Here is a 72089-nt window from a genome sequence, read left to right as displayed (position 1 = left end):
AGACAAACCTCAATATTTTGTGTGTATATTTAAATTTTTCAACAATATTAGCTATTTTCACATCTTAAAATATATTTACTCCTGGTTTTGTTTATTAGACTGTAATTGGAGATCAACCTGTGAAATAGTTTAAGCTGGATGGGGTAAATAGATAAGAGAAATCCAGTTAAAAAAAGAAAGAAAAGAAAAAAAATAATTAAATGACTCTATAGAGCCACATTGCAGCCTGCTTTTTCTTTCTTTCTTTCTTTTCTTTCTTTCTTTTTTTTTTTTTTTTTCCTTTGGCCATACCCACAGTCTGTGGAAGTTTCTCGGCCAGGGATCAAACTTGAGCCACAGTTTCAACCTATGCCACAGCCAATGCCACAGCTGATTCCTTAACCAGATGCACCACAAGGGAACTTATATAATTTGTTTTAATTGGTTAATGCCTCTTGGAGGTGAAGACAGAATCATGAGATTAATCCAGTATTTCCTGAAGTTGTTTGCTAGGTTTATCTTTCAGAGTAAACTGTTGAGACTCAGTGTTAGGATTCTCTATGGTGATGAGAATGAAAGATTAAAGAGCATGCTCAGAAAACTGTCAACAGAAAATATGAGGCAGGGAGGGAGAGAACCCCATCAGTGGAGGGCTTAGAATGGGGACTGGGATAATTTTTCATGAAATTTTCTTAGGTTGGGGCTTATGCCAACCATGTAGATTTTGTCTTTGGGGTTAATTTTCCATGTTGCATTCCTAGAACTTGGAATCTTATTTTAGAACACATGCAAATTTTCATATAATGTAAACTGTGGCATTTATTTTGCTATGATTCCAGCAGTGTGCATATTAGGATGCTAAACTGGAGAACAAAATTCATAGCCTGACATAGAAAATAAATAATGCAACATTCTTTACTCTGTTTGGCCAATCATATGCTATTTATCAGAATGAAATATGAATATCCAATTTGCAGATTTGGTCTAGCAGCGTTGAGAATTTGGGAGAATAAAGTTATAATAGTCATAGAGTCATATTTAAAGGGCTTTTAAAATTTGTTTTCACTAACATAATTCTTTAGGAGATCTCCCCATATTTGCAAATTGAACTGGCTATACTTCATCACAAGAAACATATTTAAGAGTATACTTTTTCAACTTTAGCAAATTCAATAGTTTTTCAAATAATTTTAAACAAGTAACACCTGCAATTTTCAGTTGTTCAGATTCAATGTATATGCATAGAACTGGAGTCAGTATATTCAACTGGTATATTAGTTTCTTCATGATTGTAAATACCTGGTTATCTATCTTTGTTTTGTTATATATCCACCCACCCATCCATCCACATCCATATATTAACCCATCCATTTACCTATTAACTGATTTACCTTTATATTCAATTATTTACAATCTGCATATCTACCAGTCAATGATGCATACATCTGCTTTTATCTAAACCCAAGCTACACAACATTACATACCACATCATGCAAACTTTGACACTACCAGGCAACTAGATGACTGGATAATTATTAATGGTTATGAGTTCACTTTTATGCATTAAACATTTCTTCTATTTTTAGCTCTCAGAATTACGATGACCAAAATGCTCTTAATTTTGCTGTTGTCCAATTGAGAGATAGACAGAGAGACAGAGACAGGCAGAGAGAGAAGGGGCACCTTCTTGGCTAGCCTCTGTCATCTTATAGGTATATAAACTTGGAAAAGTCACTTTATTTCTTGTTCTAAATCTCATCCTCTGTAAAATAAATAGATATCACTGAGATGATTTCTACGTTCTAAAATATGTAGCTATTAGCTATATTGAATATGATGAAGGACTACTGTTTCATTGATCCCTTAAGTCAAATACTGTGTTTAACCAAGGTGAAAATGGCTTAGATCTTTTGGGATCTTGCTATTTACAACATGTATTTTGATTATAAAAATGATACAGTGAATGTCAATGGCACCAAAATAACTTTTTACTGCTTAGAAAATAAATACCCATTTTGTAGGAGAAAGACCCTAGATTCTGTCTTGAAAAAGCTACAGTGTCCCTGGATCTTAGTTGCATTTTCTGTAGAATGGGAATGGGAATGGGATTTATTGTATAAATTCTAGAATCTAGTGTGTGTGTGTGTGTGTGTGTGTGTGTGTGTGTGTGTGTGTGTGTGTGTATGACTGTACAAATTATCCTGGAGATACTATACTGTTTTAAAATGGTGAAATCCACATTAAGGAGCTTAGGGACTGAAATAAATATATTCTTATTCTTATCAAAGATATGCTACAAAAACATTAAAGAGCAAACATTTTCACTTACCAAGAACCCTCCATTTTCTTCTGGAGTCTGAACTAGAACAATTCATTTATCAGCTTCTTTGTCAGCAATTAAAAATGCATGGATGCTTGAGAGTACAGGTGTTGGAACTTTCACACTTGCCCCCTTTTTAGAGACAATTATAAGAGACTGGGAGGAAATCTATTCTTTCTTAAAACATACAGATATTTCACTTAATACTCAAATAAATGCTTACACCTGAAAAGTCTTGAATACTCTAAAAAGTGAGTCCTTGTGGGATAAAATTTGGGGTTTAGATTTGATAATGCTCCATAGTAAATATTAGGTTGTGTGAGGAACTCTTAATATTACTGATATTGAGGGACTACTGAGACTGATTACAGAAATAGTTCTGTCTTCATCCATCTTGCAGTAGCATCACTATGTTGACCAACTGAGTGAGGGGAACAGATGCTCATTTTTGCATGAGGAATTCAAGGGGTATGATCAGTCTTCCTAGACTTAAAGACACGGCTGCTAAGTTTTCTCATGGAATCTTTGACGTCTTTAGTTCTAAGAGTATAGATTACGGGATTCAAAAGGGGAGTGAAAATGGTATAAAATACCGAGAGCACTTTTTCTATTGGGAAATTTGTGAAAGGCCACACATAGATAAAAATGCATGGGCCAAAGAAAAGGGCTACAACGGTGAAGTGGGCACTGCAAGTGGAGAGGGCTTTGGAGGACCCACCGGAGGAATGTTGTCTCACGGTGACCAGGATGACAGTGTAAGAGATCACCAAGAGGATGAAGCACACCAGGGCAATCATGCCACTGGTTGAGATCATGAACACTCCCAGGATGTATGTGTCTACGCAGGCAAGTTTAATCACCAAGGGGAGATCACAAAAGAAACTGTCCACTTCATTGGGCCCACAGAAGGGCAGATTTACAGTAAATGCTAACTGACTCATAGCATGGAAGATGCCAACAATCCAGGAAAGTGTCACAAGCCCAACACACATTCTCCGGCTCATGATGGTTAAGTAACGTAGAGGCTTACAAATAGCCACATACCTATCAAAAGACATGGATATCAGCAGTACAATCTCAGTGCCCCCTAAGAAATGCAAGAAGAATATCTGGGTGATGCACCCTTCAAAAGAGATGGCTTTGTGCTCACTGAGGAAATCTGCGATCATTTTGGGGGTGGCAAATGAGGCCAGAGACATGTCAATGAAGGAGAGATTGCCCAGCAGAAAGTACATGGGGGAGTGAAGGCGTGGCTCTGACACGATGGTGAGCAGAATGAGGAGGTTCCCCAGTACAGTGGCTGCATAGACTATGGAGAAAAACAGGAAATAGAAGATCTGGAGTTCCCAGGCACTGGAGAGACCCTGTAGTATGAATTCCCTTATGACTGACTGATTGTTCCAGGCCATTTCACTCTGATTTCTGGAAGACTCTGGCATTTCCAGGTGGAGGAGAACTAGGAAAAGTACAGTGATCAAACTTAAAGTGATATTGGGGGGGGGGGGCGTGAAATAATGCAGTAATTGCCCACCACCAGACAGTTTCCTGCTGTCTCACTCTGCTCACATTGGTTGAATATTTCCCCCATGGCTTTTCCAGATATCTTAATTAATTCAATTCAAGATTAAGTCTTATGACTTAGCAATTTGCTTACAACTAAAATGCAAATTTCCATGAAAGAAATAAAAATTCAGCTATTTGAATATTTATTCCTCACTTTGTGAAAAATGTAAAAAATTCAAAGGTAGCTGCCAACAGGTTTTGAAGGGGAAGGGAGTGGGTAAGCTTTTTCCAAACATCATGATGACAGGGAAAGACAGGAGTGAACAATGTTTGAGAATCATGTGTGATTGATTATTAGTGAAAACACAATGGTGCAAAGGAAGGTAGGCACCATTTTCTTGCAGTGGGTAGGATAAAGGAAAACATCATGAGGAAAATGGGTATGGAGAAGCATAATCTGCTTCAATTTTCTAATGGGGATTTTCCAGAATAAAAATAAAATAGCCTCATGTTCTTAGTTCTTCATTTCAGTTATCAGGCATGAATGACCCTGTATGGCCACCAATGCCATACATTTTTCAAAGGCTTGTGAACATGATGTGGTTAAGGCCTGAAGATTTCATACATTTCTTTTCTTTTTTTCTTTGTCTTTTTGCCTTTTCTAGGGCCGCTCCCATGGCATATGGAGACTCCCAGGCTAGGGGTCTAATCAGAGGTGTTGCTGCTGGCCTATGCCAGAGCCACAGCAACGCAGTATCAGAGCTGTGTCTGCAGCCTATACCATAGCTCGAGGCAATGCTGGATCCTTAACCCACTGAGCAAGGCCAGGGATCGAACCTGCAACCTCATGGTTCCTAGTCAGATTCGTTAACCACTGAGCCACGATGGGAACTCCAATCATACATTTCTAAATATATTTTAAATAGACTCTGTTAAGTATCATGCTTCCTGAAGTCAGATATTTTTTAACTGTTGAATTTTATAGACTTTTACCAAAACAGTTTGAAGCAGAAAATTTCCTGTTTCTAAGAGTTCACTTGGAACAAATAGATAACAGTTCATGTAGAGACAGGGGATGATAATGGAGAACCTAGAAGTTATGTAATATAACATGACATTAAAACTTGACTGCTTAGGGAAATGGTAAGATCTGAGAAGACTTTACAAAGTGCACTGAAAGTCAACTAAAATGTTGTGTCACTAACCCAAGCTTTTCTTCTCTCTTTTCTTTCTTAAAACTCTGCTGTGGTATACATTCTAAAAGAACTATTCCAAAACTAAGCCAGTTTACACATGCAATTACCCATACTCCGACTTTTTGTTCTGATGTTTGGTGCCCTTTAACTCCACACTGTTCTTCTGACTTGACCCATTTCAGAAACTTGGATTTGTTTCTGCATCTACGTACCTGATAGTAAAATGGATGTCTCCAGCAGAGCTCTCACTTAAATTGGTGAAGCAGAAATAGCAGTGACCTGGGATTCAGAAAATTTTCAAATTTTGTGGATTCAATTTTGTCCTAGATGTCTGAGACTGGAAAATTTACTGTATCATCTGGTACTCTTGATTCTTCATACATGAGTGGGTTGATCTAGATGATTTTAGAATCATTTTCCATACACATATTAATATTCCAATACTCAATTAACCCTTAAAGCAGTGACAACTGCTCCAGAGTGACTTCAAGTCAATCCCCTGCCCAATTTCTGGGTAAAGGAAGTTCACTGTGTTTGAGACATTTGTATTTATAATGCCTGCATTGATATGAATTGATTGAAAAAATTACATGGCATGAAAAAGACCAGCTGTTCCTTAGAGGATAAACAAATGTTCAAGTTCCAGCGGGAGTTATTAGAACATTCAAGTTGGTTTAGCCAGAGTTAAAGATGGATCACAAAATGTTATGATTTTTCTTGAGTGCTTCATGTACATAGAATGAATATAGTGGGATGGGGACAGCATGTAAGCCACAGCAAAGATAAGACAAATAGGATCTATTATTTGATTTGGGGTCTGCAAATGTTACCTCTCAGTTCCTCCAACAATAAGTGAAAATAAGGTCTGTGTTTCTCTGTTTAGGATCAAAAAAATTCATACATTGAAAGGAAGTATCTAAAACCCATGTGAAGAAAAGTGTAAAGTCCTCCTATAAGACACAAATATAGACTCAAACAGATGTAAACATATAATGTGTTATTGAACTAATTTATAATTTCTTCTGAAGTTAATTTACAAATTTAGAGCAATCTGGATACAAATAACACCAGTCCTCTTAGATCTAGATAAACCGATTACAAAACTCTTTTGGAAAAGTGACATGCAGACATGCAAGAAGAGCCAGGGAAACATTTTAAGAAGTAAAGCAATGGGAGCAGATTAGCTCTAGAATACATGAAAACATGCTAAAAGATACCATAAATAAAACAATTTGACATTGATAAATTAATAAACAAAGAATCAAAAGAAACAAAAGAGGAATCCTAGAAATAACTTAAGTGCATTTGGAAATAAAGTATATCATGAATGAAGTTTCTAAAATGAGTGGGGAGCAGTAAGTGCTTTTTAACAACTGATTTTGAGATAACTAGACAGCCACCTGGAAAATGAATTGCATTTGTTCCTCATGCCTTACCTATAACTATTCAAAATGGGACAAATATTTGGATGTGAAAATGAAATGTTTTTATAGATCTAGGGGAAGAGATTATTCCTAACTATGACTCAAAATCCAGACGTAGTAAGGGAAAATTGAAAATTTTTATGGCATAAATAAGTTTTCATGACAAACACAAAAGCATAGCTGACACCAATGAATATATAGAAAAAAATCTGTAACTTTTTAGGGCAAAGCAATGATATATAAATGCATAAAGAGCTACTCTGAGAATAAAAAGCCTAGCAACCCTCCAAAGAAATGGGAAAAGGTGTGCAATTGGCTACTATTTATATAAGAGATGCTCAAACTCTGTATGAAAATATTTTATTTTATTTATTTTATTTATTTTTTTATTTTTTATTTTTTTGTCTTTTGTCTTTTTTTTTTGTTGTTGTTGTTGTTGTTGCTATTTCTTGGGCCGCTCCCGCGGCATATGGAGTTTCCCAGGCTAGGGGTTGAATCGGAGCTGTAGCCACTGGCCTACGCCAGAGCCACAGCAACGCGGGATCCAAGCCGCATCTGCAACCTACACCACAGCTCACGGCAACGCCGGATCGATAACCCACTGAGCAAGGGCAGGGACCGAACCCGCAACCTCATGGTTCCCAGTCGGATTCGTTAACCACTGCGCCACGACGGGAACTCCGAAAATATTTTAAAATTACATTGAGATACTGTTTAACAAGACATATTGTAATAGAGTTTCTATGAGACAACAAAATTTAATGGCTTGAAAATCTACTATGGACAATGATGCAGTGAGGTGATATTAGTATGAAAGAGAAATGATACAACCCCATGGAGAAACACACACATACACACACACACACACACACACACACCCTTAAAGCAGTGTGTGTATATATATATATATATCTTTAAATAAGTCTATAAGGAGAGAGATATAACAGGGTAGATGTGTCAGGAATAAAATAAAAACTTTTTTGTTTTTAAAAAATTAGCTTCATTTAGGTATAATTTATATTGGATAAAATTTTCCTATTTTAAGCAAATGAGTTCCATGAGGTTTTAAAAATGTACCTAGTCATGTAAACACTACCACAATCAAGATGTAGAATATCTTCATCCTCTCCACCAAAAAAATTTCCTTATGCTCTTTTGCAGTCAATACTCTACTCCCACCTCCACTGCCAAGAAATGAATGGCTTGTTGTCTCTATCATTTTGCCTCTTCTGGAATGTCATATAAATTTAATCACAGAGTATGTATTCTTTTGGTCTGTCTTCTTTAACTCAGCATATTGCTTTTGAAATTTATCCAGGTTGTTGCATGTAATGGTAGTTTGTTTCCTTTTATTGATGGGCAGTATTACATGGTAGGGCTATTTCACGATTTGTTTACCCTTGCACCAGTTGATGGACACTTGAGTTGTTTACAGTTTTGTAATATTATGAATAAAGCTGGTATGAAAAATTATGTACAGACCTTTGAGTGGACTTGGATAAATAGCTTTCCTCTTGGTAAATATGTATTAGAATTGTTGGGTAGTATGTTAAGTGTTATTTTCAACTTTAAAGAATTGGATAAATTGTTTTCACACTGGTTATACTCTTTTGCCTTCCCACCAACAACTGTGATAATTTCAGATGCTCTCCACATCCTCTCTAGTACTTGATATTATTAGCTTTTAGATTTTAGCCCTGCTAGCATGTGTAACATGGTATCTCATTTCCATTTTAACTAACATTTCCCTAATAGATAATGAGGTTGAGTATCTTTTCATGGGCTTATCGTTTTCAAACACCTTCTCTGGTAAAGTGTGTGTTCAAATATTTTACAGTTTTATAGGATACTCTGTCCTCATTATTTTAAAAGTTTTTCATATATTCAGCATACAAGTCTTTTGCCAGATATATATTGTACATTTCTTTGAAATTACTTTTAACAGAGTATAATCTATAAAAATACTGAGTCACTATGTTGTATACCTGAAACTAATAAAACATTATAAATTAACTATACTTAAACTACTTGGAATATATCTGGCTTCTTGGTTTTTACTTAAGTTAGGAATTATATTAATCAGAGTTCAACTTGAGGCACTACACATCATGGGATAAGGGATTTAGTATAGGAATTAGACTTTGAACAATTATGGAAGGACCTGAGGAAGTGAAGATATGAAATGGGGAGCTACTCAATCAGAGGCAGCAGCACTAAGCAGTCAGTCTAAGAAACCAAATCCATTTAGCCAATGAAGTAGGAGTCATAAAGGGGGAGCTGACAGGAAAAATTATGTGAAGCTGTTACTTCTGTGGTTCTGTGGCAAAGCACCTGGTCAAGGATTGAAGCTACCATTAATTCTCAAATTTAGCAGTTAGGAAAATGAATTGGACATAGTTAGGTAGTGCAACATTCTAGAACCTACTGGCATGTCTTAAGTCAACTAACTATAATGATCAGAGAGTAATGGTTGGTGCTTTATGCTACCTTTGAAATCCCAAAGCGATTTCCTTTTAGACAATACCTAACCAGAACTATGCAGGGAATGGAATTATGGGAAATGTAGATCTTACTTAATAATTTTTTTTTTGTCTTTTATCTTTTTTTGTCTTTTTAGGGCCACACCTGCAGCATATGGACGTTCCCAGGCTAGGGGTCTAATTGGAGCTGCAGCCACTGGCCTATGCCACAGCCACAGCAATGTGGGATCCAAGTGTCATCTGCGACCTACACCACAGCTCACAGCAACGCCAGATCCTTAACCCACTGAGCAAGGCCAGGGATCGAACCCGCAACCTCATGGTTCTCAGTCAGATTTGTTTCTGCTGAGCCATGATGGGAACTCCTTACTTAACAATATTGATAATGAAAAGATGCAGTGTATTCTACCCCATAGTCCACAGGAGAGACTCAAGCAGTTGCATTTATGCAGGAGCTTGGCTGGTGTTGGTGCCCTCTCTAACATATCTAGCACCTCCACTGGAGTGGCTGAAATGGCTGGGCAGTGGCTAAAGTGGCTGAAATGGCCTTTTCTTAGAAAAAAATTATTTTTATTTTTAATTTTTTGCCTTTTAATTTTTGTATATTTAATGATTTTTTTTCATTATAACTGGTTTACAGTGTTCTGTCAATGGCCTTGTTAAGATGAGAGTGCTTGGGCATTTTTAAAAATCCTTCCTTTTCCCCTCACCTCACTGGAAGCTGGTGGGGTGAGGGGGAGATTTTTCTCTGGTATTTACTATGAGAACCTAATCTAACTCTTGGAGGTAAATATAAAACTGTGCCCCTATGACCAGGTCCCCTCGTTTTTAACTCCCAGATTTGTCCATCCTGAGCTTCCAGCAATTTGCCAATGACAGTTTGAGTTTTCCCACCCTGAAATGGTTCCCTGCACAGTTTCCACTCATGTGTCTCTGCTCGTGTTAATTGGTGGCTCCTGTATTTGCCTGCCTGTCTCCAATCTTGGGGGCAGTGATTTGCCCTGTGTCTCCATCCTTCTTACACATCTTAAAGGAGCTGTTGAAGAAGTTCCTGTTGTGGTTGCCTGCCTGTCTCCAATCTTGGGGGCAGTGATTTGCCCTGTGTCTCCATCCTTCTTACACATCTTAAAGGAGCTGTTGAAGAAGTTCCTGTTGTGGCTCAGAGGAAATGAATCTGCTAGCATCCATAAGGATGCAGGTTCAATCTCTAGCCCCACTCGGTGGGTTAAGGATCCAGCGCTGCACTAGCTGTGGTGTAGGTAGCAGATGTGGCTTGGATCCTGAGTTGCTGTGGCTGTGGTATAGGCCAGTGGCTACAGCTCCGATTCGATTCATAGCCTGGGAACCTCCATATGCTGTGGGTGTGACCCTAAAAAGAATCCCCCCAAACAAAAAAGTTTTTGAAAGCCTGTTCAGCTTTTTCTTGTCAGGGTGGAGTGACGATCTCCAAGCTCCTTACATGTGGAACTGGAAACTGGAAGTCCTAATTTCTTTTTCTGCTTTAACTTTATTGATATATATACACACACCCTTGAGCCACAAAGTTTTGAACTCTGCAAGTTCACATATACTTGGATTTTTTTCAGTAGTAAATACTGTTATACTATACAATGTGAGGTTTGATGAATCCAAGGATGTGGAAAGACAGGTACAGAATGTTATCAAGTTATACAAAAATTTTTGACTTCTTGATCCCAACCCCTGCATTGTTTAAGGGTCAACTGTAGTTCCAAAAGTAAGACATATCTGACTTCATTTAGAATGTTTTCAAAGTCATCTGGGTTGTAGCATGTATAGGTACTTTATTCTTCATTCTACTTTATGACTGAATAACTTTCCATTTTATTACTCTACCACATTTTGTTTATTCATTTATCAGCTGATAGATGTGTCCACCTTTTGACTGTTGTGAATAGTGCTGCTACAAACATTCTTGTAAAAGTTTGTGGCACACAAGGCTGCTTATTGAATTATTCCATTGGTATGAAATGTCAAAAATAGTCAAACCCATACAGACAGAAAACAGATTAGTGATTGCTAGGGTCTGAGGAAGGGAGACTTGGGACGGTCTACTCAATGGGTATCGGTTTTCCTTTTGAATAAAATGTTCTGGAACTAGATGGTGGTGAGAGTTGCACAACATTCTGAATGTACTTAATACCACTAATGGTAAATTTTATATGATGCATATTTTACCACAATAGTAATAGTAAGAAGTGGAAAATATCCAAATACATATAAAGAACATGTGTCATCTTCATCTTCTCTAGTCTCCTGACCTGAAGTAACCAACATGAAACAGCTTAGTCTACTTTGTTATTGTTTGATTTTACACAGTTAAGACCATAAAATACATATTACCGATCAGTTTGCTTTTCATTTGAGAGTACATTGTTGACATATTTTTTAGGTCAGTATATTCAGATTAAACTATTTCTTTTCATGACAGCTGAATTTTTTTCTTTCTTTCTACAGATACACCTGTAGCATATGGAAGTTCCTAGGCTAGGGGTCCAATCAGAGCTGCAGCTGCCAGGCTACACCATAGCCACAGCAATGCAGGATCCAAGCTGCATCTGTGACCTACACCACAGCTCATGGCAATGCCGGATCCCCAACCCACTGAGCAAGGCCAAGGACTGAACCTGCATCCTCATGGATACTAGTCGGATTTGTTTCCATTGCACCACATGGGAATTCCCAGGAAAAGTATATTTTTAATTTTAGCAGTTATCTCCAAGTTTGGGGGTTTGTTTTTAGCACAGCAGTCTACTTTGGAGAAATGTCTATTTAGGTCTTCTGCCCATGTTTTGGTTGGGTTATTTGTTTTTTTATTGTTGAGTTATATGAGTTGTTTGTATATTTTGGAGATGAAGCTCTTGTCAGTTGTATCATTTGCAAGGATTTTCTCCCATTCTGTGGGTTTTCTTTTTGTTTTTTTAATGGTTTCCTTTGCTGTGCAAAAATGTCTGTGTTTAATTAGGTCCCATTGGTTTATTTTTGTCTGTATTGTCATTATTCTAGGCAGAACAAGACGTTGCTGTGATTTATGTCACAGGGCTTTCTGCCTATGTTTTCCTCTAAGGAATTTTATAGTATCTGGCCTTATAATTAGATCTTTAATCCTTTTGAGTTTATTTTTGTGTATGGTATTAGAGAGTGTTCTAATTTCATTCTTTTTCATGTAGCTTTCCAGTTTTCCCAGCACCACTTATTGAAGAGACTATCTTTCTTGCACTGTATATTCTTCACTCCTTTGTCATAGATTAGTTGACCATAGGTATTTGGGTTTATTTCTGGGCTTTCTATCCTGTTTCCCTGATTTATATTTCTGTTTTCGTGCCAGTACCATACTGTTTTGATGACTATAGCTTTGTAGTATAATCTGAAGTCAGGAGCCTGATTCCTCCTGTTCCGTTTTTTCTTTTTCTTTTCTTTTCTTTCTTTTTTTTTTTTTTTTTTTTTGCTTTTTAGGGTCGCACCTGTGGCATATGGAACTTCCCAGGCTAGGCGTTGAATCAAATTGGAGCTATAGCTGCCATCTTATGCCATAGCCACAACCATGCCAGACCCAAGCTGTGTCTGAAACCTATACCACCGCTCATGTCAATGTCAGATCCTTAACCCACTGAGTGAGGCCAGGGATCAAATCCACAACCTTATGGTTCCTAGTTGGATTCATTTCAGCTGTGCCAGTTTTTTCCTTTTCAATATTGCTTTGGTTATTTGAGGTCTTTTGTGTTTCCATACAAATTTTAAAACATTTCATTCTAGTTCTGTGAAGAACAGATGGCCAGCAGACACATGAAGAAATGCTCAGCATCACTAATTATTAGAAAAATGCAAATCAAAACTACAATGAGGTACAGAATGTCATCATTAACAAGTCAAAAAATAACAAATGTTAGAGAGGACATGGAGAAAAGTCAACCCTCCTTCACTGCTGGTGGGAATGTAAATTGGTATGACCACTATGGAAAACAGTAAGGAGGTTCCTCAGAAAACTAAATATAGAACTACCATATGATCCAGAAATTGCACTCTGGGGCATATATCCAGACAAAACGTTCATTGAAAAAAGATACATGTGCCCCTACATTCACTGCAGCACTATTCATAATAGCCAAGACATGGAAACAACCCAAATGTTCATTGACAGATGAATGGATTGAGAAGATATGGCACATATATACAAAGGAATACTACTTGTCCATGAAAAAGGACAGAATAATGCCATTTTCAGCAACATGGATGGAACTAGAGATTCTCGTACTAAGTAAGATAGAATGAGAAAGACAGATACCATATGATATCACTTATATGTGGAATCTAAAATATGGCACACATGATCCCACCTAAAAAACAGAAATAGATCATGTATATGGAGAACAGACTTGTGTTTGCCAGGGGAGGAGAGGGATGTTTGGGGTTGGTGGATGCAAACTATTACATTTAGAATGGATAAGTAATCAGGTCCTACAGTACAGCACAGAGAACTCTGTCCAGTCTCTTGGGTTATAACACGATGGAAGATAGTAATGCAAAAAAAAGAATGTATATATGTATGGCTGGGTCACTTTGCTGTATAGCAGAAATTGAAGGAACTTTGTATATCAACTATACTAAAACCCCCAGAGCAATCTATATATTCATCTGTGATACAGAATATCCTTCATCATTCTTTTCAATTTTGATCAACTTGATGGGCAAAAATGACATTGATTTTTTTAATAACATGTAGTTTCCTGACCATTAATGAAATTAAATATTTCTCAGAGGTTTACTTGTTATTGGATATAATTTTCTATGAATTGCCTATTTAGATTTTCTGGCCAGTTTTTTTCCTATTGAAACTTTTTTCTTATCAATTTACAGGTGCTTACATACTAAGGAAATAAAAAGTTTTCTATCATATATATCACAAATATTTTCTCACATATTATTTCCTTTTCATTTTGTACACAATTTTCATTTGAATAAGCATAAAATATGCTTACTTTAAATCAGCTTTATTAGGAATAATTTATATTTAAGAATACAATTGAATTAGTTTTGACAAATGCATGTAGTTGTATAACTCCTTCATATTTCCATCACCCCCAAAACTTTCCTCATATTTCTTTATCATAAATCTCCTACTTTCTAATCCTGAAGTCTGGACACTGCTGATCTGCTTCCTATAAAGCAGTTTTGTACTTTTTCCTTTTAAAAATTTTCAGATAAAGAGAAATATAGTATGTAGACTTTTATGCCTGGCTACTGTAATTAATTAATTAATTAATTAATTATTGCTCTTTAGGGCAGCACCTGTGGCATATGGAAATTCCCAGGCTACCGGCTGAGTTGGAGCGGAGCTGTAGCTGCCAGCCTATACCACAGCCACAGCAATGCAGGATCCAACTTGTACTAGCCAGATTCGTTTCTGCTGAGCCACAATGGGAACTCCTTAAATTAGTCCACTGGTTCTCAACTAGGGATGGTTTTGCCTCCTTGGGGGACATTTGGTAATATTTGGAAACATTTTTGATTGTCATCATTTAGGCAGGGTGAGAGGTGTTAGTGGCTTGTAGTAGATGGAGGCTGAGGATGCTGCATAACTTTTACAGTGCACAGGACCACACTCTACAACAAGCAATTACCTTTTCCAAAAGAGCAACAATGCTGAGATGAGAAACCATGATTAGGATAAAACTTTTGAGGTTCACTCATGTTTTCTGCATGTGTCAATTAACACATGCTGGGTAGTATTTCATTATATGGATATTTCTTTACATTTTTTGGCTGACTAGTATTTCATTATATGAGTACACAATCTAACGACTAGTCAATGGACATTTGTTTTTTTGTGTTTGTTTTTTTCCTCTTTTGGACTATAATGAACAAAGTTACTATGAAATGTCACATATGGCTTTTTGTGGACTTGTGCTTTCATTGCCTTTGGTTAGATACCTAAGAGAATTTTTACTGATTTACATGGTAATTGTATGTTTCACTTTATATAATCTGGCATGCTATTTTCTCAAATGATTGTACCATTCTGCATTCCCACCAGCAATATGTGAGAGTTATAAAAGCATTCTGTTGGGAGCAATGGTGGAATCATGTGCTGAATCTGCTCGTTATGTGGCGCATGATACTTCTGCCCATATTACAGTGAAGAGAGCAAGTCATGTTTCCAGGGCTTTGGTGAATAAAATGGGAATTATACTCTTCTCACAGCAATGGAGGGTCCCTAAAGAGATGGACTAGGTGGATTAAGATAGCAAATTGCATAATAAATAAATAACTCATAGTGACAGTTTCTTTCTTTCTTTCTTTTGTCTTTTGTCTTTTTAGGGCCACTCCCATGGCATGTGGAAGTTCCCAGGCTAGGGGTTGAATCAGAGCTGTAGCGGCAGGCCTACATCACAGCCAGTGCAACTCCAGGCCCAAGCCACATCTGCGACCTTCACCACATCTGCGACCTTCACCACAGCTCACGGCAATGCTGGATCCTTAACCGACTGAGTGAGGCCAGGGATCTGTGTCCTTGTGGATGCTAGTCAGATTTGTTTCCGCTGAGCCATCGTAGGAACTCCTTTAACTCTTATTTTATTATTCCCAATAACACTCACGTTACCGATACCTTAGTTGAAGGGATCTCCTTATACATATTTAATAATCTCCTGCCTAAAATTTCTTTCTTTTCCAAATAATCTGTTTAAATCCTTAACAAAAATATTGATATCAAATTGTCATAACTTTGCCTACAATTTTACAATGAATCTTTGTCATCTTTTATATTGTTATATTTTAGAGGGTCATCATTCTCGTTCTTCCAACCGGCTGACCAAATATCTTTGTTCCTGCAAGTAAGTTCCACCATTTTTTTTTCCCACATGTGTTTTTTTTTTTTTTTTTTTTTTTCCTTGCGATACAAAATCTTAGTATTCATTATAGATCAAGTTCATGACATTTCTTCTGCAAGAACACTTTCTGGATTAAGTAAGCATATTATATATTTTCCTTTACCTAAAATTCAGTTCACTCATGATCTCTGAGAATTGGTTGTATACTTGATTTATTTGGCTGTATTTTTTACCAATTGTTTTATTTATGGGTGTTCGACATCTACAAAGAAATTATAAATTACTTGAAGCACAATGAGGTGTTCCTGGATGATATTCTCCACTGTCTCCAGAATAGGATTAGATAGTCAAGACTGCTTATTAGGGTTTGTTGACTTGATATCTCCTGCTACCTCTTAAATGATGTCTTTCCCAACTTCCATTCTCTGAATCTCTCAGGTCCAGGTTAAAAACAAACATTGTAAATTCCCATAAGACTCTAGATATATCTTCCTGTTATGAACTAAATAATACCATCTTTGTTGTTTAATAGATCCCATTGTGATACAATTTCTTGGTCAATTCCCAAGTTCCTATAACATCCATTTTTATCTACAACTGCTAAATCACTGATAGTTCAACAAGGTCATTTATTTATACTTAAAATTACCTCATACATTCTCTGTCACAACCTTTTTAATACTCTGAAGAGTCTAAAGCCCCGATTCTGCTTAGATCTGGTAAGCAAAGGTGTTTTTGCTCTCTGCCTTTCCTTCTACCATCTTCTAACCCCTACTCCATGGAGCTGAGGTCAATAAATAGTTTGCATATGTTGGCATATATAAAAGGAGAATTCAAACAAGAGTAGAATTCAAACAATGAGATTGATCTTTGAGCTCTTTCCCATATAAGTAATGTGATATATTCTTTAGAAGACAAGGTAAAACTTTAAGTCATTGAATTACAAATATTTGCAGGAGAAAACTCCTATTTAAAAAAGCAATTGAGAGAAAAGAAGTTAAATGCCCTTCTTTGGGCCGTATGTCTATATTGTAGTATATTTATTCCACTGGGTAAATACCAGAAATACTAATTTTCTCTGTGTTTCCAATGGGTCTAAATCTGTGAATATGTTAACAATTATCTGGAAATTTATAAGAGTTCTGCAACTGTTCACTGAAGTCTCTATGATGTTGCTTAAGAGCTCATGTCCCATATATGTGATATCATTTTTACATGTTCTTTCAGTAAGGATAACCTTATGGATGAATTCTAAATGACTAAACCTCTGTGTATGTGGTGTGAGTGTGTGTGTGTGTGCATGTGTGTTTGTGTTTAGCATATAGTTAGCCCAGAATAAGTTCCCATTTAATGTGAGCTACCACCTTTAAAGTTATACAAATAAATGAATGGACAAATATGTAGAAAAGTAGATCTGTTAAGGATGATATAATCTCGTTTGGATGGCTCATTGGCATTAGAAAGTAAAGAGTTATGTTCTTTATGACTTAAGTGATATTTCACTGTGATACCTAATACCCTATCTTTCAAACCAATATACCAAATAAAGATGAAAGTAATATTAAAGATAAGCTTTTATAGAGGAAAAAAGTCTGTGAAAGTGGATTCTTGGAAATAGAGCTTTTGCTTCAATGGAATCATACTTTCCCTTGATTTGTTTTCTTCGGTAACAGGTTTTCACCTATCAGTCAGGACAATGGATGTGGCCAACAAGTCTACAGTTTGTGAATTTGTTTTGCTAGGACTCTCTAATTCCTGGAAACTACAGATGTTTTTCTTCGTGGTGTTTTCAGTGTTTTATGTGGCTACAATGGTGGGTAATAGCCTCATAATCATCACAGTTATAGCTGACTCTCACCTACACTCTCCTATGTATTTCCTGCTTGCCAACCTTTCCATCATTGATATGTCTCTTGCTTCATTTGCTGCCCCTAAGATGATTACAGACTACCTCACTGGACACAGAAACATCTCCTTTGATGGCTGCATCATCCAGATATTTTTTCTACACCTTTTTACCAGTACTGAGATTATTTTGCTTATGGCTATGTCTTTTGATCGGTATACAGCAATATGTAAGCCTCTCCGCTATGCTTCAATTATAAGTCCCCAGGTGTGTGTTGCTCTTGTGATGGTTTCCTGGGTTGTCGGGGTCATGCATTCAATGAGCCAGGTTATATTTGCTCTCACGTTACCATTCTGTGGTCCTAATGAAGTATATAGCTTTTTGTGTGACCTTCCTGTGGTGTTCCAGCTGGCATGTGTGGATACTTATGTACTGGGCCTCTTTATGATCTCAGCTAGTGGCATAATTGCCTTGTCCTGCTTTATTCTTTTATTCAATTCTTATGCGATTGTCCTGGTTACTATCAAGAAACATTCTTCAAAAGGATCATCTAAGGTCCTTTCTACTTGCACAGCTCATTTCATTGTTGTTTTCATGTTCTTTGGGCCCTGCATCTTCATCTACATGTGGTCACTAAGCAGTTTTCTGATAGACAAGGTCCTGTCTGTGTTTTATACCATCTTTACTCCCATTCTAAACCCAGTAACCTATACTTTGAGAAATCAGGAAGTGAAGACAGCTATGAGGAAACTGAAGAATAAGCTTCTGAATTCTAACAAGACAATGCCTTTGCATTATTTTTAGTTTTAACTTCTAGTTTTATTCCTGGGCATTAAAGTGTCACAATGTTTGTATACACAGCCTGTGTTAAGCTCTTATTTCTGTGGTTCCTAATTGCAATTGTCAAAATTTGTGAAAGCACAAGATAAATTCATGTTAAAACTATTCTCATACATATATTTTAAATTTTAGAAAAGCAAGTTGGCAGAAGGAGTTTCACCAAGAAATAAAGAAGAAGATCTATAAAAATGCCAAGATTGATTGTCTCAGGAGATTCAATACTAACATTCTATTTATTGGAAAAGAGGAAAAGAAAATAAGAAGAGAAAGTAGATATCAAAAAAAGAACTAGGGGATTCTCATGTGGTGCAGTGTTGTCACTGCAGAAGCTTGGGTCATGACTGTGGTATGAGTTCAGTCCCTAACCTGGGGATTTCCACATTTCCATCATTTTGTTGAGGCCCCCCCCCAAAAAAAAAGAAGAACTAGGAAATAATGACACATATGTACAACTAACAACTGAGTTACTCAGAGAATTGTCCCAAAGTACAACAAATTATTGAATATCTATAAGCCTTAGAAATTAAATATTTCTATAGGAGTAGCCTCTAATGCTAGACTGATCCTCTACAGACATCCCTCAGTCATTACTACTTAACACTTAAACAAATTTGTGAGTTCTTCTATTAAAGAAACTCTGAATATATTTCATTACAAATGTTGATGAAGTACAAAGAAAATGATGTAAGTAGAAAGGTCACCACCACTAACCTTTAGCTGATAAGTAAGGAAATACAGCCATGATAACTCCTTCTGATAATATAGGCTGAATAAAGAGGCTAGAGAATTCTACAGACAAAAAGTAATATGAAATGAGTTTAAAAGTAGTACACTTTGTTTTGTACAGACACTAATGCCAGTTTAATGCCTGGAAAATTAAAACTAGAATTAAATTAAGACAAAAGAGTTTATGGTAATAGTGAATCAATGGAGAGCTTATTTATGTTTTCCTTTAAAAAAGTATATTGTTGAATACTTTCGTTAAATTACTTTTTCCTTTTACTATTTGGATGCAAAAGTAAGAAATCTGTGCTTAGGAATATACTGTTAATGTAATAAGCACATTTTATAAACAATTTTTTTTTTAAATAATAACGTTAGGTTCAAAATGAGCTTGAAGATACACAATGTATCACTGTCACCTGCTGGTAGATACAGGAATTGCAAGCATCAAAGGATGAGAAATTTCTTGGATGCCTTATTTGCAAATCATCTGCTTTAACTCTTGGTAAACATAAACAGTTATTTGGAATTCACTATATGATACTTATGAAATATGGTGTCCAGAATATTATTCAACTAGTATCCATGAGAAGAAAGATCTGTTGCAATCACAATATTTGATAAATATCAAGTTGTTATTCTTTTCTGGCATTATTGAGTAAATAGAGAAAATCAAGAATAACAGATGAACTAATTACCATTGACAAGACAGAAATTAAGTAAATGAAATATCCAGTGTTTCATTTTAAGCCAAATGATAAGAGGGATGTTTCTTCCTCAATGTGTTTTTATCTTATTCATTAATGTATTAAGGAAATAAGTAAACAATTTTAGAATTTAAAAGTGTGATATTGTGTTTAAACCTAGGCATTTTTGAAATTGTTGAATAAAATGTCTACAGTATTAACATGAGAATAAAATCTGTTTATGTCTGCAAAATAATGGCATAATTCTATTTGAAATAGGGATAAAAACAGACAAATTTTGGTTGTGAGTATGTATTTTCTCTCAGTTTCAGTTACATGTGAAAATATGTTTAGGATCAAGGAACTCATTTATTTTTATTTATTTTATTTTATTTTATTTTTGTCCTTTTTCCATTTCTAGGGCCGCTCGTGCGGCATATGGAGGTTCCCAGGCTAGGGGTCGAATTGGTGCTGTAGCTGCAGGCCTACACCAGAGCCACAGCAATGCGGGATCCAAGCCATGTCTGCAACCTACACCACACCTCATGGCAACACTGGATCCTTAACCCACTGAGCAAGGCCAGGGATCGAACCCATAACCTCATGGTTCCTAGTCGGATTCGTTAACCACAGAGCCACGACGGGAACTCCAGGAACTCATTTATATATAAATTTTCTAACCGGTGTTTTAGAGGTGCTCCAAATAACTCTTTCAAATAATGTATTTATTTTAACAGGAAATACGTTTTAAAATGAACTGATTTTTACATGATAAAACTATAGAGAGTTTTTATTTTTATTAATTTTTCTTCCATATGCACCCACAGCATATGGAAGTTCCTGGGATAGGATTTTCATTGGAGTTGCAGCTGCCAGCCTATGCCACAGCCATGGCAATGCCAGATCTGAGCTGCACCTCCAACTTATCCTACAGCTTGTGGTAATGCAGGATCCTTAACCTACTGAGTGAGGCCACGGATTGAACCTTCATCTTCAGCGACACTATGTTGGGTTCAAATCTGCTAAGCTACAGTGGGAACTCTCTGGAAACTTTAAAGAGGTGTCATCAATCTTGAGTGCTTATGTGGACAATTTTAAAATCCAATGACATTTGTGAAAACTTCAACAATATAACTCATCAGCAAACAACTCTGTAAGGCAAGTCAATATTGAGATTGAGTTTTTGGATTGACAGTGAGGCTGTGTATCTGCAAATGAAAAGGCAGCCTCTGGAGAACTTCCATGTATAAAGGAGACTACCATTTTCCTTGATGGTTCAGCATGAGGGGTCAACATACAAGATACCTACCTCTACATATCACATAAACACTTAGATCTTAATTAGGAGGTAGAGGTGGATTGTTTTATCACCATGTCTTCTCAACATGCTGCTGACACTCTTGCCAAGGGTAAGTGGAGTGACATGGCCACAGCCTCCTTTAGCTGTTAGTAAAGATGGTGCCATTTGCCACTGGGGCATTTTGAGGCAGAAATAATGTCTTGAAAAGCATGCTAGGTGAAGAGAAACAAGCTGGTATAAACATAGCAGGTTGAGGATAGCTTTAGATGGTCCAAATTTCCAGTAACCCAACTGAGGAAACATTGAGATACAGAGGATTTACAAGGAGACAATGAGGACAAACAACCTCATATTCCCTCGGGTGTTTGGAAAGCTTGGCAATGCCAAATCTATGAGCTTTTAAAAACTGTAAAAAGCTGTTTTGTAAAATTTAGCAATATCATTGAAGGCAGGTGAAAAAACTCTTAAAATCTGGTCTAGATGAAATGATAAATGTAAATTGTAATGCATGAGAGAATTGGATATATGTAATGACAATAAAAACTATAAATGATGTATACTTCCAAAAATATTGGAGGAAAATTTGAGAATATTATATAGTGTAGTGAGGGGTGGATTTACACTGAAGACTGAGTTTTAGACCCCTGTTTTGCATGGGTTTCTTCCAAAGACTTAGAATGGACCCCAGCAGCCATTTGTTCATAATTTTGACCTTTTTTTTTTTTTTTTTTTTTTTTTTTTTAAGGAAGTCCCCTTAGATTGTACAAACTTTAGGCTCTGCAGAATCTGGATCCACCCTGAGTGTATGGGTAAAGTGTCTTAGACTTGGGCATCTTTTGTCAGGATTAAATGCCTATTCTGTTTGTTGGTGGTATAAACTTGGGCAAGATACCTAATGTTCCTCAGCCTCAGTTTCTACATCTGTGAAAGGATATAGTTATGGTACCTGCACCCCAAAGTTGTTTGAGGAATAAAGGACATATAAAGCACATAAATCTTAGATCAATAAATATTACTATGGCATCATTTCAAACAACTCTGGATATTTTTACAGAACTTAATACTCTCCTGAGCTAACAATTGATATGTTTAATTTGAAAGGTAAATTTTTATTTTATAAATTTGAAATATTTATGTTGGTATAAATGGTGTATAAAATTAATATATATCAAGATTAACTTAGAAAATTAAAAGTAACTTCCATTAGAAAACTACATTGGTTCTTCTATTAATTCAAGCCTTTAGAAACTTGTTTTTTTTTCACTGCTCATAATTTTTGTAAGAAGAAATTCTAATTTTTTGTTTAATCATTATGCAATTTCTTCTTTACAATGAGTAATTATTAAATTATTTGTTTTAGATTGGATTTTCACCACAATTTTTGTCAGAATAAGAATGATGATATATTGCGGAGGGAGTGGGATGGACTGGGAGTTGGGAGTTAGTAGATACAAACTATTAAATTTAGAATGAATAAACAATGAGGTCCTATTGTATAGCACAGGGAACTATGTCCAGTCTCTTGGGATCAAACATGGTGGAAGATAATATAAGAAAGGGAATGTATACATATGTATGACTGGGTCACTTTGCTGTACAGTAGAAATTGGCACAACAATGTAAATCAATTATACTTTAATAAAAATTAAAAAAAGAATACTGATATTTGATCTTTCAATATTATTAAGGTGAAGATATAGATGAATGCATCGATTAGTGAATAGTAACTTAGATAAGTAAAATTTTGTATATGAACCGTTTTATGTGAAGAATTATTCTACCCTGATAAGGGCCTGAGATAATGTGATCACTAGGCTCTGCTGTCAAAAGGAAGAAGTTCTTTATTTTTGTCTTTTTTAGGGCCTCACTTGCAGCATATGGAAGTTCCCCGGCTAGGGGTCAAATCGGAGCTGTAGCCACCGGCCTACACCACAGCCACAGCAACAACAAATCTGAGCTGCATCTGTGACCTACGCCACAGCTCATGGTAACGCAGGATCTTTAACCTAGTAAGTGAGGCCGGGGATTGAACCTGTGTCCTCATGAATATTAGGCAGATTTGCTTCCACTGAGCCACAATGGGGACTCCAAGAAATTCTTTGTAGATGCTGTCATTTGAATATATTCAGACTTGGGATAGATGTGTTTTCAACCTTAAACAATGACCAATGAAATCTTGCTTTCCGAATAAGCTTTTATCACAAACAGCGCAAAGGTGATGAGAGAACTGAAATAACCCTCTTTTTCCTCCTGTGTCTTCCCTATTACTATTTTGCATGGTGATTTTGAGATGCATGTATCCGGATTGAAAACTGGGAGGAGAAAAGAACCATGGAAACCTAATTTGTGTGAACGTCTTGCATGTACTGTCAGATGCCAATAAAATCTAGTCTTTGACAGTCTTTCAGTTTACTGTCATGATGCTTCTGTTGTGATGATTAATCTCATAAAGATCAGGGTACTTTTTACTGTAAATTATTTTAAATGTTATTAATTATACTGTGAGATAAATATGTACAATTTATGCTAGAGTAAGAAGGACCAACATCCACACAGGACTGTAAGATCATGGGTTGATGTAGCCTGCAGAGTTGCTGGTATATCTTAACTGACATTTTATCTTTTTCTTTCTGATATTTTTTTGTTAAATAAATACAGCTAGAAAGTGCACTTAAATTAGGATTTTTTTTTACATAACCATGTTTCTATCTCTACTTTTACATTTTGTCAGAGAATAATAATGTTGATTGGATTTAGTGAAGCAAACAAAACCACTGGGTATACTAAGCAGATTTAACAAAGTGCATTAGACGCTCATTGAAAGAGTTGGAGAAGCAGGACTTGGGGGCCAGTTCTTCAGTTGTTAGCTTCCAGAATAGAACTCTTTTAAGGTAAAAAGCCTCAAAATGCTACTGCCTCTGCCTCACCATCTTCAACAGCTGTGTAGCTAATGCATAGTCTCTAGAAGACAGATCAGGCTGCCACAATCACTTCTCCCTTGCATCTCATCTTCTTGCTCACCAGCAGCGATTATGTTGGTACTGCTTTCTGCCTCACCCCTGCCTTCTAAAGCTCATATTAGTGCATCTAATTGGTGGAACCTAATTTGCATAGAAAAACTTGGCTTAAAAAATCAGTTTATAGATTTCAAGTATTTTTTAATGCAACAGAAAACATCTTAGAGGAGGATGGATTGGAAGCTGAGTCAATGAATAATATCTATCATAACAATATTCATTTTTCATTATTAGAACCTTTTAACTGCAGAGTAAAATCAATTAAAGAAAAGTACCCCAAATGTATAGCACAATAAAGTATAAGCCAAACACCATTATAACCATATTCCAGTTTACAATATAGAACGTTACCAGTCATCCCTGAAGTTCTCACATTTGTCCATCTCAAACACAACTCTCTCTCCTTCCCAAATTAACCATACCTGGACTTTTCTAGTAAATTCTTTGCAGTTATGTTTACATCTATACCCAATTATACATCCTGAGACTTTCCAATTTCATCTTGTTCACTTCCTTTCCTTTTCTTTTAATCTTTAAGTCTCCTTCCCACCATTCCTTCTTTTTTTATGCAATTTATCCTTCAAAGAACCTCAGCTATTCACTCTGCAGCATCTCCCCAAGTCTGAAATACTGTGGTTGTGTGCATAGAGTACAGAACAGCATGTACCTCTGTCCTCTGTATTTTCTGCAAATCATGGACCCCAGAGACTTGATCACATTGTTTGATACTTTCTGCAGGACACGCTATAGGTGGGGTTCTGTTCTTTCATTTGGAGAAACTTGAAGTCTTGCTGTCTTTTTGGAATCATAGCAGCTATTGTTCAATATCACAGCCTGTAGGCAATGCCTTACTCATTTTTGTTGTCTGAGCCTTGTTCTCCATGATTGTCCTCAGGAAGGCCTCTAAGGACCATCAAAGAGATAGATGAAGGATGAGAGAATGCCACATGCTCCCCTCCATGCACTTCAACTCTTATAAACATAGGTTTAATTATGTTTTTTTCCTAGTCTCCTAAGTAAAATTGCTAAGTGCAAGAGTCAATGGTATAAATTTTTAGACACTGTTAACTGCACATCTATAATAGTTGATGCATTTTGCATTCTCACTTGTAATATATGAGAGTGCTTCTTAGCCTGAGCTGTGAAAATTTGAATTTTTACCAATATAATATATGAGAGATGATATTTCAGTGTAGTTCTACTTTTAAAAACTGAAGTTCTTGAAATAAAACCAAATAATTTAGTACGGTTATCAGTGAAATCCAAATATAGTTCTTGAAGAGGCAAAACAAACAAACAAAAGAACAGACCAGGACTGAACAGCAACAACAACACTAAAGACCTATACTATACAAGGAGTCACTAGGGATTAGAAAAAAGGCCACAAATTCACATGTTGAGGAGATGAAACAACTAAAGAATGCTATATATATAGAAGCAGAAGACAGTAGACTTACTAAGATGAATTTACTAAATTTTCAGGAAAGCATAAGTTGCCATATTTTCTTAAAGAGAAGAAGAAAAGTGAAGTTGCTAATACCTATGGCATATATTGAAAAAGAGGTCAAATTTGCTATCCTATAGAAGACATGGGACACATTCAAGTTTTTTTTTCTTTTTTCTTTCCTTTTTTTTAGGGCTGCACCCACATCACATGGACGTTCCCAGGCTAGGGATCAAATTGGAGCTACAGCTGCTGGCCTATGCCACAGCAACATCAGATCCGAGCTGTGTCTGCAATCTACACATAGCTCAGGACAGATCCTTAACCCACTGAGTGAGGCCAGGGATTGAACCTGCAACCTCATGGATCCTGGTCGGATTTGTTTCCATGCACCACGACAGGAACTCCCCGCATTCAAGCTTATGAACAAAATCTCCCAAACCTTCAAAGAACCAATAAAACTAGGGATAAAGTACTTTTATGAGTCGATTATTGTCTCAATACCAAAACCGGATGTGGATAGCACAACTTCAAAATACTACAGGTCAGTTTCACCTGTGCAAAAATCCTACATTAAAAAAAAATTGTACATAAAACCCAGGTTATTCTTTTCTCATATAATACATCATAAGTAGGATATACGCTAGGTGTGCAAATATATTCACATTGAAGGCTCTATTGGTGATACTTAATAGTTAAGATTAGAAGAGGAATTCATTACATATCCTTATTGTGGGGGATTAGATATTCTCTGATGAGTTTTTTCCATATTCTGACTAAGGTGGAGAATATCACTAAAGAGTCAGTTCTTCATAAAATATTTCAGAAATTCTCATATGTCAAAATTTCCCTAAATCTATTAGAAACATAGTTCCTGTAATCAGTAGAAGTAAGAGCCAGGGAAAGAGTCTGAGGGCTGAGGGGAAGCTGAAAGTGATTTGACTTTTTGAACATAAGCCGTTTTCCTTATTCAATGAAACAGCAAACTTCTAATGACAATGAATCACCATGGGACACCTCTGTCCTCCCAAAATCCCAATTCATTCCTCAGTCCTGAACAAAATGTGGAAACAATGAAGTGGGAATCCAGTCAAATAGAGTGCTGAGAAGAGGTGGTTTGCCTAAGTCAATAGTCATTCTAGTTATACATCTGATCCAGCTCTCTTATAGGAGCATTTAATTTGAAAGGAGCCAAAATTTGCTTCAACGTTCTTGCAATATGCAGATAATTAAACCAGGTATGTTTTCTTCATTTGGTGTCAAGCACTTGCTCAATCTAATTTCTCTGGATTTTTTCCTTCGAAAATGTTAATGAGGTCTTTAACCACAGAAAGTAACTCTGAGCAACTGCTTGTGCTGTTTGGACTTACAGTTTTGTTCAAATTCCTTTACCTCAACTGCAAACTATTTCCATTCATGACAGTCTGGCACATAGAATTTTACTTTGGGTGTGATAGAAAATGGATTAGGGATTAATTTCTGTAATATTTGAGCTGATTTTATTTTAAGGTTTTTCTTCTAAAAAACTGAGAAGTGACTCTACAAAAGCATGGGGATGGAGACATTATTTTATATTTATCATAGTTCAGCACAGCCCAGTCCAGCATCCAGATAAAAATGGCACTCAGTGGAAGAATACAGAGTCATACTGTAAGGATTTCTGGATTTCTTCCAGTATTTTTATTCCTCCCCTTCCCACACCTATTAATTTCTCATTCACTTTCACTACTAGAAAGTTGTCATTTCATAGGTTACTGACCAAATAAAAAAAATACGGTCAAGAATAATTTTACTCCCAATGTTTCTTAAACCCATACTTTCTCCTTTTGTATATAAATTCCCTTTCCCACAAGAGAATGCAAATGAGAGGCTGCTCCTTCCGCTCCTAGTGATAATTATTGATCTAAATGTCCTTTGGAATGGTTTCATTTTAGTTATTTTGTCACAGCATTCATTGTTTATTCTCCTGGTTTAATTTTTTTTTTTTTTTTTGGTTGTGCCTGTGGCATGCAGAAGAGATGTTCCTGGGTCAGGGATTGAACATGTGCCACACCTGTGACCCAAGCCTCAGCAGTGACAATGCCAGATATTGAACCTGTTGAGCCACCATGGGATTCCTTTTGATTATTTTTTTAATGCTCAAATTTTTGGAAGGAACTTTGTAAACTGTAAGATAGCAATAACCCATCTAGCAAATATTATCAGAGGATAAAATTTTCCAAGCTAATACATTTTAAACTACAAACTTATCTCTTTAAGCAAAAAGTATTAACCATTTTGAAAAACAAAATATATATCACTTCCTATCTTTTTAACTAGAAAGGGATAATTAAGTTCATCTATGGTACATTTAATAATATTCATTTTATATCAACTGCCTAAACTCAGCTCCTCTCATCCTCTAATATGGATAATTCAATTTGTCACATACACATACTCTTTTTTTTTTTTTTAAATACATATTGGAGTATAGTTGACCCACAATGTTGCATTAGTTTCAGGTGTACAGCAAAGTTAATCAGCCATATTTACAAATACATCCATTCTTTTTTTCCAATATAGGTTATTTCAAACTTTTGAGTAGATTTTCTTGTGCTACACAGTAGGTTCTTGCCAATAGTGTGTATATGTTATTCCCACCCTCACAATCCCTTCTTCCCCCCACTAGTTTGTTTTACTTATGATAACCATAAGATTGGCTTTGAAATCTGTGAGCTTGTTTGTTTCATAAATAAGTTTTTTGTATCATTTTATTAGATTCCACATATAAGCGATATCATGTAATATTTATCTTTCTCTCTTTGACTTCACTCAGTATGACAATCTCTAGGTCCATCCATGTTGCTACAAATGGTATTATCTCATTCTTTTTTTATAGCTGAACAGTATTCCACTGTGTATATGTACGACATCTTCTCTTCTTTTCCATTCCTTTGTCAATGGACATCTAGGCTGCTTATATGACTTGGCTACTGTAAATAGAGATGCAGGGAGAATTGGGGTGCATATATCTTTTCAAATTATGGTTTTCTCCAGATATATGCACAAGTGTGGGATTGTTGGATCAAAGATGGGCAGAAGATCTGGGTGGATATTTCTCTAAAGAAGAGAGATGGCCAAAAGAAACTTTGTCACATACTCCTAATTCATACCTTTTAGATTCCATTAGAAACTATACTATCAGCATTTGTGGAAAGAGCTTTTAAGCTCTGGGGTGAAGTTCTGGATTAGTATAATATTGAGCATATTAGTTAACCTTTCTGAGACTTTATTTCCTTCTAAGAAAAATGGGAGCAATAATCTCCTCCTTATCAGATTATTATAAATATTTTAATGTTTCCATACTGCATGTAAAGCACTTTCAAATTACACAGGTTTGCCCACTGACATCATCCTTTTACTTCATAAATTTTTATGGAGACTGATACTTATTACTTATAACATAGAAAATGAAAAATGAGAATATTTTTCCTAAAAGAAAAAAACCTATTTTCTTTCCAACTGAAAACTAAACACAGTTTTAAAAATGAACCCTCAAAGTCTTGTCTATCTCTTTGGAAGCTCTTTCTGCATTCTTCCAAAGAAACTGCAGAGAGAACATAGGAAGAATGGATTATTTAATAATCTATTGGCAAATTGTTTATTTTTTCTTTTTTAAAAAGTCTTGTTGAAGTATAGTTGATTTACAAGGTTGTGATAATTTCTGCTGTACAACAAAGTGATTTTTTCAACAGTATGTTATCTTAATTGTTGTTTATTGTCTTCTATTGTTTATTACCTCAACTTTTGCATAATGAGAAGACGTTGTGTGCTGGATAATTCTCAAATAAGTTACCCTAGTTTACTAGGTCAGAGAAATCTTGGTCAGCACCTACCAATTCCGTATCTTGGTTAAAATTCTCCTTTTGGAAGTTTTCAAAATTGGTAAGTGAAATGTTACATTTGGCCTTCAGAACTTTTCAACTATGTTAACAAAATCAGACCTTTGTATTTTATAGCTATTGTTTTATTATCAATATTCTGTACTGACATATTGGCAACCTTCAAGGACTTTATTCCAAACCAAAACAGCTATCATAGCTTCAGGGCCAAAATGGATTAAATTTTAATGGTGTAGTGTGAAGGTTAAATAATAATAAAGGACAGAGCAAAGAGGAGAGAAACTCAGTAAAAGTCACAGGGAAAAAGATAGGTCTGTGTGCCCTCTTAAGAGTTCTCTAAGAATTGAAGCTGTTTGTAGATAATCCCAATCAGATAGTGAAAATCAGCAAGGCAAGAAGGTAGTAAAAATTGTGAATGCCTTAGCATCTCCTACTAATTGTGGTACTTATATGTCGATTTATTTTTTGTTGTTGTTGTTTAGTATCAGATTTAACTCACAAATACATAAATGGAGCTTTTGATTTACTACATCTGCGCCTCATAGATATCCCTCATTAGTAAGGGTAATTGAGAGAAGAAACTATTTGTCAAAATTACAGATAAAATATTTCCTAATAGGAATAACTGTAGAGCATTTATAATTCTTGTTGAGAACAACCCATAAGGATTCGGGTATACTTTTCTTGCTCTTGATAATAATTTACTAATATTTCTCTTTGTAGGTACTTCATGGACCCAGTAAATAATTCTAGGGTGGCTGAGTTTGTGTTGCTGGGACTCTCCAGTTCTTGGGAGCTCCAATACTTCTTCTTCATGTTGTTTAATCTCTTGTATGTCACCATTGTGCTGGGCAACCTCCTCATTGTCCTCACAGTGATCTCTGAACCTGCCCTGCACACACCCATGTACATCATGCTCAGTAATCTTTCTGTTCTTGATGTGTTTCTGGCCACTTATGCAACCCCCAAAATGATCCATGATTTCCTTTATGAACCCAAGACCATCTCCTTTGAGGGCTGCATGGCCCAGATATTCCTACTCCATGTCTTTGCTGGTGGAGAGATGATGCTCCTTGCAGCCATGGCATATGACAGGTATGTAGCCATATGCAAACCTCTCCATTATGCAACCATCATGAACTTGTGCAAATGTACAGGTCTAGTAGTAGGCTCTTGGGTGATTGGGGTCATGCACGCACTGAGCCAGTTAGCTTTCACTGTAAACTTGTCCTTCTGTGGTCCAAACATAGTGGACAGTTATTACTGTGACCTTACTTTGGTCATCAAACTTGCCTGTACAGATCCTTATGTCCCTGAAGTGTTGATGCTTTTGGATAGTGGGCTCATGGGGGTGACTTCATTCGTGCTCTTGCTGATCTCCTACGCAGTCATCCTGGTCACTGTGCGGCAGCGTTCCTCAGTGCACATGGCCAAAGCCCGAAGTACTCTGACTGCCCACATCATTGTAGTGACCCTCTTTTTTGGGCCATGTATCTTCATCTATGCTTGGCCTTTTAGCAACTTTCCAGTAGATAAAGTCCTTTCTGTGTTCTCTACAGTTTTCACACCTATATTGAACCCCATTATCTACACATTGAGAAACAAAGAGGTGAAATCAGCAATGTATAAACTAAAGACCAAGTATGTAAATTCTAGGCTGCTTTCTCAGCTGTCTCTCTCAAGATTAGATTTGTTGAGTTGAGTAGACAGAAAAAAATTGGACTTTACTTTTTTCTTGTGAACACCATTATTTTTTAAAATAATTTGGTTTAAAGTGATAAATGTAATATATGTTCCTTGTTTAATATTTATAATAAAGAAGCTTACATGCAATTATACATTCTCTAACTATACTTACTTTTGGTATAGTTTTATATTTTATAGTTAATTTGCTTATATTTGCTAACTAATATCAGTGACAAGATGTTTAACAAACTATGGTACAATTTATATTGTATGAAATCATAAAATTTAGGTGCATATTCATACTGGCTAAACCTAAAAATTCCATTTCCTTTATAATCTAAAATACTTCAAATAATCTGTAAGATTTAGTTCCAGGACTAAAAACAATCCCATTAATCTTTTTTTCATACATTTTACATCAAAAAGATCCACAGACTAATTTAGCATGTAAAATAATTTTATAAAAACTCAAAAGAACACTTATAAAATCCACCTTTTTTTTTTTTCTTTCTCACATTTAGAACTTAAGGGACTTTACTTAAAAGCTCCACATTTTCTGCAGCTTATATAAAATCACTATATGTTGGTCAGGTACCATTTATTCTTTTACCATTTTATCCCTAAAACTGGGCTTAAATCAAAATATGAGAGTTAAACACTTTGCTGATTTCCTACACAGTCATCCTGGTCACTGTGCGGCATCAGTGACCATCCATAAAATATTTTTATAAACACAGCATATGAAGCTTTAGACTCCTAGCTGTAAGACCATATAAAATAGGACAAGATCCCCATCATACGTGTTCTGAATCAGGCACTTACTGGGTCCTAATACGGTGTCTGCACACTGCTTTAGAAGGCAACAAACTCAAAGGCAGTTACTCTGGAAATCATTGAACATTATGATCTAGAAGCACATTTTGATGTCAGCACAGTATTCTAATCACCTTAACTTCCTTCAAGGTGGTCTCTCTCTAGAATGTCAGGTGCAGCTGATGCAATGAAAGGTAGACAACACAGCATTTACTCTGTGGCGGTTTCCTACTCATACTATGTCTTCACTGTGATTTTTAATAAAATGTGTCCCAAGAACTTGCCACCATCATCTTGATTTTTTTTTTTTAATTTTTATTTGTTGGTCATTTTTGGTGCCACACTCACAGCATATAGAAGTTCGCAGGCTAGGGGATGAATTGGAGATGTAGCTGCTGGTCTATACCACAGCCACAGCAATGCCAGATGCGAGCTGCTTCCACAACCTACATCACAGCTCATGGCAATACAGGATCCTTAACCTACTGAGCAAGGCTAGGGATCGAACCCGCATCCTCAGGGATACTAGTTGGGTTTGTTACCACTGTGCTACCATGGCAGCTCTTCATCTTGGATTTTTAGATTGGATGACTCACTTGTTCGGTACTATATTATTGCTTCTTTCCTGGTATCAGCAGCATGATCAAAGATTACAAGGAGGGCAATGATTGCTAGAGATATCCTACATGCAGTTTTTCCTCATAATGTGGAAACCAAAGTCTGTAACTCTATAGTGAGAGAAAGTTGGCAGAATAGTCCTGGCTTCTTCCTTTAAAACACAATTATTCTTGGTTCCTCTTGAGGCTTTCACCCAATTATTCTGCTTATTTTCATAAGAATACAAGGTTTTTTTGGAAACACCAAAATCATTGGTGCTATCTCGTGCTTTGAGTAAAGTAGCAGGAAAATGACAAGCACAATAAACTGGGACCTTCTATTCAAAAAGTACACCATCAAGACATATTGCAGAATTATTCTGTTCAACTAATACAGCTTTAGAAAGTTATTGAGGTCTGCAACAAACCCCTTATAGGAAATTGAATCAGACATACTGAATGTGTATCCAGAGCAGTTACTGACTTTGGAATAACCTTAAGTCCTGGACTAGGAAGCTGGTCATGATGTTTTGGAACCACATCTTTTGGAGTCTGAATCATACCCCACATTGTGAATAAGAAGATTGCAGCTAGTAACCCACAGAAGACTAAACAGAAGAGCAACACAAAATCTTTCTCTCCCTCTCACTACTAGTCCAGGAAGTACTGTCTCTTTGGGTGATGGCTCAGAATGTTCTCTTATTGTTGTCACCAGTATGCACATCACTAGCCTTCATTTATTGCCCTTTCCTTTATAGAAAACAAAGATGAGAATGGAGAGGCTCATCTCCCAAGTAGACCATTTACTGACCTAGATGGGAGCAGGCAATTCTGCAAAAATGGCATTTCAGGGACTCCCACCTCCCAGGTCTTGGCAGTGCCTCCCAAGAGCTTCCTGCTAGTCTTGTTGTAGATAAAGAGCTTCTATTTGGCCAAGCTCTGGTTGAAAAATTTCTCTTTTATCACAATATGTGGTCAGGCACTGAAATGATTAGGAATGGTGCAGCACACAGGTGCTGGTGGCTGAGGGGACAGAGATGGCAGGAGACCAATGTGTGTTCCCACCTAGACTATACAGCCAGGTGACAGCAACAGAGAGCTGGCAGCTGGTCTAGAACACCTGATATCTGCAACTGGATGGTATTAGAGCCAGCTATGGTCATTCAGACCTCATAAATATACTGATATATTTCACATGATATATTACAAACATTTCCTCAAATATTTTAAATTCCTAATAATTATGTTTCTTAAAGGAATGGTATTCCTCTGTTTCATCATTTTTTTGCTAGTGTAAACCTTTAATCTGCTAATTTAATGAGCAACTAAATATATCTTACTATCTTTTATTTTGTACGTCTTTGATTTAAAATGAAGCTTTTATATTATGTAAACTGTGTTAAGATTTCATCTTCTACTAGGAGCACAGAATATTTTAATTAGGAGCATAGAATATATTAATAGAATAATATATTCTATTACTGTTTCAACCATCTTGTTTGTACTTTTGATACATTATGAAATGTAATATTTTTTTTCCTGTAATTATCTGTGTAATTTTTTTTAACAAGGAGTAATATTTAGTTTGTTCTTGTGTTTTTATGGAATTTTTAGAGTGCATAGTTATATGTCCATCCCCCCAGTTTTATACAGATAGGTTCCATCACCCTAAAAGTTCCCTGGTGCGACCCTTGTTTGTATAAACAACTTCTACCCCCGTTTCTCAAAACTTCTGTCAACCACTGATTTGTTTTCCTCCCTATAGTTCTGCCTTTTCCAGATTGTCATACAAATGAAATCATGCAGAATATAGCTTTTCTGCAATTCTTTTCCCATATAGCTTATTACAGAATATTGAGTAGAGTACCCTGTGTTTTACTGTAGAGCCTTGTTAGTTATCTGTTTTATATGTAGTAGTGTATGTATGTTAAATGGATATATGTATATGTAAAACTGACTCACACTGATGTACACCTAAAACTAACACGGCATTGTAAATCAACTACACTCCAATAAATTGTTTTTTTTTTTTTTTTAAAGAATGTAGCTTTTTTGGATCTAGGTTCTTTCACTTAGAAAAATGTATTTATAATTTATTAAGATTGTTGCATGAATCAATAGTTCCTTAGTGATAAATAGTATTCCATTGTATAAATGTAAAGAGTTTATTTATCCATTTACCAGATGAAGGATATTTGAGTGGTTTCTGATTTTTAGTGATTATGAACAAAGTTGCTATAGACTTTCACATACATTAAAGCTTTTGTGTGAACATAAATTTTCATTTATCTTGAATAAGTTCCTAGGAGATTACTGAGTCCTATGGTTTATATATTTAAACATAGTTTTATTAAGGTATAATTGATATACATAAACTGAACATATTTAAAATGCATGATTTGATAAATTTTGACATATTTATATGCCAGTGAAACTGTATCACAATAAAATAACATACCCATGGCATCCAGAAGTTATCTTGTACTCCTCCCAGTGTATTATATTTTTGTTATTTTTGATCTGATTTCTTTCACTCAATGTGAAAATTTTAATTTCATTCATTTTTTCCACATATCAAGTTTGTCCCTTTCTATTGCTGAGTTGTATGGATAAATACACATTTATAGTTTATTTAATCCATTCATAATTGGCAGACATTTATATTTTGGTTAGCTTCTGGTTACTACAAATATAGCTGCTCATTTGTACATAAATCTTTGTATAAGTATATATTTTCTTTCTTTCTCTTTTTTATTTTTTATTTTTATTTTTTGGTCCACATTTGTGGCATAGAGAGGTTCCCAGGCCAGGGATTGAATCTGAGCAGTAGCTGCAGCAATGCTGGATCTTTAATCTGTTCTGCCATATGGGAACTCCTTTTCTTCCTTCCTTCTTTTTGCCTTCCTTCTTCCTTCCTTTCTCTTTCTTTCTTGCTTTTCTTTTTCTTTAAAGACAAATAACTAGGAAAGAAATGCATAGATCATATTATAGGTGCATAAGTTTAACTTTTTAAAGAAATGGCCAAACTGCTTTCCAAAGGGCTTGTATCATTTTAACATTCTCACATTTCCTGGAGAGTTGCAGTTCCAGCATGTATTCACCCAAATTTGGTATGATTTATCTTTTAAATTTTAGCCTTCCTGCTAAGTATATAGTTTTATCTCATATTTCCCCATCTATGCCTTTTATTTCTTTTCCTTTCCTTAATAAAGTGCCTAAGACATTCAGTATGATGTTGAATAGCAGGGGTGAGAGAAGACATCATTGCTTTGTTAGTAATCTTAAAGGAAAAGCATTCAGTCTTTCATCAAGTATGATAAGAATTGTTGTTTTTTTTTTTTTAAGATATCCTTTAAAGATTAAGGGATTTTCCTTCTACTCCTATATTGTTGAGAGTGTATATTGTGAATAGATGTTATTTAGGCTTCTCTCTTTTTTTCTTATCTTTTGAGATGATGGTCTCATTTTTCTTCTTCAGTCTGTAAATGTAATGAACTGTATTTATTTATTTATTTTGGGCCATACCTACAGTGTGCAGAAGTTCCAGGGCCAGGGATCGAACCCAAGCCACAGTAATGATAATGCCAAATCCTTAACTACTAGGCCACCAGGGAACTCTTGAATTGTACTGAATTTGAACCAGACTTGTATTCTTCAGATAAACCCCAGTTCATCATGATATATTATTGCACTTATGTATTGCTAGATAAGATTTGCTAATGTTAATGTTTATTTATCCGAGGATTTTTACATATGTATTCATGATGACAAAGATCTATAATTTTCTTGTGATATACTTGCTTTGCTCTTGTATTGAAATAATGCTGGGCTTCATAAAACGAGCTGGGAAGTTTTCAATCTTCCATTTTCTGATAGATTGTTTAGAACTCACATTATTTTTTTCTTACATGTTTGGTAGAATTCACGAATGAAATAATCTTGCATTGGAGTTTTCATTTGGGGGAGATTTTCGAGTACAAATTCTATTTCTTTATTGGATACAGGGCAATTTAAGTATCTACTGATCCTTGAATGGGTTGGCAGTTTGTGTCTTTCAAGGAATTGGTTCATTTTACCTAAGCTGTCTAATTTCTTGATGTAAAGTGGGTTATCACATTCATTTATTATCTCTTTAAAGTCTGTGCAGTCCATTAGGGTTAGTAGTAATATTCCCCTCTTTTCTTCTTGCGATTAATAATTAGTTTCTTCCTTTTATTGTCTTTGTCAGTGAAGGTAGATATTTATCATTTTTTAAAATCTATTTCAGAAAACCAGCTTTTAGTATCATCGATTTTCTTGATAGTTTTCTATTTTCAGTTTCATTGATTTCTGCTCTTTATTTTTACTTTTTTTTAAATTTTTTTGTCTTTTTAGGGCTGCAACTCTGGCATATGGAAGTTCCCAGGCTAGAGGTCGAATCAGAGCTGTAGCCACTGGCCTACGCCACAGATGCAGCAATGCCAAATCTGAGCTGCATCTGTGACCTACACCACAGGTCACAGCAATTCCGGATCCTTAACCCACTGAGGCCAGTGATCGAACTTGTGTCTTTATGGATACTAGTCAGATTTGTTTCTGCTGAGCCATGGTGGGAACTCTGATTTCTGCTCTTCTAATATGTCATTTCTTTTCTTCTGTTTCAGAGGTTGTGAAACTTCTGCAGGATTATTCATACTCACTGGCTCTATTATCTCATTCTTTGTTCTCCTATTCCTACTCCAATCACGCTTTCATCTCCATATTCCACTAAAATCAATTCTTTCAGGATCACTACTGATCCCTATATTGCTAAATACAGAAATTCTTTCTTTTTTTTCCTTAAATTATGAAGACTTTTATTATACAGGTTTCATATTTACGAAAATTATTTGGCAATGTTTATAGGCAAGGATTTAAATTCCAAAACTCCATTTTCATCCACACACACTCTACCTCGCACTCATCTTTGGGGTCAGCCTAACAGGAATGAGACAAAGTTACTGCTCTGTGAACAGAGAGCTTCAGTTAAATAGAGTCTTCTGTGTCAAGAACAGAGCTCAGGATGCTTCCTCTTAATTCTTCATACCTTGTGTACATATGACTAAAACCTACAGCTGAGACTTAGTTTACCCTGACACATTTAATAGTTAATATTAAAATTGACTCCCATTTCTCAAGAAGTCAAAAGAGGTGTACCCATATTTATAGACCCCATTAAATTATGCATAAATACAATCTGTATATTCAGTAGTTTCTCAAAATGGCAGAGCCTCCTCTAGGACTTGGGGTGACAGACAACAAAAAACAAAACAAAACAAAACAATCCAAAACTTCATTCCTATGCTTTTCAAGTTTTCCCCAAACACCAAGGTGTGAGATAAACATGCAAAATAAACTTTCCATACCTTAAAGGAACAAGTCTTTTTTCAAAGTGAGTCCAAATTGAGGAGTTAACTTTCAAAGTTTTTTGTTTTTTTGCATTTTTTTTAAGAAAAACATAAAATCATCAGCAGGCTTTGTTTGTATAAGTTTTGTAAAATCCAAAGAGCCCCCTTGAGCAAGGTGTAAAAGTGTGTCAAATGCCACCTATTAACCAGTTGCTCAGCAGAGAGAATCTTTGCCTCCTAAGGGTATAGGAATAGACCTGAAGAAGGTACATAAATACTTTTACCTTAACCCTGCAAGTTACTGTTGATCTGAATCACATGAATTTGACATTTCAACAGCTGAGTGTGTGTGTGTTTTTGTTAGTCCAGGGAATTTATTTAAAAGGTTCAAAAACTTGTGGCACCACTTTCAGAAAAAGGAAGAATGAGGCTCAAAAAATAAGATAAGCTTAATGTGTAAAGAACCAGTACCTGTCATCTCACCCAGAGTTAAGGAGGCACTTCAGTGCTCTCTAGAGAAATACAAGGAATCCAGGAGGAGATGTTTAGATTTGGAAATGGATCCCTTTCTAATGGGAATGTGGATAACAAACTCTGTCTCCCAGACAAGAGGGGTTCCAGACTGTTTTGGTTGAGAATGGATTTGGAGTCCGTTTCCTTCCAAACTCTCTGGCCCTTGTTCATGCCCATTTTATTTCCTATGTTTCTCCATCTTCCCCAGGGCTTTGCTAGAATTGGCTGGACTCTAGTCTCCAGGATTCATACCTGATTTGTCTGTGACTGTTAGGGCTTTTTTTTTTTTTTTTTTTTTTTTTACATAGTTCTTCACAACAGCCACAGTGGCACAGATGCCGCTGATTACCTGTGGCTGCCAAACCCACAGGTAGTCAGGCTGAAATGAGATGAGCAGTACTGGGGTGGGCCAGTTGTTCTTGTTGGGAGTCCCCTCTTGATTGATAGGCTTCATGAATTCTTTACACACTTGGCTGTGTGGCCAGCAGCATGTTTTTCCCAGTTGCCATCTCAGTCCATCTTCTGAGATGAGGTCCAGTTAAATATTTGGCCATGGATTTACTGGGAAATTCTGCCTCGAAGACAGAGACAATGTCCCAGGCCAAATGAACAGCCTAACCTTCTACTAAAGACATCAGGAGGGTTAATGTGAGCAGAAAGATTCAACCCAATCTTGTCCAATTTCTACTGCAAGGACCAGCTACCATTTTTAGATTTGGCTCTTCGGAGAACACCTCCCAGTAAAGAAGCATTTAAGCACTCAGGCAGGATAGTCGCCTCTGGATTTCAGCAATGGTCACTTTGTATTTAGATGTAGAACTGAGAAGGGACAGTATTCCAGGAACTGAGCAGAAGACCTCAGTGGGATATATCACAGCCCCCACGAGCTCCTTCTGACAAGGGAGACTCAAGGGGTCTCCTTGAGTCATTGAAACAGAATCTTCATGAATAACTGATTCAGCATAAGTGGGGGCTGGTTGTCGACATTCTGCACCTCCTCCATCTGGTGCACCCTTCCTGGAGCCCTGGGTTTTTGGCCAACCCTGAAGGCTCCATGGCAGGCAAAGAGGGCAGCAACAGGTATGCATCCCTGTGGGCACTCATGGTGCCACAGTCCATGAGCTGTGTCATCTTCCTTCACTCACTATCTCTGCCTTTCAAAATCTTATACCATATTTAAGGCCATTTATGATTACTATATTTTGTCTCTCATCCCTTTTGTATTTGCCTCATCCTTTTCCTTGACCCTCCTCTTCCTTCTTTGTACTTCTTCTTCCTTTCCTGATCTTTCCAACAGAAAACAGTCTGTCCCAAGGTTGAACACCTATGTAATTTTGTTACTTCTTTTAAAATATGCATGCTCTTCTATTTCCTTTGTATATTTTCATTGTTTATTTCTAATTGCTCTTCTAAATTGCAGGCTACTTACAGATAAGCACTTTGTCTCGCTCATTTTAAAATTCTTATTCTGGTAGAAACTGAATTTGCAGACATTTCTGAATTATGTTTAATTGGGAAAAGAAGAAAGAAAGAGGATATATTTTCTCTTGCCTAGGTGATTTATACTTTTACAATATGGCAATTTTTGCATGATTTTTGGAAGTGTGAATCCCTAGATAGAAATGCTATTTGTTAGTCCATAACATGAAAGGGCTTGTTAGCAATGGCCCCACTGGGGCAAAGTTACTCATCAATGAGAAATACATTTTCACTTTCTCCTCCTTTTAAATAGAGTATAAAGTATAAGAAGTATCGCAAGCCATCTGAGAAGAACATATTTCTCGTATCATCATGATAACTCAGTGTCTTTGTGTGGAACTTATGAAATAAAAAGACTGGACAAATTCCAATTTGCTTAGTGAGTCTATATGGCAAATGAGTAGACTCGTGTAAATTTTAATACTTCTGCCACTTCAAATAGCTGTCTGTAAAAAAACTACTTTAATATAATTGTCTGTATTTTCCGTTCTGTGAATGAGATTGAATTTGTTTCTCTATGTTTGAACTCCCTGTTAATATTCTAGAAGTGAGTTCTTTTTTCTATATGGTATTGAACTTCAGGACCTTTTCTGCAGATTCAGCCATGTTTATTCTAAGCTTATTCTTACAGTCATATGGTATGTAATAAAGTGCCACAAAAAAAAAAATCTCGCTGAACCCTATGATTACATTTTATTTACCTTTTTTCAAAAAGCAAAAACCCTCTTTGGATTTCTCTCAGTTATTGAAAACAGGTGCTAATGTAAGTCTTTAGTAAAAGCAAAGTGGTATAAAGCAAACTTTGAATAAGCAGGAAATACCTGTAACTCTTTTAATCCTTACAGCAATCCTCTGAGCCACATTCTATTATTTCCCCCAATTTGCAGGTACAAAAACTGAAGCACAGAGAATTTAATTAGCTTGCCCAAGGTCATAGTGCTAAGAATTACAAGAGATAGCTTTTGAAACCTGTCAGTATGACCCTAGACTTTCTTTCTAATTTCAGGAATTTAGAAATTGTAAGATGATGGGTAAACTTCTGTTTTTAGAATAAAACTATCATGCTCAGATGCAGAGATGAAAGCCAAGGTTATCCAGTCATGACAAAATAAATGATTGTATGCAATGTGTATTTTGTGTGTAATGAGGAACATAAATGTGTTGAATACAATTTGATACCTGGCTTGGCTTTGGTCATTTACTCTCCCAATCTTATGATGCTTCTCCATTTCACTTTACAGGAACATTTCTGATCCAATTTCAGCAATTTGAAATCATGGATCAAGAAAATAAATCAGGAGTGACTGAATTTGTATTGCACGGTCTTTCAGGTCCTCGAGAGCTACAACTTTTCTATTTTGCACTTTTTACACTTTTGTATTTATCCATTGTGCTGGGGAACCTCCTCATTGTGCTCACAGTCATCTCTGAACCCACCCTGCACATACCCATGAACTTTCGACTCAGTAACCTCTCTTTCACTGATGTATGTCTGTCTACCTTTGCCACCCCCAAGATGATTGTTGACTTCCTTGAGGAGCACAGGACCATCTCTTTCGAGGGTTGCATGGCCCAGATATTCTTCCTGCACGTCTTTGCTGGTGGTGAGATGATGCTCCTTGTGGCCATGGTGTATGATAGATATGTAGCCATATGTCGCCCCCTGCATTATGCGACCATCATGAGTGAGCGCAGGTGCACCAGCCTCGTGGTGGGCTCCTGGCTCATTGGGGTTCTGCACTCAGTAGGTCAGCTGGTCTTCACAGTAAACCTTCCATTCTGTGGACCCAACAAAGTGGACAGTTTTTTCTGTGACTTGCCCCTGGTTATCAAACTTGCCTGCACAGACACCTTCACTCTTGAGGTCCTGATGCTTTCAGACAGTGGTCTAATGCCATGAGCTCCTTTGTGCTCTTGCTAGTCTCCTACACAGTCATCCTGGTTACTGTGTGGCGGCATCCCTCAGTGGGCATGGCCAAGGCAAGGGCCACCCTGACTGCCCATATCACTGTGGTGACCCCTCTTCTTCAGACCCTGCATTTTCATCTATGCCTGGCCTTTTAACAACCTCCCAGTGGACAAGGTCCTCTCAATATTTTACACTGTTTTTACCCCTCTTCTAAACCCCTTGATCTACACCTTAAGAAATAAGGAAGTAATATCAGCCATGCAAAAACTAAGGCATCGAGAGGTGAGTTCGTAATGGTCTTCCAGCTCTCCCTTGTGATCATAGCAACCCATTATAACAACAAGGTTAGTGTGTCTTCCTCTGTGAATTATTGTTATGCCTCAAATACCATAGGACACATTTTTTTTTCCTTTTCATAGTGCTTGCTATCATAACAGTAAACAAACTATCTTAGATGATAGGCAAATGGGACACCCTGTTTTTTGCTTTGATATAATTCTTACTTCAAACTAAAGTTATTTATAATGTTGGAGAGGGGAGTATTTCCTCTTTTACTCCTTATGAGTTCTTATGGCTGAATAATAAAACTGATGCAAAACAGATTCACATGAAAAAAAGAAACACATTTTAATTCATGCTCCTGGAGGTCTCATAGAAATGAAAACTAAAAAGCAGCCAAAGCAGGCAGCTTTTATACTTTTTAGACAAAAGAAAAGATAAATTTTTGAGGCACTGACAGGACAAGAAAACTCAGGTTTGGGGTGCCCAATTAGTGAAGAATAAAAACAGAGTATGGGCTTGAGGTTGTAAATTAAACAACTAACAAGGTTTTTTTTTTATGTAGGCGTCTTGGCCAAATTCCCTATCTCTGGCAGTAACGGTGTCCTTCTACTTTCAGGGAGTGCACCATTCATATGAGAGATTTATTTCCTGCTTACAGGGAGACAGAAAGGAGGGTCAGAGTTTCCCTCTTGCATTGGCCATTTCTGAAATAACCTGAATTCAAAATAATATGCCATTGAGGCAAATTTTGGGGCAGCTTCTTATGGACCCCAATGATAATAATAAAAGTTTTATTTTCCTAAGGGAACCCTTGTACACGGTTGGTGGGAGTATAAATTGGGTACAGACATTATAGAGAACAATATAGAGGTGCTTCAAAAAACTAAAAATATAACTATCATCATAAAAATATAGCTAGCAACTCCACTCCTGAGTATATATCCAGAAAAAAAATTAAAGCACTAATTTGAAAAGATACAGGCACCTCAATTATAACAGCACTATTTACAACAGCCCTGAGATGTAAGCAACCCAACTGTCCATCAACAATGAAGAGATAAAAAAGATGTGGTGTATGTATATACAATGAAATATTACTCAGCCACAAAACAGAATGGAAATTCTGCCATTTGCAGCAATGTGGATGGACTTAGAGATTATTATGTTTGCCAAAGAAAGATGAATACTGTATGATAACACTTACAATGCAATCTAAAAAAATAATACAAGAGTTCCTGCTGTGGTGCAGCTGGGGCAGCTCCAGTTGCTACTGAGGTGTGAGTTTGATCCCTGGCCTGTTATAGTGTGTTAAGGATCCAGCATTGCTTCATCTGTGGCATAGTTTGCAGCTACAGCTCAGATTCGAGCCCTGGACTGGGAACTTCCATATGCCATGGATGTAGCTGAAAAAGGAAAAAAATGCAAACAAGGATATACAGCAAAAGAGAAATAGACTTAACAAGTATGGAAAACAAACTAGTACTGACCAGAGGAGAGAGGAGATGGGGGAGGGGAATTTTAAGGATATGGGATTAAGAGATACAAACTACTATGTAAAAAATAGATAAGAAACAAGGATATACTGTATAGCACAGGGAATTATATCCATTAGCTTGTAATAACTTTCAATGGAGTTTAATCTGAAAAAATCTGAAGCAGTGTGCTCTACACTTGAAATTAATATATATTTTAAATCAACTGTACTCCTATAAAGTCTTTTTTTCCTATAAAATGTGTCCATTACATTCCTGCTTCTTCCAATAGCCTGGTAAATATGAAAATGTACAAAATACTAAAATAATGTCTGATATTTAAATAATATTTTAAAGTTTCAGAAGAATAATTAATTTACAGTTATTTTACAGCCATATTCTTATCTGGGATCACAAATTAGAGGTATCTATTGTCATAAATTTTTAAATGAGGAAAACTTCAGTTCTCACCAATTTCAGGTGACAGAATAAGACTTCTGACTGCAGACCTCATGCTCTCTCTCTGTCCTTTCTCTGCATATGTATACAAATACAAACAATCATATTCCTTGCTATTCAAACTCTTTTTATCTAACTAAGGAACTGAATAGATTGAGGTCATTTTTTTTTTTTTTGTATATAGGAATGACATTTCTTGCAATGTGACTCTCACTATAAACTATGCAAACTTAGGGACTAAAAAGCAAATAGGTTATGTTGTAGAATTTATTATCTGAACTCAGAAATCAAATAGATTCACATATTTGTGATGCTACAAATGCCAAAATCTGACCCACAAGTAGTGTTTACTTATATCAGTGTATTAAATTGAAGTTTAGAATTGACACTTGAAGTTCATGGTTCCACGAGGACATACAAAAATAGACCTCTCTCCATACATAATCAGAGGATTTTTCTAACAGTGTTAAATGTATGATTTTTCTGTGTATTCCCTTGCCTATCTTCATGTCATGTCCTCTAATCCACACTGACCAATAAAACATAATTGAGAATATATTTTTCAAGACTCTCTGAAAGTATAAAATTATCATTTTGACTTTTCAAAAGACATCTACATATTCATACTTAAATTTAATATTTAATTCTCATCATAGTATAACTGCTTTTTTCACCAATTAGAAACTGAGAGTGTCATGAAAGTTAAGTTAGAATCATAATCATAATCAGAAAGTAGAAGAAATGATGCAAGTAAATTCAACTTCTGACTGCTAGCATTTCAAAGTAAAGCCATGCCCTAAGGGCAAGTTATGCTATTGAAATAGAGTATGTAGAAGAAAGCATAGTATGGAAGAGGAATTAATACCAATTACATTTTGAACAGTTTTTGACTCATTTTCTTCTTCATAACTTCATCACTCTGTAAGCATCCGTTGATTCTTCTGTGCAACACAGAATTAAAAGATAATGACCTTACTACCCAAAGCAATCTACAGATTCAATGCAATCCCTATCAAATTACCCATGACATTTTTCACAGAACTAGAACAAACAATCCAAACATTTATATGGAACAACAAAAGACCCAGAATCGCCAAAGCAATCCTGAGAAACAAAAACCAAGCAGGAGGCATAACTCTCCCAGACTTCGAGAAATACTACAAAGCCACAGTCATCAAAACAGTGTGGTACTGGTATCAAAACAGACAGACAGACCAATGGAACAGAAGAGAGAATCCGGAAATAAACCCTGACACCTACGGTTAATTCATCTTTGACAAGGGAGGCAAGAACATAAAATGGGAAAAGGAAAGTCTATTCAGCAAGCATAGCTGGGAAACCTGGACAGCTGCATGCAAAGCAATGAAACTAGAAGACACCCTCACACCATGCACAAAAATAAACTCCAAATGGCTGAAAGACTTAAATATACGACAGGACACCATCAAACTCCTAGAAGAAAACATAGGCAAAACACTCTCGGACATCAACATCATGAATATTTTCTCAGGGCAGTCTCCCAAAGCAATAGAAATTAGAGCAAAAATAAACCCATGGGACCTCATCAAACTGAAAAGCTTTTGCACAGCAAAGGAAACCAAAACGGAAACCAAAAGACAACTTACAGAATGGGAGAAAACAGTTTCAAATGATGCAACTGACAAGGGCTTAATCTCTAGAATACATAAGCAACTTATACAACTCAACAGCAAAAAAGCCAATCAATCAATGGAAAAATGGGCAAAAGACCTGAATAGACATTTCTCCAAGGAAGATATACAGATGGCCAACAAACACATGAAAAAATGCTCAACATCGCTGATTATAAGAGAAATGCAAATCAAAACTACCATGAGATACCACCTCACACCAGTCAGAATGGCCATCATTAATAAATCCACAAGTAACAAGTGCTGGAGGGGCTGTGGAGAAAAGGGAACCCTCCTGCACTGTTGGTGGGAATGGAAACTGGTACAGCCACAATGGAGAACAGTTTGGAGATACCTTAGAAATCTATACATAGAACTTCCATATGACCCTGCAATCCCACTCTGGGGCATCTATCCGGACAAAACTCTACTTAAAAGAGACACGTGCACCCGCATGTTCATTGCAGCACTATTCACAATAGCCAGGACATGGAAACAATCCAAATGTCCATCGACAGAAGATTGGATTCGGAAGAAGTGGTATATATACACAATGGAATACTACTCAGCCATAAAAAAGGATGACATAATGCCATTTGCAGCAACATGGATGGAACTAGAGAATCTCATCCTGAGTGAAATGAGCCAGAAAGACAAAGACAAATACCATATGATATCACTTATAACTGGAATCTAATATCCAGCACAAATGAACATCTCCTCAGAAAAGAAAATCATGGACTTGGAGAAGAGACTTGTGGCTGCCTGATGGGAGGGGGAGGGAGTGGGAGGGATCGGGAGCTTGGGCTTATCAGACACAAGGTAGAATAGATTTACAAGGAGATTCTGCTGAATAGCATTGAGAACTATGTCTAGATACTCATGTTGAAACAGAAGAAAGGGTGGGGGAAAAAACTGTAATTGCAATGTATACATCTAAGGATAACCTGACCCCCTTGCTGTACAGTGGGAAAATTAAAAAATAAATAAATAAATAAATAAAATAAGAATAAAAAATTAAAAAAAAAAGAATGCAAACACATTGAGGTCCTACTGTATAGCACAGGGAACTGTAGGAAATCTCTTGTGACTGACCATGATGGAAGATAATATAAGAAAGGGAATGTATGACTGGGTCACTTTGCTATGCAGCAAAAATTGGCACGACATAATAAATCAACTATACTTAAAAAAAAAAAAGATAATGACCTGACAATATAGGAATGTGTTATATAATAATAGAGATGATAAGGCAATACATACATTCATTGACAAGAAATTTATAAATTGTGTCTTTTTATTTCATTTCATTTGATCCTCACAAAATATCCATGAATTATAAAGCAAAGATTACACATCTATTAACAGTATTGAAATTAAAAAAATTCTTCCTATAAAAAAATTTATAAATTCTGGATGCATTCTTTACAATAATCAAATGACATCATGTTATCTGAAACAGTGGAATATTTGGGAGAGGAAATTTTATGGAAAGTAACTGCAGGTCATGAAAATGACGGGCAGTGCTTGGCTATTATGGGGAAATTTTCTCTGTGTGAGAGTGTGTTGTAGAATTAGACCTCTTAGTTCTGGGATTCTCAGTCAAAGTGTGGACTAGAAGAGGGTACTAAAGAGCCCAAGAAAAAGACCAAAATATTTGTCTTCACTCCTGGTTTATGTAAAGAAAAAAATGATTCCTCCTGGAAATTATAATCAAGGGATTACCTTCATATAAGTTTAGAATTTGTATTTACATGCTGTGCATAATCAGAAGAACATTAACCTGAAAAATTGATGTACGATGTTTGGAACTCAAGGGGCCAATGAAGTTTTCGGTGCTTTTGGAAAAGCAAAGACTAAAACCTCTGAAGGATCACAGGGGACTTAGGCACATGAAGTCTTGATGAATTTGAGTTCATAGTCAAACTCATAAAACCCATGCAGAGCCCATCCACAATGAACAGAAGAGTAGACAGAATAGACTTCTGGTTGCAAAATGGACTCATGCTCTGCTTTCACTATGTTTTTTTCTCTTCTTCATTCTTGGCTTCTATTAAATGGACTGAGTTTTGATTTCCTTTTGTTTCCCCTCTTAATTCATAAATTTTTATATTCTACTTTTATTTTAGTGGCTCTCCTCACAATTTTAACATGCAAAAGTTGCCTTTTCCTCAGTATCACCACATGCTCTAGTAGCAAGGACACAATATGTCTTTCATTCACAAGTCAAAGTGTTTCTCATTTAGGGAAAAGAATCTACTTTTTCACATATGTTCCCTATAGTATCGTAGGTTCAATTATGTAAAATTCACACAAGATACTTTACAACTGCCCAAGAGCTAAATGACCCTTTCTTTTTCTCCTAGGATCATGTGGCCCTCATTGCAACTGCCAATAATGTGGGATGCTGTTTATTTTGTTCCAATGGGAGTATGTAGCTGAAGGTATTAATAATCCCTATTGGAAGATGAACCTTGGCTATTACTGAAAGTCCAAAGCTTCAGTTGGTCATTTGATAAAACCATGTGCTATTCCAATTTGACAAAAGAAATATGTATCTGTAATTATCAGTAGGTAGAAAAGATTAATTGCACAACAGAAGAACTGATGTATTCAATTTACACTTCTGATATGCTTTATATGAGGTAGGTTATATCTAACAAAGATGCACATTAAAAATTTATTATGTCCACTTATGTTTTATATTATCACAATGTGCCTTAGAACTCACAATTGGGAGAAAAATATATTAGAAGTAAAAGAAAGTGAGCCAAGGTTAGAATGTTCATGTATTTTAGCACTTTTGGAGGGATTTGTGGGAAATTATGTAAGAAGGTGGTGTATTCTTGCACATATTATGACAAACTCTGTACTTAGAAAAATGCATTATGCCATGCTTACCTATCACCTAGAGAAATGAAATAAACATGCAAATCAAAGCTACACATTTCTTTGTGGATACAGGCCTATGAGGTAAAACTATAAGAAAATCATGGGAATGTTAAATACCAAACTCAGGTTGTAGGTTTGTAGCTGGTATATCTTGGCATCAATGATTTACTTTACTTACTTTATACTTGAATTGGACCAGACAGGACTTATTTAACTCTATAAAGTACAAATTTATTCTTTGTTAAGATTCTCGTTATTTTAATCACTTTTTAAAAATTTGGTAAACAAACTATGGTTTATTTCCAATACAGCAAATAAATAATTTTCTCTGTGCTGCAAAAGGATTTTATTCCCTTTGCATTTGCTGGTTTGTTTATGGGCACTGGCTTTGGTGACTCAAAAATGAGCTTGTATTACTAGTGAGAGGAAATGTTTTTCCTCTATTAAAGATGAAGTTTATGTAGGCAGTTTATGACTTGACATTCACTGGGAAGGCCTCTATACACAGGAAGATTCAAACATAGAAATGTTAGGTAAAATGATAGATATGAGGTGAAATATATTTCAGTTAGTACTGAAGCAATTTATATAGAATCAATTCCATGCAAATATCTATACTATCTATACTAAATCCTGTGCATGGTATACAAGAAGCACAAGAACTCAGGGATCCTTCAATGTGGTAGGGAAGTGATATTATAGAAAAATTCTTACCTTGGAAAAGCATATAACTGCAAGCAAAGCATTATAATGATATTAGGAAGAGAGAAATTTCAGCTTAAGCTCTGTGAAGGCTTTTGGAGGAGATGATACCTGCACTGGAATAGACCATCTATTTGTGAAGGACATGAGAAAATGAATAGGCACAGTCTATCAGCTTTAAGAAGTTTTAAGAATCTGATTTGGCTAGAGAGTAGTGTAGTTAAAACCAGACCAGACCATATATACTTGGCTGTCATGTTGAAGACATTTAATTAATTAATTAATTAATTTGCTTTAAGGAATTACATGATGTTACAGGTGGGAGGGCGAGGTCCAGGAAAAGTAAGGTTTACAACTTAGGAAATGATAGTGACAATTACAAAATAAAAACATTTAAAGGGAAAAAGAGCTGAATTGAGGAGAAAAATTATGAGCTGAGGTCTGAGATGGTTGTGTAATTTTCACATGCATAAAACTGTCAGAATACTTTTGGGATACTGGAATATGATGAGAAATGGTGCTATAAAATCTAAAGTCATTCTATAGAGGTGATCATGGATGCCACAGAGGTGAATGTACTACCCAAGGGAGTGAGGGAACAAGAAGGAGCAAGAAAGAGACACTAAGAAGGGTACAGAGTAAGCGATGGAAAAGCACAAGATGCACAGCAGGGAAGGGATGGATTGGAAACCAAGGGAAAGCTGTTGTAAGGAGTAATGCATGGATGAAGAAAGATGGTATTAAAAATTCTGACAGAAAAATCAGGGGCTGTTATACTGTTTGAGTATAACAAAATTAGCTTTTATAACTGATCTTTAAGGATATTTGATTTAAAAGTTTCCCTGACCGTGAAAGCAAAAGGCATTGTCGTGTTAAGTTCTGAACAAATTTGGAAAAGAACTGGAGGGGAAACATGTGGATATCCTTCACGAAGTTTCTTATTCAAAAAAAAAAAAAAAGATAAATTCAGGAAAAAAAAAAACAACTCAAGAGGTTAGACACATTTACAGAGTTCTTTTTGTTGTTTGTTGCTTATTTCTCTGATGAGATAGATCGAACACTTTGTGGGTAGATGAAAATGTTAAGTGAAAGAGGGAGAGACTGAAAATGAAACCTGAAGATGGCTTAACTCAGTGGTTCACAACTAGAGGTCATTTTGCTTCCCCCTTACTCCCACCCCAAATTTCACAACGTCTAGATACCTTTGTGGTTGTCACAACTTGGGGGAAAGTGCTACTGGTATCTAATGGGTACCACACAGGACAGTTCTGCATAACAGAATTGTCCAACCCCACATGTCAATAGTGCCAGAGTTGAGAAACCCTGACTTAGCAGAAGAACCAGTGTCTTGTAGTAGGTGGAAACATTAGAATCAATTCCAACTGCAGCATAATGCAAATGCTATGAGTTTCATATCATTCAGTTCTAAAACAATATAATGTGATGTTGGAGAAAACTAGCCCTAGAGTGAAAAGTCTGAGTTCAAATTCTAGCTCATTGATTTTCCACCTATGTAACACCAAGGAAGTTCTTTATCATTTCTGTAACTCTGATTCCCTAGTGTGAAATAAATTTACAAGTACGTTTACCATGTAGTTTTATGGGAGGATTAAATTATGTACATAAGGTGCTTAGAACAGTGCCTGGCACTTTGCTTGCTCTGAGTAAGTGTTTTTTGTTTGCTTGTTTGCCTTTTAGGGCTGCACCTGTGGCATATGGAAGTTCCCAGGCTAAGGGATGAATCAGAGCTGCAGCTGCTGAACTATGCCACAGGCACAGCAATGCAGGATCTCAGCCACATCTGGGACCTACACCACAGCTCACAGCAACATTGGATTCCTGATAAACTGAGCAAGGCCAGGGATCAAACCTGTATCCTCAAGGATTACCAGTCAGATTAGTTTCTACTTTGCCACATGGGAACTCCCTGGGTGTTCAATGTTATTTTTATTATCTGATTTCAAACTCCTCTAAGGTTTTGCAACTCTTACTATATCTGAATATCTGAAGGTTACTAGCCTGTCTGAAGCTCCAATTTCTCCTCTGCAGCTCAGAAATAATAATAATACCTGTTCTACAGGCCTGTTGTAAAGATCACATGATACAACACATAAAACATCTAACACAGTAGGTGCTACTTACCAGGGTCTCAACAAATCTATAGGTTTTTTTTTTCTCTATTCTTTCTCAGATTTTAAAATTAATATTTACCATTCACTCAAAATCTACTTCATTCTTTTAACTTATAGACAATCACACAATAAACATTTTCATTAGGTAGTGTTCATCATTTTAGGCAATAAATCCATATGCTTTAGCAAGAACAACTTTAGAGAAAGAAATAAAGCTAGTCACACATGGGAAAGGTAATAAAACAATTTATGGTATACTTCAGAATATTCTCAATTATTGCTCTCTTATATACTATTATAATCACTGACTGTCACTAATGCATTCATTTAATTTTTATGGGACATTTTAATAGTTTTATCTGGCTCCAGAAGTCCACAATAATGTATATTCAACATGTGGACCAGTTGCAATGCTTCTTTGAACACTCTCCAGCAAAAAATAGGAAATGATTTTCTATTTGAAGGCTTCCCTGTGTGGACTGCAATCACTAAAAGGAACTGACCAAAGCGTATGGAGCTTCAAATATTTGGGATGAATAAATTCCGGAGATCTAATACAGCATGGAGACTATAATTTATAATAATGTGTTATATTTAATATACAGCATGGTGACTATAATTAATAATACTGTCATATATTTAGACTCAGCTAAGAGAATATATTTTAATTGCTTTTAAAAAGGTAACTATGCAGGGTAGTGGATATGTTAGTATTAGCTTGATTGTGGTAATAATTTTACCATGTAAACATATACCAAAAGACTACATTGTATGCCTAAGTAGATGAATTTTTATTTGTCAATTACAAGTCAACAAAATTGGGAGGGGGAATGAGAGGTGAGGGTTGTATCCCAGGGATGGAGGAAGACTAAAGCATCTTGTATGAAATAAATAGGCAGTGAAATATGTATGTGCTCTTATGTGGGGCTAAGATCACATCTCACTCTTAGGTTCCTCACTCTGACTACAGTCAACAGTTAATTGTCAGAACAAACATAGTTCTAAAATAGAACTTCCTGGAAAGGCTTTTTTCATTTTTTCAGTTCAACGGAACTGGATTTATACAGCAGGATTTATACAGCAGGATTATATGGCAAGATTTTCTTGTATTTTTACAGGAAAAAAAAAGGAGGTGCAGGTTTGAATTATCAGGGTTATTCTGATTCCAAACAGAATATATTTTAAGGCATACTGGATATTAATAATTCAATTATTTTTATTTCTCTAGTCTAAGACAACTTCTCTACTCTTTCACTAATTATAAAGATGTGTTATTAATAATGGTCATGGAGGACAACAAATGGGGACCGTAAGTTATCCTAAACCTACTTTTGATGGCGAGGAAAATGGAATCTTTAGGTGCTGCTTCTTAATAATCAAGCAACTATGAATTTTAGATAAATAAGATAAACATTTTAAGAAATTATACATATGAGTAACTGACGAACTGTGTTGCAACTGTGGAACTGGATAACATATATTCCACAGCATCTCCTTAGGAGGAACTGTTTAACTTGTAATAGCAGTAAGGAAAATTTTTGTTAACATGGGGATACTTAACATATTAAGAACAACTATTGTATTACAACGACTTTGATAGAAGAATATTACGAGTTACTTTTAAACTTAAAATTCTTCTGTAAGGTAGGTATTTTGATCCCCTCTCAACTTTTTTGAGTGGAATTAAAGTTCAGAAAAATTAATTATCCTGAACTCAATCAGTATGACTTGACATCACACATAAACATCAAACCATTAATAGATCTCAGAAAGATAAAGAGAATGTGGTACTCAAAGATTTGTTGAAATTAATGATGGAAAATGACCACAAGACCATTAATCTAAATTATTTTTTCCAACCTACAAACCCTCTGAAGTTGGTTTCAAACCCCTCCTCTAGCATTGTGATCACAAGTCAGCTCCTGAGTGAGCCTGTTTACTACAGTATGATAGATTATTAAGACTATCCCAAAACTCAAGGAGTTATGACACTGATTAAAGGATTTCCACATTCTCATAAGCTCTTTCCAACTCCCCAGATATGTTAGGATGGTCTCTTCAAAATCTTTCATTCAGTAAATACGCATTATATCTGGAATTGCAGAATCCTTTACGTTAAAAGTGTTCTTTGTTCCGAATTCTGATCCTTCCCTATTTCCCCTCCTTCAGGATTGTTTCAGAGCAAGCCTGCAGCCTGGATCTATGGATAAGGTCAATTCTTCAGTGGTGTCTGAGTTTGTATTGCTGGGACTCTCTAGTTCTCAGGAACTTCAGCTTTTCTTTTTTGTTTTCTTCTCTGTGTTGTATGTGGTCATTGTGCTGGGAAACCTTCTTATTATCCTCATGGTGACTTTGGATAACAGCTCGCACTCCCCAATGTACTTCCTCTTGGGAAACCTTTCCTTTGTGGACATCTGTCAGGCTTCCTTTGCTACTCCTAAGATGATTGTTGATTTTCTAAGTGAACACAAGACCATCTCCTTCAGTGGCTGCATAGCTCAGATTTTCTTCATTCACCTTTTTACTGCAGGGCAGATGGTGCTTCTTGTCTCCATAGCCTATGACAGATATGTAGCCATATGCAAACCTCTACACTATGTCATCATCAAGAGCCAAAGGACATGCATTGTACTGGTAATGATCTCGTGGGCTGTGGGCTTGGTGCACACACTCAGCCAGTTATCATTTACTATGAATCTGCCTTTTTGTGGACCCAATGTAGTAGACAGCTTTTTTTGTGACCTTCCTCGAGTGGCCAAACTTGCCTACCTGGATTCTTACATCACTGAAATACTCATTGTGGTCAATAGTGGAATCCTATCACTAAGCACTTTCTCTCTCTTGGTCAGCTCTTACATCATTAGTCTTGCCACTGTCTGGTTTAAGTCTTCTGCTGCAATGGCCAAGGCATTTTCTACTCTAGCTGCCCATATCACTGTAGTAATATTATTCTTTGGACCTTGCATATTCATCTATGTGTGGCCCTTTACCACCTACCCTGTGGATAAAGTTCTTGCCATATTTTACACCATTTTTACTCCCATTCTAAACCCCATTATTTACACACTAAGGAACAGAGGTATGAAGACTGCCATGAGGAAAATTATGATGTATTACTTGAGGCCCAAGAAAATTTCTGAAATGCCACTAGTACTGAGGAATTCCCTTTAGTGAGACAAAATTCATTTAAATTCTTCGAATCAGTAGTCTAATTATATGTTTATGTGGCATATCTTAACTGGGGTGAAAGTAATAAAGAAGATGGTATAGAGATTATTTAATTGATATTGACAAGTCTTTTTCTGAGTATCACCTAAGCAAAAGTTAAATATCCAAAACTGTAAAAAATACATCATGATTACTGATTTTGGAGATAAGTTATGGAATGACTTTCTATGGGTAGCGTAGACTCATTGACTGCTTTAGTTACAGATAAATAGAAATATGATTAAAAAAAGAATGTGAACCTGATTCTTTGGTGGGGATAAATTTAGACATTTTCCTGATCTTATGAGTTTCCTAATTTGCATGCCTAAATATCAATATACAAGGATGGTATTAAAGAATCTGAAACCAAATTTTCCCAACCAGGGGATAGCCACTCCACTGATTTAAGATCAGTGCATAGATGTAAGTGAAGCTTCTTAGGTTATGAGATCCCTCCCCCAACATTATTTATGCCTATCCCATGTTATTTCCCAATAACTAACAGTGCATTAAAATATGGAATTATATGTAATCAGAAGTTTGCTTTTCAAATATTTCATTTAGTAATATTTGCTTTCTTTGATCAGTTAAGCTAATTCCAGTTCCTCTGAAGTTACATTATAGAAGGGAGAGGAGAATCTTTAAAGCTGACCAATTCAACATTGACTTTTCAATCTGTGCTATAAGGAGTTATGTAGCAGTCTTCCATTTGGACCAAATAGTACATTCTTAATGATAATTATTAATGTTAAATATATATCCAAATTGGTAACCAGGACCCCAGAGCTGGATCTCTGCTTTAGACTTTAGGGATAATTAGGGGGATATTAATGTTGATTAGAGTTTCTACATTTACTTTCCCAAATTTTTCAATTCATATGAGGCAGATAGATTTCTTGAAATATTAGCCTCTCTTCTATGCTAAGAATGAAAACTCTAGTTGTGCACTTTGTTGTTTGCTTTCTTATCCTCCCATTTCCAGCTAATCTTTTCTGAGTCTGTCCCTAATAGAATCATCATTAAGTAAAACTTAAAGAAACTTTGGAAATTTCCTTTTCTCCCACGCCACTCAATTTTTGCTCTTTCTTATAGCATTCTAGTTCTTCTGAGACCTGATATGCTTTGCTCTTTTCTACTCTCAAAATCTACCTTCCTGTAAAAGTAATTTACACTTTAGTATAAATTTAAACCCATAAGTTACCATTCCTCCAGGAATGTGACATATTGATTTCTTTCTAATTTTAGAATATAAGTCCATCCATAGCTAGAGAAAAGAGTCGGTACATTGGATCTAGAACAGGAACAAGAAGAGATTGCACCAACGTTCCCTGATTTTATAGCACACAGGCCACCGCATATTCTGTTCACAGAATAAGGGCTGGTGTTATAATTGTTCTTCTTGAAGAAAAGGCTGTGCACTCTATGATTTCCTCCTAATAAGCCTATAGTACTAAAGTATTAGGAAGGTAGGATTCATTAAAAAGCTTATTAATGCCATGCTTTTTTTTCTATTTTTATTTTTTTTGTTGTTGTTTTCGTTTTTTTAGGGTTGCACCTGCTGTATATGGAAGTTCCCAGGCTAGGGGTTGAATCAGAGCTGAGAATCAGTACTAAGAATTTCAGAAATTATGTAACCTGGTTAACTATACTAGTTATTAGTTACTTAGGTACTCATAACATTCTTTCACTCAGAGATGATTTTGAAGATATGATTACTCATACCTCTCCTTCCCACCAAACAGCATAAACACACATAGGATTTCCTATACAGAATATTTATTACTTCAGAAATTGATTTCATTAATTAAAATTGAATATATACAAGCAAAAAATCTTCTCTCTCTCTCTCTCTTTTTAATAGCCACGACTGCAGCATATGGAAATTCCTGGGCTAGGGGTCAAATTGGAGCTGTAGCTGCAGGCCTGTGTCACAGCCATGGCAACACTAGATCTGAGCCACAATGAGGCTTGTGGCAATGCCAAATCCTTAACCCACTGAGCGAGGCCAGGGAGCAGACCTTCATCCTTATGGGCACTATGCTGGGTTCTAAACCACTGAGCCACAATGGGAAATTCCTTTCCTTTTTTATTTTTAGGATTTTTATGTAAAATTAATAAAATTTTGCTAAAATAATATAAATAAAACTTGTGCAAATAATTAAAATTTTGTCCAGTTGTACATTTTCATGTGAAGGCAGGTAGCTTTTAGTTTAAGACAACTTTGTAGAGTGATCTTTGACACTGAAATCTATGTGCCATTTATGATACTGAATTAAGCTTAATTTTTTATCTTAATGGACTTTCTGAAATAAAATAAGTATTAAGAAATGGAGTCTGAACTCCCACAGCTAATTCACAGAAGAGGAAATGTTTGTCTCAGAGGACTCCAATTTTTCCCAGACTCTGAATTTTTTCATATAGACTCACTTACATTGTTTTGAAATAAATGAAGTATCTTTGTGAGGTCTCTTCCAAGAAGAGATAAAGTACTATCGATATCTCTGAGTTTTTCCAAAGAATGTCTGGAAAGCCAGCAAGTTTTCTTGTAGTAGAGGCAAACACATTTTACTCTTAATTCTTTAGATAATCTCTTTATATACTGGATATTTAAGGTCCTACATTTAAATATTGATGAAGTTGACAATGCTCTTAGCAGTAAGTAGATACAATTTCAGAGCTGTTAGAAGAATTTCCAGCTAACATATGCCAAGAAACAGAGCAATGATCACAATAATATGTGGTGTTTCTTTTCAGCAAAAATGTAACAAGAAAAGTTACTTTGGCTGAAGAAAATTACAACTACTTCACTTAATAAAAAGTACATTTTTCCTTTGTGTATTTATTGACAAAGAACCATATCAGTTATCAGTTTATTTTCTCTTGACATCAAATTCACCTTCACTGGCCTGCTTTTTTTGTGATACTGTAACTGAGCAGGGCTCTGTGGAGCTCCTGGGCATAAAAGCCCTTCTGGGTCCCACATTTCTTGTTTTTAGGAAATGGGCCTCATTCAGCCTCTCTGACCATCTCTGAGTTCTGAGGGAACAGGTTCAGACAGTTGCTGATAAGAGAAAGAAGGGGATTCAGAGACAAGGGAGTAACAGTCAAGAAACAATAGTACAGCCTTGGGGCAGGATCCTGGTTCCCTCTCAAGGGATACACATAATGATGTAGGTATTTTATGGACCTAAGAGAAAAGTTATATTCTGTATGCTTCTTTCAGAAGTGAATATTTAAAAAGTTTAGAGTCCTTCCTTGTCCTTCTCCCTAGCTTAATTGGACCTAAACATAATATCCCATAAGCTAAAGATCAGGCACCATGAACATAATTGCCTGTGGCTTAAAGATTATTAGCATGTGACTTTTTCAGGAACTTTCCTAGTTTGTTCTAATCTCTGATTGATACGCCCCTTTTGCAAGTACTGTTATTCTAGGCAATAACCCAGAAGACCACCACCATGATCATGCCAAGATCTCCTGATGCCAGCTTCGATGACTAACATCCCCCCAAAGAAAGAAGAATGCATGTTTGCCCCAATCCCGATTCCTATCTGAAAGCCTATTTTTCTCCTTTTACTATAAAACTCCCCTCAATTCTTCCCAATGGATGGCACATTCTTTAAGGCATTTGCCTGCTGTGACCTCCTTTGCCTGGCAAAGTGATAAAAAGCTATTTTTTTCTCCTTCACCCAAAACTCTCTCTTCATGTTTCTATTCTGCACCGTGGGACAGAGGCTGAGTTTCAGCAACAATACTGGAAATGAACTTTAAACCTTTCTTCTTTGTGATTATAAGGGGCAGGATGAACATTTAAGAAGGAATGGACTTCTCTTCTTGCTTCCAGTGTGCTTAATTTCTTCCTTTCTTTTATTTTTCTTTTTAGGGTCCTACCAGCAGCATATGGAGATTCCCAGGCTAGGGGCAGAATCAGAGCTCTAGCTGGTGGCCTAAGCCACAACAAGAACTCTTTAATTTCTTGTTCCTACAGTGCAGCTGCCAGTGGTTCAAGGAAACCCAGTGGCTCTCACCCCCCAGTAAGTATTCTTGCCAGCCTGATGTTTAAATTCCCTGCTCCCCATTTTCCCTCCATCTATATACCAGGGTAACCCAGAGAACACCTCATCCACAGGGCTACATCCATATCTTTTGAGTTTTGAAACCCACCCATGTTTATGTTTATTATTTCCCTGGGTTCTCTCCCTCAGCCCTCAGGTATTCTTTGGGGTACTCTTTTATCCCCTCAGTATCTAATACTTATTGTCAGTTCCTAAGTGTTTATAGTAAATATACCCTGTTCAAATTACCATTGTGGTTTTTGTACCCCAACTAGACTCTGGCAGATACAGAATTTTTAAACATTTTGAAGATATTGGAAAAAAACAGAAGCAGCAGAAAGAGTCTAATAAAATATCTAAGATCTATCTGACCAAAAAATGTCAGCAGTATCCTATATTTACACACAAGTGAAATTCATTTAAAACATGCTTCAAAACAGAAGAAATTCTGGCATCTATGAAGTGGACGGTATCATTTGTCAACTCACTATTTTAAATTTCTATGTCTAAGCCAGTGTGACAATTTTCATAGATTAACCGAAAATTTGTTTTTCCACATCATTCATACTTTTTTTTTTTTTTTTTTGAAGTGTGGTAAGAAGGCTGAGATATAATTAGGGAAGATTAAAAGCATATATAAGTCATAATCCATAAAGTTTGTAGAAAAATTTCAATCATAAAATGCTTTCATTAAATGATCCAAACTGAGGAACTTTCAACTTGAAAAGAGAAGTCTGCTTCTTATCTTTACCCTCTGCTATTAAGAGCTTTACCAAACCAGAAGCAGCATCACTTTGTATTATTAAACTTGTGTGTCATACATTCAATGATAAAAACAAACAAAAATAAATCCAAGAGTTCACAGACTTTAAGAAAGTTTTTTTCGGAATTCCCGTCATGGCGCAGTGGTTAACAAATCCGACTAGGAACTATGAGGTTGCGGGTTCGATCCCTGCCCTTGCTCAGTGTGTCAAGGTTCCAGCGTTGCCGTGAGCTGTGGTGTAGGTCGCAGACGCAGCTGGGATCCTGTGTTGCTATGGCTCTGGCATAGGCTGGCGGCTACAGCTCTGATTGGACCCCTAGCCCGGGAACCTCCATATGCCGTGGGAGCGGCCCAAGAAATGCCAAAAAGACAAAAAAAAAAAAAAAAAAAAAAAAAAGAAAGTTTTTATCATGAAATATTTCAAATCATTCTAGTTTTCAGGGATCCAAAGGGAAACATCTGAAATACAAGTAACAATAAATTTTCAGTTTAGTTTCTACCTTAGGGAAACTATATAAGGTGAATGATATAATCATATTATAGCTTGAATTGAGACATTTTGCACAGTAGAATAGCATGTTATATTTTGTTTAAAATAAAATAAATTCTAAAATGATTTGGTAATAAATTTTTATGCAGGCATTTAAAAATAATAGAATAATATGAAAAAAGTCTTTCATTTTGTCTGGTCCACAGATCTCTAGGTTTTTCATGCACCACAGACAAGGAAATATATTTAACTGTACAAAATATGGTAAAAAAGATGTGGAAATTTTGGTAAATGTGAAAGTAACTTCTGAGCTGCTGATCAAACAAACTGGGTTTGAAAATTGACTACATTACGATAGAATACATCACTTGCTTTTGATCAGGTCCCCAAGCTCTTTAAAGTCTTTCAATTCCTATTCATTGTTCTCAGGATAAAAGGGGAAAAAACCCTCTGTGACTTGACTAACAAGGCTGTGTATGATTTGGTTCCCTACTTAAATCACCACACTAACACATACCATTATTTGAAAACATATTTCTCCCTGACTGAACTAAACTCCATGAAAATAGGTAATCTGTCTGTGCAGAAAATATGACAGGACTTTTGCAGCATTGCTTCTTATTTTCTCAATATTCAGATTATCAAAAACTATGTCGGAAAAGAAATTTTCCCCTACACTTCTAGATTCTTAAGGCTGGTTTAAGAATTAAATTGACATGAGGCAGACTAACAGGAGAAAATCAAACACATTATAATAATATATATATACATGGGAGAGACCTAGGAAAACTGAGTAACTCACCAAAATGGTTTAAACCTTCACTTTAAATATTGTCTTCACTAAAGACAAACAAGAATGTTGGGGGTATTAATTTGGGACTTCAGAGAGGAGGAAGGCAATTCACGTGGAAATGGAAAAGCAAATGTTTGGAAAACACATATTTGGAGGGCCATGTACAGGCAATAGGACATTGAGAGAAATTTTAATAAACAAGAGTTTGCTGTGTCCTCCCTGTCTACACATTTAAATTATCTATGATGAAAGCTCCCTTCCTGGAAGAGATCCTCAACATTCTCTAGGCAGTTAAAGTAAAAGTTTTTTCCTGAGTCTTTTGCATTTTAATTGTATTCATCTCAAGATAATCCACATGCCAAATAAACATTTTGGGGTGGCAAATTTTTCTCCCCTGCAACTACTTTGATCATAATAATCCTTTTCTTTTCTTTCTTTCTTTCTTTCTTTTTTTTTTTTTTTTTTTGGCAAGCAAAAGAAGCTAATTCTGACTAGCCTAAGCAGAAAGTAACTAGTACAAGGAGTTAGTGTAAAGAAAAAAAAATGCTGCCCTTCAGTTTAGTTTGAAAGGATCAAGCCATTAGCCACTGCAGTCATCCACTGACTGTGCACCTGAGGGGAATTTAGAATGGAGAAAAACAGGAAGCCTTCTGTGCTTGGATACTGGCCCCTAGGTAGTTAAGATGCATATTTTAAGAAAACATTTCAGTTACCCCAGATTCTTGCATCTTCCCATATATAGAAAAGCACTAAAATCATTAACTTGAGATCTGTTCTTTGTGATTAGCAGTAATCCTTTTATGCTTGACTACATGTTTTTTCTCAGCAAAAATTATATATATATATAATTTATATTATATAATTATAGTTACATATTTCCTGGTCCTCTCTTACTTCTTCAGAGCAATCTGAAAGGCTGTCTCCCAGGCTATAGTCCTCAGGGAGTTCCTTAAATAAAATTTAACTCACTCACAACTTTTACTTGTTCATTTTTATTTCAGGTGACAAGTGTGTCATTATTTTTTTTTATTTTTGGTTTGTACAATGTGCACATAATAATTTTACCAATCTTATATATTCCCTTGACATGTTTTTTTATTCTATCCATATTTATCTGCAAGAATAATTTAATAATTTAAATCATTACATGAATTCTACATACCTAAAATATTATACTTCTTCACTCTCAAATTAATAGATACTTAGTTTTTTTCCACTATCTCTTTTAACCAATGCTGTAATCTATGCTGTTGTCCATGCTTTTATGTATGTTAACATTTTACTAAAATGTGGTTACACATACACACACTTAGCACATATACGTGCTGAATGACAGAGAATGAAGGAATGGTATTTAGCTTTAATGGCCTTTCTTTCTGGAAGACTGACTCCCCAAAATACCAAGGGAAATGTCAGAGAAACACCAAATGTCCAAGCCCAGAAAATTTTGTTCCCCTGGACCTAACTTGTTAAACTTTAAACTGATAAAATAATTTGGACAAGAAATAGACCTCAGCCAAAAAAAAAAATATTTCCATACTTAGCCTCCCTCAAACCCCCGACGACCCTCAATGCAGTAGCCCAGTCTTGTTCTAAGACTGACTGCTGCCCCTCCTTGCCTAATGAAGGTGATCTGGCTCTGTTGAGATTGTCTCCATCTGTCCCTTGCACCCCCACCCCTTCATTTTCCTTACAGGGAAACTATTTCAATGTACTTCTTTAAAGATGACCATTTTAAACTTACATCTACATCACAACCTTTGAATATCTAGACAATGTATTATGTAAAATACAGTTGAAAGACTGCTGATATATTTGGGGGGTAAAAACAGATTTATCATGGAGAGGAAATGAGAACACCCTGAAATATTTGAAGAATCATGATATTTAAGTGGGAAAGATTTCTTCTGTTAAACTACAAATGGTAGAACCAGTTGAGCATGTTGACAATAGACTAAGGGGTCCTGTGAAGGGTGGGCTCCTTGTGAGTAGAGGAAACCACTCTGAGCCTAGGGTGGTTTATAAGATGGCATGATTGTTTGTAAGATGGCATGATTGTTTCATCAACGGAAAGTTAGAGATTGAAAAATTGCTTTGCTGACTGGGAATTAGTGATAATTAAATAATCATTTGCTTTCATACATACCTACTAGGTGGTAATACACTTGTTTCTTTACTTCTCCATTCCTGGAAAAATTACTTTGTAAAAATAATTACTCCCACTGCAGGATGACATCAGTTCTCTAAAGGGTGATTTCTCACTTCTCCAGTGATATCAGTTTCCTGGATTGAGGATGGATGGCTTTATATTGCCTTACCTTATGTACTGTAATTGTATCATCCAGGGCAAGAGGAGCAGGGCCATCAAGACCTGAGGACAAGACCTGAGGTTCTTGTGTCTGCACAGCCTAGTGCAGGGACCAAGTTAGAATGCATCAAGTCAAGAGTATATTGCAAATATTTTCAATATGAAGACCCATAGTGGAAAGTGGGAAGCTTAGGAGTAAACTGTGGAACACCAAAGTGAAGAAAATAAGGAAGAACTGAAGGGTTGGAAGAAATTACTTATTGAGTGTAAGTATTATACATACATTTGAATATCTTGTCCAGACTAGACAAGTAATTAGGAAACTGTCTTCTAGATGCAAAATCAGCAAGTAGAAGATAGCACAGGGGAGATTATGGTTGTCTTAGTCAAATTGGAAAGTCCATCTGGAAGAGGCATATTCCTGTTCTGCACTTCTCTGTGGATATGACTCTCTGAGATGTCAGTTTCTGATAAACAAAAGGAAATATGCTATCACCATTATCTGTTCCTTCTCTGTCCTCTTCTATGCTTTCTATTCAGAGGATATTTGGTCATTTGTTAAACAAATAATTATTGGCTATCAAAATTTTCCTGGAATGAGAAATGGGTAGCTAGATAAATAAATGGTGAATAAATATCCTTTATTGCTTTTGCTGCTAGGCTAACAGGTAATCAATTATTTATTATAAAACAAAATAATAAAAATTATGCATGCTTATGGTGTTGGAGATCAATGGGCATAATTTAGAGATGGATTTTAATGTAACATCAACTTCTATGTATCAAATTTGTCTTACACCAGGAAAGAGGAAATTTTCTTATGTTGTATCTTTCATTCTCAAAATATTACCATCTCTTCTCTGAAGTACACTGGTGAATGATTCACTATTAGCTTATTAAAGAAGCTTCTGGGCACTCTGTCCATAGCACAAGGAATGTTGAGTGAATTTTCCCTTTTAAAATTCTATTATGTACTCAAAATACACCATGCAGAGTCATATAAAATATTTCCAAAAGGAGAGTTTCTGAAAGATACTACAGATTTTGGTAAATCCAGGAGTGTTAGGTATGTTTAGGAAGAGACAAAAGCAGAGTCAGAAAAGACTGAAGACACATGGTGGTTTGTTCATAACTGGTCTTTATGTGACAGGTGAACTCTATTGTTAAACTGATGAAATAAATATTCATGATCTTCATAGAAACTCTGAGTATGACCATTGACTGTTCATGCTACAAAGTGGTGAATTGCCTCTATAAAGAAGCTTAAAACAGACAGGCACTTTATGATTCTCAGTTTCAAGAATATCAATCTAGTCTATTAGCCTTGCATTCAACACTACCTGCAGCCATAATCATGCTCCTGATCTACCATTCTCTACTTCATTTTTATTGCTCCTCAGCACCCTTCCTCAGTTCATGGCTCCCTTTGCATGTTCTTCATATTTTTGCCTTTATATCTTTATTGGCATTACTCCCCTTGCTTGAAATAGCCTTTTTCTTCAGTTTTGGTGAGCAAACTCCAAACTTTTAAAAAGGTTTTAGCTTAATACCTATCCATGACAGTACCTAACACTTTGGCGTAATTTATTTCAACTATAATGGTTATGAAATTAATGAATCATTTTTATTTGCTTGTTTCTGATATATTTTAATTTTTAGTAATGTGTATTATCTTTCTAACTATAAGACATATTTACTTTTTTTCTCTTTTCTCACTTTCCACAGAACTCACAGCTATTAAATATTAAATTGATTATTACATAATTTCTTTAAATTGACTTTTGATTGAAAACTCATTATACTTCTTTTGTATATATACTACATGTAGCTCTATCATTGTGATATTTTCCTGATTTCTTTTTCTTAGGAAACAGTAGATTGGATACATGGCTCACACAAATGAATCAGTGGTGTTGGAGTTTGTGCTTCTGGGACTCACTAACTCTTGGGAACTTCAGCTTTTCCTTTTTGCCATCTTCTCCATCGTGTATGTGACGTCGGTGCTGGGCAACACCATGATTATTGTCATCATTGCCTCTGACTCCCGTTTGAACTCTCCTATGTACTTCCTGCTCGGTAATCTTTCTTTCATTGATATCTGCCAGTCTAACTTTGCCACCCCTAAGATGCTTGTGGACTTTCTTGTCGAGCACAAAACTATCTCCTTTGAGGGCTGCATGGCCCAGATATTCCTTCTTCATAGTTTTGTTGGGAGTGAGATGATGTTACTTGTAGCTATGGCATATGACAGATTTATTGCCATCTGTAAGCCCCTACACTATAGCACCATTATGAGTCACAGACTATGCATTATTTTTGTGTTTATCTCCTGGGCTGTGGGTATTCTTCATTCGGTGAGCCACTTGGCTTTTACAGTGGATCTGCCCTTCTGTGGCCCCAATGAGGTAGACAGCTTCTTTTGTGACCTCCCTCTGGTGATAGAGTTGGCTTGCATGGATACTTACAAAATAGAAATTTTGACCCTAACTAACAGTGGCCTCATATCCCTGGGCTGTTTCTTGGCTTTAATTATTTCCTATACTGTCATTTTGATCACTGTCCACCGCTGGTCCTCCAGTGGGTCATCCAAGGCACTTTCTACATTGACTGCCCACATCACAGTGGTGATTCTTTTCTTTGGGCCTTGCATTTATTTCTACATATGGCCTTTTAGCAGACATTCTGTGGATAAGTTTCTTTCTGTGTTCTACACTGTTTGTACACCCCTGTTAAACCCCATCATCTACTCTCTGAGGAATGAAGATGTTCAATCAGCTATGCACAAGTGGAGAAACCGTCATGTGAACTCCTGGAAATACTAAGGATCACCATGAAGGAACATAACCTTAAATGGAAATGAAGAGCCCCAACTGGAACGCAGCACTGTGTCAATTATTTTTTGTAATGTGAGGGGTTATCAAATTATAGAATTTGATATTTGTCTTAAGTAGAAGAGAATTGTATGAAATCAGTTCCTGGTTTGCTACTGAAATATAATTTTAGGTAATTTTTCATTGTTTATAATTCAAAAGTACAAATTCTTTGGACAATATTTAGTAATCCTTTTAAATACTTTATAAATAGAGATTCTAATCTACATAAAAAACTATTCATGTTACTAAACTTGTGATTCTCATCAATTGAACATATGCTATTTTGTCTTGCAATCAAAACATATATGTAAACAGCATTTCTGATATTTTTCTAACTTAGTCAAAACATTTTTTTTGTATAAACTGACATATTTTATAGAAAAAACATTGTGCTCACAACATAGATTTCATTGCTGTACATTTGTTAGCTTATCCTTTCCTTGTTAATTGAAAATTTTGGTTATTTATAATTTTCCATACCTACTCCTATGTTCCAGTAAAAGTTTTCTGTTTTTTTCTAGATTGATATGCATTTGTACTCATTACAGAACTTTTCTAGATATTTGGTGCTATCAGCAGCATATATACCTATCTTCCAAGTCAACTTATTTTTAAGTGGACAAATTGGTTGCAATTAATACTACGTTAAGTCATAGAAAATTACAAATATCTTTGAAATTATCTGCAAATATGGCAGGTGTAGAATCTTTAAATTCACAGAAGAAGTTACCTTCATATGAGTTTAAAACATATCAATGCACAAAATGACTTTTTTTTTTTTTTTTTTTTTGGTAACTGAGGTCCAAATCTGAGATTAATTCTTTCATATTTTTTTTTTTTTTTGGAAAATAGAAGTGAGAAAGTAAAATTCATTTTTATGTATTAATAAAGTTAAAAAAAACTATTATTGTTTCATTTTCTAGTCAAATGTTTTCTTATGTACTTCTCCCTGTGAATTCCATTATGAAAAAGGCCACATAACAGAAAGACTAAATGCACTCTAACACAGAAAAAAGAACTGCTTAACAGAAAATAGAAAGCCTGCAATTGTCATCACATTGGATTCAGTATTTTAAATACAAGACATGATTTAATGGCTATGTGCAGAGATATTAACTCTGCATGATAAGGCAGTGCAAGCTGAGTTTTAGACATAGACAGTCTTTTAGAACCATGACACTAATCAGCTAAGGAATTCTTGGATTTTTAGACTTTTGGTAATATCAAACATGATGATTTCAAACATGACTATCTTTTGCATATTTTTATAGAGTGCCAAAACCACTTTAAATATATAGTAAACATTAATATATTCATGATATCATCAGTAGTATTTTTTTTCCTCTTAAGTCTGCCCTGCTGGTGAAAAGGAGAGATGTTAAATGTACGTCTGAAAAATTGTCCTTTAGCTCCACTGCTCCTCAGTGTTCTCATACTGAGGGAATGGAGTGGTACAGGGCACCAGAAAAAAAATGCAGGAGAGGGAGAGCACACAAAGAAGGAAATTAGAATTTATGAGTGGTTATTTGATTTGGCATGTTCTTTGTACTGCCAGAGACTCATTCTTCTTCTGCCTTCTAATTCGTACTTCATCATTGAGTCTACTTTGATTTCAGAGATCAGACATAATTTATCACATTAAATTTGACCAAAAAATTCAATGGTCATAAAGTTTTAAAAAAATTCCATGGACATATCTGACTACATTAGTTCCTACAAACATTTTTGTGTTTTTGTTTTGTTATAAACCCTATCACACATAAAGCCAAATAAAAAACTAGGTGAAAAGCAGTATTATCCATGGGAGTAATATCTTTAATTTCTAAAGGCTTTACAGGTAAGTAAGTAAATACTCATAAGCCCGTGGACAAATGAGAAAAGTATGCTAACAGGCAGTTTACTGTTAATGAAATGCAAGTGACTCTTGAACATATTAATAAATACTGAAACTGTCACATAAAAATGCAAGTATAAGTACAGTGAGATTCCTTGGTTCATCTATGATTGGCAAATATCCAAAAATCTGATAGTATACTGTGTTGAGAACATTTTGATAAAATAAGAAAATTCAAATCTTGTTATTAAATTTCTAAATTGATAGAATATATGGAGGGAAATTTTCAATATCTATTAAAATTTTTTAATTTTGCATTGGTAATTATACTGCTAGTATTATATCTTAACGGCATACCCACATTGTGCAAAATATGTACATAGTATTTATTGCAAGGATTGATTTAAGAACAAAGTACTGAAAAACTCTAAATATAAAAACCTAAATGTCCATCAATATAGACTCCTGAAGTATATTATTGGTACATCCATAAAACAGAAAGCAATGACATCTTGCTGCATAGCACAGGGAACTATATCTAGTCACATATGATGGAACATGATGGAGGATAATGTGAGAAAAAGAGTGTATGTATATATATATATGTATATGTGTATATATATATAAATATGTGACTGGGTCACTATGCTGTGCTATGCAGTAGAAATTGACAGAACATTGTAAACCAACTATAATGGAAAAAATAAAAATCATTAAAAAATTCAAAAAATAAATAAAATAAAAAACAATTAGGAAACATCTGATGCTTTGAACAATTTACAAGGAAAGGAAGCACCCCAGACTAAGGAAGGGCTAGAGAACATTTTATCATGATTTTCAGTGCCTGAAGTGTTGTTAAAGAAAATTTAACCCAGACTTCTCACTTCTCACTGAGAACATTCAAACCCAGAAAGCAAAAATTGTCTGTCTAAATAATTTAATGAGATAGTGACAGGCAAGATTCATTTAGACATCTCAGTTTTTCCTTCTATCAAGTTGCAGAGCCATAGAATTATAGCCCTGTGAATGGGTTGCTGTTTCAGTCGGTGTTTCATGAATATAGATATTTTGATAGAAATGTTCAAGCTGAGGAGGTATTACAATTAATATTAGAACCAATGACTTTCTAACTATGTGGTTAAGATTTTCTGGAGAATAAGTATATTATAATTTGGTGACATTAACTATAATTTTTTAAAGCTTTTTTTTCTTTGCGACACCATAAAATCTCTTTTGATTTATAGCCCAAGCAAACACACTCTCATAAGCTAATACCCCTGCTTTAGATTGTGTTCTATCTTTACATACTCTTTGTGGAAGAGTGAGGATAGATCAATACAAGTCATGATTGGTTTCATTCCACTTAGCATGTATTCAGTCACATCCATTGTATTCATCAAAACACTGCTTTATTTCTGATAAGAGATTCTGAATGGACCAAAACTAATTATGGCTGCTTTTTAGATGTCTAATAAGTATCAGTGACTTTTAGTGTCACGTCTAATCATAGTAATATTGTATAGTAGTGTATCTTGTTCCCAGTTTATAGGTCGTGAAACTAGGAGATTAATAGGAGACAATATTTGAAGGTCTACATATCTAACAGCAATTTTCTATTCACTACAGTGCCACAAATGAAAAAAAAACTAAGACGTTTCTCTCTTAATTTTCTAAACATTTTGTCTCCGAGATCAACAAAATTGTAGCAGCAATTAGAACATCTTAGGCCAGATCAGGTCTCTGAAAACTAAAATAAATATCATGAAGTCTAACCGCTAAAGTTCACATTCTCCCCTTTAAGTGGATATCCCGGGTTGTCACTCATTCTGTTAGTTACCAATTTAAAATGTTTAAATCATTAAAGCCATTTTGTTCAAAATCCAAACAAAATAGAATATTATAAAGCAAAAGTGCTGTCGTCACACCCCAGTCTCTACATTGTATTCAGAAGTAACTGCCAAAATTTTTAAAGGTATTCTTCAAGAGTTTCCTGTGGATATTTATATTCATTTGTGCATAGGTGCACATAGGTTTTCATGTGTTTGGTTTCTCTTAAGTGTATCTAAGTTTACTTTCTGCCTATTTTCTTTATTTCTTTTCTTTTCTTTTTTGCTTTTTAGGCCCATACTTGTGACATATAGAAGTTCCAAGGCTAGGGGTTGAATCTGAGCTGCAGCTGCCAGCCTATGCCACAGCCACAGCAACAATGGATCCTTAACCCACTGAGTAAGGCCAGGGGTTGAACCAGAATCTCCATGAATACTACTCAGGTTTATAATCCGCAGATCCACAATGGGAACTCCCTCTTCCTGTTTTCTGAACACTGTGTCTGAGAAATCTGTTCATGGTAAGTCATAGATGTGCCACATCAGTTTTAACTCCTCCTCAGTATTCTATAATTTATTTATCCATTCCCTAATTTATAGATATTTAGGTTTTAATTCCTTTTTTGTTGTTGTGGAAAACACTGTTGCAGTGAACATCTTTATATATATTTTTCACAGAGAATACAGTCAAAGATATGTGCATTTTTCATCTTACTATTATCAAATCATCCTTAAATGAGGTACACCAATTTACACACCCAGCAATAGCATATGAAGGCACCCATTTTCTCCCATTCTGGCCAACACTAAATATTGCAGTTGTGGTAGCTAGCCTCCAATGACCATAATCTCTTGACTTTAATGCCTTTGTGATGTCCCTTCCACACTAAATTAGAGCCAGCTCGTGTGTCCAACAGAATAAGGTGAAAATCACCACGTGGTACCTCTGAGGCTTGGTCATAAAAACTTTGTTCTCTTGGATTGCTTCCTCTGGAAGAGGCCAGTCTCCATGCCATGAGGACACTCAAGCAAGTTCACAGAGTGGAACCAATGCCTCCCTTCCACCTCAAGCACCAAATGCCAGCCATAGAATCACACCATCCAGCCCATCATGCCTTCAATGACTGTAGCTCCATAAGAACAAGACCCTGAGTTCGAATTGCAAAATCGCTGCTGAATTCCTAAAGCGCCAAAACCATGAGAAAGAAATGATTTTTGTAAGATGAGAAAAGAACAAAAAAAGAATTAGGGAGTTCTTTTTGCTGACAGAAAATATCTCCACTAAGTATTCGCAGATGAGAAAATCAGCATGCACAGTCATGTGCAAAGCATACTATCATTTGTGTTTAGTGATATAAATGTATGATATATATGTATGTATATATGTATATACACACATATGTATTTTTACTTATATATACATTAATTATCTCTGAAAGTATTAAATAATTTGGTGAAGGATACTTCCTCTTAGGAGAGAAATTGTATGCCTGCAATGAGAGATAAGGGCAGATATAGTTGAGCAAATTCAGAGGTATTTAAAAATAAATTCTGGTGATTGGTTCTATTTGAAGGTAAGGGAAAATCAAGATTGGCTCTCAGATTTCTTGTTTGGGGAACTAGCTAAAAGATATGTACTCCAAAAGGCATTCATTCATTACTTTTTAATATTAACTTATTTTTATGGTTGCACATGCAGCACATGGAAGTTCCCAGATCAGGGCTTGAATCCCGAGCCACACTGTGACCTACACTGCAGCTGCCACAACTGCTAGATCCTATAACCACCTCACCCAGCTGGGGATAGAACCTGTTCCTTCTCAGTGATCTGAGCTGCTGCAGTCAAATTCTTAAACCACTGTGCCATAGAGGGAACTCCATTCATTAGTTTTCTAAAACATTCATTTTATGTCAAATATGGGGTGGATGATGATGAATTATTGCACATACAAGATTTAAAGTGGGCATACCCACTAGGTAATTTAGATATATACTAGTGAGAAAGTACGCTATTTAAAATTATATCAACATTTAGCACCTTTTTTTTTTTTTTTTTACAAGGAAATGATATAAGTCCTCCTAAGACCACAGGCCTTTTATTTAGTGAGATATCTTGGCAGGCTACTTTCTGGGCAAGATTTTTAAAGTTTTGAGCAGGCAGCTAAAAAATGTGTATAATATAAGAAGCAACTCTTGTCAGAATTAAATGAGGCATCCAGGGACCAGTGGCTGAAAACTTTACCAGATTTAGCCTGAAGGGACAAGAGAAGGAAATAGAAACTGGTGAGAGCTGGAGCCAAGAAGGGGAATACAAGATAAAAAGTAGCCAGGGATGTACTTACTGCCAAAATTTTAGTGATGTGGCAGGGAGGAGAGGTGAAAGAAATATCCAGACTTTTTCCTCCTTCTCTCTAATCTCCTGCCAGTTCCATTCCCTATCCAGTCTTCATGAAGATCAGAGAAAAAAAAAAGCCTGATGAATGTAGTCCATGGGGGAGGGTCA

General features: G+C 35.9%; 5 protein-coding genes and 2 pseudogenes across 5 annotated transcripts; 5 read left to right on the top strand and 2 right to left on the bottom strand.

The window, feature by feature from the left end:
* Positions 1 to 2276: 2276 nt before the first annotated feature.
* Positions 2277 to 3764, bottom strand: LOC100154725 (olfactory receptor 4K3-like). The gene has a single exon (XM_001929394.2). It carries the CDS (start codon positions 3736 to 3738, stop codon positions 2761 to 2763), a length of 978 nt encoding a protein of 325 aa, XP_001929429.2. The 5' UTR covers positions 3739 to 3764; the 3' UTR covers positions 2277 to 2760.
* Positions 3765 to 16849: 13085 nt separating this feature from the next.
* Positions 16850 to 18745, top strand: LOC100156728 (olfactory receptor 4K2-like). Its single transcript, XM_021082092.1, has one exon. The coding sequence runs from the start codon at positions 17447 to 17449 to the stop codon at positions 18398 to 18400; it is 954 nt and encodes a 317-aa protein (XP_020937751.1). The 5' UTR covers positions 16850 to 17446; the 3' UTR covers positions 18401 to 18745.
* Positions 18746 to 30085: 11340 nt separating this feature from the next.
* On the top strand, positions 30086 to 31189 carry LOC100524094 (olfactory receptor 4K15-like). The gene has a single exon (XM_003128593.2). It carries the CDS (start codon positions 30218 to 30220, stop codon positions 31187 to 31189), a length of 972 nt encoding a protein of 323 aa, XP_003128641.1. The 5' UTR covers positions 30086 to 30217.
* Positions 31190 to 38560: 7371 nt separating this feature from the next.
* On the bottom strand, positions 38561 to 39592 carry LOC100153885 (annotated as a pseudogene).
* A 1624-nt stretch (positions 39593 to 41216) lies between these two features.
* On the top strand, positions 41217 to 42143 carry LOC100155095 (annotated as a pseudogene).
* An 11496-nt stretch (positions 42144 to 53639) lies between these two features.
* LOC100156304 (olfactory receptor 4K5-like) lies at positions 53640 to 54608 on the top strand. The gene has a single exon (XM_001927578.2). The coding sequence runs from the start codon at positions 53640 to 53642 to the stop codon at positions 54606 to 54608; it is 969 nt and encodes a 322-aa protein (XP_001927613.1).
* Positions 54609 to 64926: 10318 nt separating this feature from the next.
* Positions 64927 to 65958, top strand: LOC100157512 (olfactory receptor 4K1-like). Its single transcript, XM_001927569.4, has one exon. The coding sequence runs from the start codon at positions 64940 to 64942 to the stop codon at positions 65873 to 65875; it is 936 nt and encodes a 311-aa protein (XP_001927604.1). The 5' UTR covers positions 64927 to 64939; the 3' UTR covers positions 65876 to 65958.
* Positions 65959 to 72089: the final 6131 nt, after the last annotated feature.

The sequence above is a fragment of the Sus scrofa genome, unplaced genomic scaffold (assembly GCF_000003025.6).
Source record: "Sus scrofa isolate TJ Tabasco breed Duroc unplaced genomic scaffold, Sscrofa11.1 Contig498, whole genome shotgun sequence".
Lineage (NCBI taxonomy): Eukaryota > Metazoa > Chordata > Mammalia > Artiodactyla > Suidae > Sus > Sus scrofa.
The sequence above is the reverse complement of the archived record's forward strand: the minus strand, read 5'-3'. Positions and strand labels throughout refer to the sequence as shown.

Bases quoted from the DNA above. Each gene is read 5' to 3' on its own strand.
- LOC100156728 (XM_021082092.1), top strand. From the start codon at position 17,447: ATGGATGTGGCCAACAAGTCTACAGTTTGTGAATTTGTTTTGCTAGGA.
- LOC100157512 (XM_001927569.4), top strand. From the start codon at position 64,940: ATGGCTCACACAAATGAATCAGTGGTGTTGGAGTTTGTGCTTCTGGGA.
- LOC100154725 (XM_001929394.2), bottom strand. From the start codon at position 3,738: ATGCCAGAGTCTTCCAGAAATCAGAGTGAAATGGCCTGGAACAATCAG.
- LOC100524094 (XM_003128593.2), top strand. From the start codon at position 30,218: ATGGACCCAGTAAATAATTCTAGGGTGGCTGAGTTTGTGTTGCTGGGA.
- LOC100156304 (XM_001927578.2), top strand. From the start codon at position 53,640: ATGGATAAGGTCAATTCTTCAGTGGTGTCTGAGTTTGTATTGCTGGGA.